The sequence below is a fragment of the Haliotis rubra genome, unplaced genomic scaffold (assembly GCF_003918875.1).
Source record: "Haliotis rubra isolate DU_JTF1 unplaced genomic scaffold, ASM391887v1 Scf1181, whole genome shotgun sequence".
Lineage (NCBI taxonomy): Eukaryota > Metazoa > Mollusca > Gastropoda > Lepetellida > Haliotidae > Haliotis > Haliotis rubra.
Window position 1 is genome coordinate 16139 of NW_025765094.1, and position 72089 is coordinate 88227.

At 41.3% G+C, this 72089-nt stretch overlaps 3 protein-coding genes and 1 long non-coding RNA gene across 9 annotated transcripts in view; 2 read left to right on the forward strand and 2 right to left on the reverse strand.

Annotated features, from left to right (window-relative positions):
* Positions 1 to 3270: 3270 nt before the first annotated feature.
* Positions 3271 to 15761, forward strand: LOC124259680 (vascular endothelial growth factor A-like). The gene is made up of 7 exons (XM_046693864.1): positions 3271 to 3552; positions 8811 to 8928; positions 9054 to 9101; positions 9537 to 9727; positions 10862 to 11002; positions 12822 to 12973; positions 14615 to 15761. Exons 1-7 carry the CDS (start codon positions 3508 to 3510, stop codon positions 14880 to 14882), a joined length of 963 nt encoding a protein of 320 aa, XP_046549820.1. The 5' UTR covers positions 3271 to 3507; the 3' UTR covers positions 14883 to 15761.
* A 1661-nt stretch (positions 15762 to 17422) lies between these two features.
* On the reverse strand, positions 17423 to 26081 carry LOC124259695. Of its 3 annotated transcripts, XR_006893894.1 has the most exons (10): positions 25941 to 26081; positions 25375 to 25739; positions 24986 to 25051; positions 23490 to 23636; positions 22939 to 23013; positions 22338 to 22582; positions 21834 to 21938; positions 21028 to 21214; positions 18479 to 18904; positions 17423 to 18081 (listed from the first exon to the last, which is right to left on the reverse strand). It is a non-coding gene; the product is annotated as an uncharacterized LOC124259695 (long non-coding RNA). The 3 variants fall into 3 exon arrangements; XR_006893892.1 differs by having other exon boundaries at positions 17423 to 18904; XR_006893895.1 differs by lacking the exon at positions 24986 to 25051 and having other exon boundaries at positions 17423 to 18904.
* A 201-nt stretch (positions 26082 to 26282) lies between these two features.
* Positions 26283 to 35250, forward strand: LOC124259688 (cyclin-I-like). Its single transcript, XM_046693878.1, has 7 exons — positions 26283 to 26460; positions 27727 to 27865; positions 29913 to 30041; positions 30401 to 30475; positions 30791 to 30931; positions 31976 to 32206; positions 32390 to 35250. Exons 2-7 carry the CDS (start codon positions 27755 to 27757, stop codon positions 32597 to 32599), a joined length of 897 nt encoding a protein of 298 aa, XP_046549834.1. The 5' UTR covers positions 26283 to 26460; positions 27727 to 27754; the 3' UTR covers positions 32600 to 35250.
* Positions 35251 to 62307: 27057 nt separating this feature from the next.
* LOC124259709 (glutamyl-tRNA(Gln) amidotransferase subunit B, mitochondrial-like) overlaps positions 62308 to 72089 on the reverse strand; it is a 15695-nt gene continuing 5913 nt past the window's right edge. For 3 of the 4 annotated variants that reach the window (XM_046693907.1, XM_046693902.1, XM_046693914.1), the window contains 9 exons: positions 71350 to 71548; positions 70847 to 70969; positions 69441 to 69554; positions 69094 to 69178; positions 68629 to 68854; positions 67073 to 67203; positions 66223 to 66301; positions 64084 to 64218; positions 62308 to 62467 (listed from right to left, as the gene is read on the reverse strand). In XM_046693907.1, the coding sequence (XP_046549863.1) occupies positions 62342 to 62467; positions 64084 to 64218; positions 66223 to 66301; positions 67073 to 67203; positions 68629 to 68854; positions 69094 to 69178; positions 69441 to 69554; positions 70847 to 70969; positions 71350 to 71548 (1218 nt within the window). In that variant the 3' untranslated portion in view covers positions 62308 to 62341. The remainder of the gene's footprint in view (positions 62468 to 64083; positions 64219 to 66222; positions 66302 to 67072; positions 67204 to 68628; positions 68855 to 69093; positions 69179 to 69440; positions 69555 to 70846; positions 70970 to 71349; positions 71549 to 72089) is intronic. The other variant, XR_006893903.1, reaches the window with a different exon arrangement.

Below are 72089 nucleotides of genomic sequence, written 5' to 3' on the forward strand. Positions count from 1 at the left end.
TCAACCGTTTTTAATTTTCAATATCAGGTGTGTCAGCTTCAGGTGGCAAAAAGCATGCAAAATCGTGAGTAAGTTCTGTCTGCGTGTTTGTATGATTCTCACTTGATATAACGACGAGTCAAACACGTCTTTTCAATGAATAAATAGCTTTTTATTAGCAGAATGAACCAATGATGATGATTTGGAGATTGAACGTGTCCTTTTTCTGGCATAATGCGCATTCCGCTCAGGAAGCAATATGGATCTCATCGTATTGATAGGCGTAAGAAAACGGTCACGTGTTTGTTTTAGACCAATCACATTACGAGATATTACGTACTGTTATGGGTTTTTTTTCCTTTGAGGGATCTATTTTCACAACATAAAATCACTGAAAAAAAGAGGAAGGCAATCGCGCCAAGATGTTAATTATTATGAAAATGACTAAACAATGGCTGCTTTCACCAATCAGTTAATTACGTCTGATTCGCAAATTGCCTTCCAACATCACAAGACAAACAACTGGGTCTTGCTACGCCCAGCTACGTCCGGTTTTTGAAGAACGTTCTCACAATTAGAGTTGCTAAATGTCGCGTATTAATAAAACAGCGAGGATTAGATAGTTCCTGTTGTCAGAAGTGCCAGCTGATTGTGATTGGAGTTACTTGGACTAAAACTTAGTCCCTGAATATATAAAAAATTATTGTAACAAATAAACACATTAAACTGAAAAGGAACCCCAGGGAGACCAGAGGAAACCTAGACTTACTTCATTTATAGGGCTTTAGCATTGCAGGGAGGGCTACGCTACATAGGGAAAATAATATGGTTCAGGGACTGTGAGACAGACCAGGAGTTAATTACCGTTAATTTATATCTGATGATAAATCGGTTGGCCTCGTGTGATGTCACGTCAACAGGACAACCATATTCGGTTGTTGCATCGCGTATATCAACGCAAGCAGTGGTCACACCTGATGCTGACATTGTCTATCTCGATGTCTCCTGTTAGTGGTATGGGTTTTGTTAATTCGGATAAAACATTGCTCAGACAATTGACCGCAACTGACATCTTCACCACTTTGTTTGAAGCGCAATACTTCAGCTATTTTACCGCGATATGATAATAATCACGCTTGCACCTATCCACGCAAATGTGGTACCATGACACGATATCAACTAAGCTAGATTTCCAACTGGGTATTCTATAACAGCTAATATTTAAAACCTGCATCCACTAATCCAGAGGTTGATTATATTTCAGAAAGATATATCTGTACTGTACAACGGCCTGTTGCCTTCATTCGGCAATACACTGAACATCATAATCGAACGAAGCATATATATCGTTGAAACAATGAAGAAATAATGATTTGCACTCGGAATTTTAGTGACTATGAAACATACTGGTGTTACAGGTATATTAATGTATAGTTTAACTGTGAGCGGCCGATGATGTTTTCAGAGCAGACCTTCGAAATGTAATCGAACATGTTTTCAGAAATGTTCCTCACAACTCAAACTCGGTCTTTTAAATATCTTTGGGATTTGTGTGCCTGCAAATGACCAATATTTCAAACCAGTACGGGCGGGACATTGTGCCTCCATGGCTTGTGGACATACTGATGCAAGGTTGAATGGCATGGACTTGGAATGGCGAACTGTGGAACTATATTCGACTACGAGGGCCATTTTCAGTTATATTCTGGTTATCAACCTTTGTAGTCCGGAATCGCCCACTGGGGAAAACATGATTGGTGCCAGTGCAACCACAGTGCACATGATAAGTCCACAAGTCTCGTTTCCAATATCAATGGCACCCAAGTTCAGGGTAAGTTATTAGTGCGATCAATTCATACAACAATTTCATCTGAGTCCGTCCAATGTGACCTCATCAGTGTGGGCGGAGAGTAACGTGTCTCACGGGCACGATGAAGAGGGCGGCATCAAGTGATGTTAGATGCAAATGTGAGTCTTCATATTATGATATCCTCCAAAAGACAAGATTGTTTTGAATTGTCCTGTTTCTTTCAAAGAAAATAAACGGGTTACACAAAGAACATGTACTGGTTCAAGGGGCACGGCCCCTTCCAAACATTGTCTTCATCCCTTGGAACAACATGTAACTGGCAACCAGTACTAAGGAATCACTCTTGATTATTAAGATATATGTGGCTATGCTTCGTAGGATTCGAACTTAAAAGAAGCCGGGTAGATAGATAAGTGCTGAAAGTTATCTTGTTATCCTGTATCTGATGCGTCTCCGTACGTGCATGTAGTGCGGCTGTTTGACGCATATTGCATGCATGCTCGTCTGTGCTTAAAGTACACATATAGCCGCAACATATTGAATTTATATACTTATGGTAACTATTTTCGGCTATGACAAACATAATTCTTAAAATTTCCTGCCCGTATACACCTTCACGTTTAGAAGGAAAATCGGAATGAGAAATAATCAATTTATTGCGATGTAAACTAAAACTAAAAACTAAACTAAACTAAACTACTCCACCCACCCCATCCCCCAGAATACACATCAACATCTATTCGTCACGATTGAAGTAATTATTAGGTGGCTTTGTTTTGTTCACATTGCAAGTGTTGCTGTGTTGTTGCACACGCGTGTGTCTATGTTTCCTGTGCGAGGTTCAGTACCGTGTGATAACGGGGATGTATTGACCGACGTGGGACGCGGTTCTCACCCCGACACCACAACTGCCGAGGTTATAATTTCTTGATTCTGTGTAACTGACGTCATATCAACTGTGTAAACTCACTGATTATTGGTGAAACATCCTTCTGGCTGGTCTGAGATGATAAACCATATCGCGTTAAACTAAATAGCTGACATATGCAACGGCGTATAACGCTGTGTTTTCTCTCAGTGCGTAACTCTTATTAAGTACGTAAGCAGTTAATTGCTCTTCAACAGCGAAAGGGCAAAAGGCGCTCAGACATTTCACAGGTGTCGGTAATGTACCAGCAACCAAATCTCCAACTATCACTAGCATCTGTTACCATATAGTTACAAAACCAGCTATATTCCTAAGAAGTACTGCGTTCCTCCCATTAGCGAGGGGTTAATATACAACCACCGCAGCTTCATCAAGGGTAATGTGCCACGGTAGATAATCTTTATCTATCATGTTATATTACGCGTGACGTACATTGGGAAATGTTTACGAACACTTCACATGTGCTGGCCCTGAAATTATCAAACACTCAGGATTTACCAATAAACAAATCCCATCGCAATTACGCAATACCATGGGAACAAAAACACAATATTACATGGGAGCGATGGTGTATTAGACTGCGGAAACTGCTCTCTGTCCAGGGAAGTGCTTCAGCTGCCTGCAGCCTCTCCCCTAGATACATCCAGCGTGTACTCGCGCGTGCGTCTGACCCCTGACCCCGGCTACTACACCAGCTATCCCACGGCTCGTGTATAAAAGCAAGGGTTTACCCAACAGTAACAACGAAAAACAATCTAGTCTGGAGCGCTCACATCCCTGTGATCCCAAAATGATACTAGGTGTCCTCGCAGTGTGGGGAATATGCCTGTTCCAAGTAAGTAATCTTTGTTGATTCTTATATCCAAGAATACATTAATGCGACCGTAGAGGCACTGTAGCGGACTTTGTTATCAAGGTTTATATTGCATGGTCTTGGTACTACTAGTATTTACAATACATGTAGTTGGGATGCATGTCGGCGCATGGTAATGTTTAACGGACAATTTGTGTTTAATATGGCTGAACTAAGACTGTATTTGGACTAGTAATAAACAATTCGACTTAAATTATTTGTCCCCGTAATTTGGATTTGTCTTTGAAAACAAATCTTATATATTGAGGTATCGCAGTTAAATACATTGATTACAGACTGGGCTTTGTAACATGACAGTCATTAGACGATATCGTACATCCTTAGTATATAGAGAGGGTACAAAACGACCTTCCGTGTAATACCATTTTTATTAAACGAGTTAAATTAATGCCAAAATCTTTCACGAGTTTCATTAAAATGGTATATCACAGAATCGAGTTTAGGATTCTGTGTATTACTCTCCAAAATACATTGATTGAAACTGCCTACAGTAGGACTCTCATCTTTCCGCGAGTCAGGCAAAGTCTACTAATACCATTTTGACAGATGTATTAGAATTGTAACGGAATAACTGTAAACCGTTATGACGTCATGCGTCTAGTGCTATTACACTAGTGTAATATTGAATTAAAAATATTACATAGAGGATATTATAAGAGTGCCCATGTCATACTATGTTTAGGACACGAGTGCCTAAATGTCTCCCGAGCGAGAACGAGGGATATACCGATATTTAGGCACGAGTGTCTTAAACATAGCATGATATGGGCACGAATATAATGTTCTATTTATTACCGAAGTCGTCAAATTGAGGAAGAATCTACTTTCAAAGCTGGCTACCCACCGTCGCCGCATGTAGAACGCAACGTCATAGAAGAAACGTGACGCCATAGCATTGTCGTAGGTAGTAACTAGAGATTATTACACGAGCAAGTGTGTCATACCACTCATACGAAACGAGTGTGAAATTTTGTATTGATGAAAAAGAATTAACGGAGTTGTCTCTCTTAAATGAAACCAAGCACTTGATAGCTGGTCAAGGTTGTTTATACTAGAAATCCAATTAAACATATTCCTAAAATTCTCAATAATTTCTGGTCATACTATATGTGAGCGTTACTCAACAATAAGAACTATGTACTGAAGAATATATCAATTCCCACACTGCAACATCTTTCATCGAAACGATGTCACCGAAATCTTGATGCTGTATATAGAGATTATTACACGAGCAAGTGTGTCAAACGACTTTTACGAATGTGAAATTTTGTATTTCCCGAGCGAGAGCGAGACAATGCATAATTTCGTAAAAGTCGTGAGGCACACTTGCGAGTGTAATCATTTCTTTATTATCCATTTTATTCATGAACATTTGTGCAGTAAAATACGGTAAGCAAGTGTGACTGCCCTGTTCACTGACGTCACGTTCAATTGTTTAAGTGACGTCACAGACGACGAAATGGAGAAACAATGGTTTCTAGGCAAAAGTGATATGTGCACATGTGATATATATGACACTGGTTATGTTTCACCATATGGATAATAAATTGCTTTATCTTCCACGGACGAGTAATAATCATTACTTATCCTCTGCATTGAAGACCATTGTGACGTCATTGTTATAATGGCGCCACAATCCAATGAAATCACTTATCACACTGCCTCTCTCGGGTGTATTGGTCTCACACAAGACATTGCTGTTTAAAAACTGAAAACCTAAAATCTCACTCTCGTCTCTTTAGGCATTAGTTGCTATATAACGACAAGTGCTTGAGATTACATATCAGGTTAGTGTTATAGTTTTAATGGCATTTTCATACTTCATACTGCTAGGGCATTGAATGTCTTAATTATATTGTCAGTGGTCGTATAAACACAACTTTGCCGTACAATGTACACTTCTACTACCAAGTTAAAGCGACCTCTGTAGTAATGAAGATGTTAGTGTCTAAGAAGTTTCTGGCAGGCCGCCTTTCCTCCGATAATCTCGACCCTTTCTTAGCTGGTCGTGCTCATCTATCTAGACAACGGCAAGATCGGAGGACCTCCAGACAAGATATTTATTGCTACGCAGAAATTACCGACACTGAAGACAATAGGTATTTCGCCAGCTAACAAAAAATCGTGTCAAGTTGTTTGAAAAGAAGTGTTCGGGGAACACTGGTGCTATACCCATACCTCACTGCGTGGGCGATAATATCCATTCTTTAGATCTTAATACACTTTGCGAACACGCACCTCTCCAGGGAAATCTCTGGTCACAAACTCTGACGTTTATCTGGTAGAATGGTAACTGCTTCTGTCTAAGTGTAAGATCGGCATTGACGTATGGGGGAGAGTATGTCCCCCTGGGATGGAGCGTCCAAGTGGATGAGTCAGTATTATCTGACAGCGGATATACACAGAGCACCCCGTATCACATACAAGTACTCGTGCCCCCATGTTCTCTAGTGTAACGCAGACTAACTGACTTTCATTACTCATTACTGGCATCGCCATGTCTTGTTTCATCAATTCAATGGGCTTCGCTCAAATGAAGCCATGATTGATCAGAATCAAAGATTGACCTCTCTCTCTCTCTCTCTCTCTCTCTCTCTCTCTCTCTCTCTCTCTCTCTCTCTCTCTCTCTCTCTCTCTCTCTCTCTCTCTCTCTCTCTCTCTCTCCTCTCCCTCCTCCCTCCTCCCTCCCTCCCTCCCTCCCTCTCTCTCTCTCTCTCTCTCTCTCTCTCTCTCTCTCTCTCTCTCTCTCTCTCTCTCTCTCTCTCTCTCTCTCTCTCTCTCTCTCTCTCTCTCTCTCTCTCTCTCTCTCTCTCTCTCTCTGGTTAACATGGGTGCCTCACTTCATTTATATCCATCTATTACACTTGTGAACGGGGTATAATGTGCCGCCATTCGAAGTGCAGAGTTACGTCCCCGGGAAACGCCAGAAACCAGTGATCGCCCCCGATTTGTTTGTATGTTTGTCAGCTTCCTAGCTGTGCTCGTGGTTTCCATCAACATGTGTTAAGACGTGCATCACTTTGGGTTTTCCCCAACATAAAGTAGACACGACATCATGTAAATGGAATACTGTCAAAAGGGGTGCTAGACGAAGATCACTCACTGCATTGTTCACACATTCGTCGTGATCATCTCTGTATGTTTCATGTGTGGTAAATCCACATTCTACATTCCCTGGCGACGGTGGGAGACACGTTAACCTATTCTGCTAATGGAGCCAGTTTGTTAGCATCTAAACGAGTGGTGATCACCACAATAGTAAAAAAGACACCATTTCTATATTCTAAGCAGAACAAGGCCCCAGTCTTGGATGATAATTTGTAGCCAGATGGTGTCATCGTCTCTTGGACTCTTATCATGTTTCCTCTATCTTTTTTGGGAGATCATATGTTTGTAAATAAGATGACTCTGTGATTTCTGGGACTAAATATCCGTGTATCGTGGTTTCATCAATGCATACTAGTGGTCCCATCAGCTAGACAGCTAGCACGGTCAGTTGGTCAAAGCCGAGTATTCCCGAGGTCACTCACAGTTGTATCATGCATAGTGGTTTCCACGATACACTTCTGTCACACACACACACACACACACACACACACACACACACACACACACACACACACACACACACGCACACGCACACACACGCACGCACGCACGCACACACACACACACACACACACGCACACTTATTCCAAATCAAGATTACAACTGATGTTATCTGCGTGGCATACATATAATGGACATCTTATGTTAAATTAAAGATTCTCAACGACCACCGCTCCTGTATTTGACAATTGGTACCACACACCATTATTTGGACCGGAAACCACCCCAAGTCAACCGGAACTTGCAATAGGACAAGACGGTAGTTGACCTACATAACGTCCCTCTGATCAAAGGTTTTCTCTTGTCCTGAGTGGCTCATCTCACGAGAACGTTACTCAGCAGCAAGTCAGGATGTGGGACATGGTGTCTCAAGTAGCCAGTGACTGGTTCATGTACATGCCTCATGGCCAAACGAGAACATTACACAGACATGTAGACATGTATCGATGGCCGTGATGTAATACAAACACTCCTGCTACGAGCTTTATATCATATTATTTCCTCCTAAAATCACGCTTCCATGAATTAATATTGTATTATATTGTAAACTGCGTTGGGGTATGAAGCAGGCACATTCTTAAAACACCTCAATTATTCCACAAGGATTAAAAGAAATGTGTTATACATTGCTTGTAAGAAAACGTTTTAGAAGTATTTTCTGACGACTATGCCACTGGTGTTACATTTCAAATATGTGAATACATGATGTTTCTCTGAGTGAGAACGGAAGACGTTTTCTTGCATGTTTGTGTGCAGTGTCATCACTTGCTGTTCGGCGGAGTTAACAATCAATACATGGAACAATGAAAGTTTCCCAGACCCGACAACGTCAAGTTATTCACAAATCAAAACTATAAAGTACATATAGATCGATATTCCGATCGAAATTTACATAGCGGTAAAGCAAAATGAACACGTGGAAACTATGCTACAATACAGATGCTTGATGTTGTATCAAAGGTTTATTGAACATTTAGGAGCTCTGTTATTTCCCCAACATAAACAGGTGCTGAAGTATAAACATTTGGATTTGTCCTTCACAATTAATTTGTCAAACAAGATCCAACATTGAGCAGCTAGCTAGGGCGGCACATCACCGCCCTAGTCTGTCCCACAGTCCCTCAACCACACTATTTCCCCTACTGCCAAGCCCTCTCTGCAGTGCTAAAGCCCTAAATAAAGCAAGTCTAGATTTCCTCAGGTTCTGAATCTCTGGTCTCCCTGGGACTCCTTTTCAATTTAAATGGGCTTGTTTGTTACTATCAAAATTATATATATACAGAGACTAAGCATTAGTCTAATCACCGCCCCCGCAGATTGTAATATATCTCCAACATCGGAGAGGTCCTGGCATTGGTGTGTGTAGTCTTATTGGATTATCTCCCAGCAGTCACTACTAGACGCAGACAATCTACTTTAACATGTGTCTCTGGGGTGCCCTGTTCGAGAACAATGTCCCTCGTGGCCGCACCTCATCTTCAGCGTGTCGACTTTTGTTTTATGTGTTTAAATGGCATTTCTGGGCCAGCTGAAAACTGGCGAAGGTGTTTTAGAGTACTACCATGATGTTTGCAGTGACTGGCAAATGATGCTGTGTTTCACATGTTCAGGGGACGCTGCAGATGAACTACCATCAGGCTATGCGGCTGTCCAGGGTCACGAACATCACAGAGCTGTTTCGGACAGTCGACATGAAGATGAATGGGCGCAGAGTCGAACTGGAGGAAGGTATGTTTCGTATTTCAGATAATTTAAGAATATTTATAGGAATTTAAACCTGTTCCATAAATTCATCTGTCGCATGTAAGTTTGCCATCTGATATCTCTTTAATATACTGTTGTTCATGTTTCAGTATTGCCAAACATAGGAAGTTCGGATGGCCGGGTGTACGTATCTGCTGGTATGTTTTGTTTGTTTGTTCGTTTAATGCTGCACTAATTACAGCCATATGATGGCGTCTGTATACATCGAGTCTAGACCAGACAATGCAGTGATTTATATCATGAGTGTCGATCTACGCAATTGGGATTCGATGACATGCATCAGCTAAGTCAGCGAGCCGGACCACCCGACCCCGTTACGACAGGCATGGGTTGCTGAAGACGAATTCTAAACCGGATCTCCTCGAGTCCGTACGCCAAGTCGGGAATCATTACGTATTATATTAAACAACAGCCAGTCAAGGCCGAACAACCAAACATCTTCATATTTTCCATACTTGTGTTTGTACGTAAGTCTGGCACTATACAGGGAACGTTCAATCAATGAGAGAAACCCATTCACAGAAATACCCCAACAATGTCCCCCACTTTCTACGACCCATGTGTTGTTCCAGGAGCAGCGGAGTTCGCCTTCCCTGACGAGTGTTCCCCACGTCTCATGACCGTGGATATCCCCAGGGACCCGACCCACGACGTCAACGTGATGACGTGGCCTACGTGTACACGTGTTAGACGCTGCGGAGGTTGTTGTGCTAACAACATGCTGCATTGTGTACCCCTTGTTATCAGGCCCAAACGAATCACGGTCAGTGTGTACCAGTGTGTTATCAGGCCCAAACGAATCACGGTCAGTGTGTACCAGTTTGAGAACGTGTATATCCCATCCATCAATCCATGAGTCTACCCATCTATCCCACCCTCCATCCACCCACCAATCCATCATTCCATGAGTCTACCTATCCAACCATCCATACACCCACCTACCCCTCCATCCACCCACCCATCAATCCATGAGTCTACCCATCCACCCACCCTCTATCCACCCCTCCATGAGTCTACCCATCTATCCACCCCTCCATCCACCCACCCACCCATCAATCCATGAGTCTACCCATCCACCCACCCTCTATCCACCCCTCCATGAGTCTACCCATCTATCCACCTCTCCATCCATCAATCCATGAGTCTACCCATCCACCCGTCCATCCAACCATCCATACACCCACCCACTCCTCCATACATCCATGTACAAGAGTTCAACTGTTACAGGGTCTCATGCTGATACGCAACGAAGCCGCAAAACTTCAGTTTCATACAGCTTCAACTGTTACGTTGAATCGCTTAGACTAGCCAAACACCAAATGCGACATTAGTGAGTGAGTTTAGTTTTACGCCGCTTTTAGCAATATTCCAACAATATCACGGCGGTGAACACCAGAATGGGCTTCACACATTGTACCCATGTGGGGAATCGAACCCTTCGGCGTGAACGCCGAACCGAACGCTGTAACCACTAAGCTACCCCACCGCCAAATGTGAATCGAGTATGAGGTTGACCAGCCATCCTCCAGTTTCGGATGCTAGATGATTTCCAAATTGAAACTAAATTCAAAAATCAATAAATGACCAATGTCAAGGGTTTATCATTTATATTGAAACATACATTGAAAATAATAAGAACAGGCATTACAATGGGTCAAAAGGGAACATCAAGAAACTGGAGGTCCTGAAAATAATTCACAATTTTTCACCATCGACGGTCTCGATTCTTGAATATAGAATAGTAGTGGGACCTTGCAGGAATTCGGAAATCGCACTTGTCGTAGGTTGAAAATAAGGCTTCCAGTCATCCACTTGGTAGCATTATGACATCCCAAAACTAACCATCAGACCCCAACATCACAACCCATGTTACTAACGCTTCACGTGGTGGTTCCAGGTGTTGAAGACACTGCTGTACGACTCCAACCAGCCCGATCTTCTGATGGAATGGGACGGCACGCAGGAAGTTACAGTAGATGAACATCTGGAATGTGACGTGACATGCCGGCTGACCGCCGACGACTGTAACAAGAGACAGGTACCGCATGGTCCACTAGCCTGGTGTGTTAGTGTAGTCGTGTTCACACAGACACTTCCCCTTTCTACTGCAGTAGACATGCACAGTCAGTGAGTTTTGTTTTACGCCGCATTTAGCAATACACCAGCAATATCACGGCCTAACACATTGTACCCATGTGAGGAATCGAACTCGGGTCTTCTGCGTGAAGAGTGAACGCCTTAACCACTAGGCTACCCCATCGCCCAAACACACAGAGGCAAAAGTTACTAATCCCACAAAACGTTTTTCACCAAACAGGATTTCGACGCCTTTCCCAAACACACCATGGAAACTTTGGGCACTGTGATGCCCATTGAGATGATATAAATATTTAGGTGTTAATTTTACAAATCATTTTTCATGGTCCATGCATACAATTCAAGCCTCATTGCAAGGTAAAAAGATTTAATAGGCATTGTGAAATATATAAAAACACTTGGTGACTTATCATAAGACTCTTTTTTCAAGATCTTTGATGCTAAAATATATCCTATCCTTTTGTATGGCGCTGAGATCAAAGCGTCCGATGGATGCCATACAACAAATTCATTTATATGCTTGTAAGAAATATGTTGGGGTAAAAGTTACTACACGTAAGTCAGCAGTATATGGCGAGTGTGGTAGACTTCCCTTATATATTGCAGCAAATAGGAAAGGTGTTAAATAATGCTTAAACTTATTGAGTATGGCTCCAGGCAGATTACCGAAATAATGTCATGATATGATGATTATTTATGATAGAAATGGGAAATGGAATTGGGTCACAAACGTAAAGAATTATTATTTTCTATTGGATTTGGTAATTCATGGCAATGACAGCAAATAAAGCCTCACTCGTTATTTCTGCTATCTGTTAAACAACGACTTAAAGATATGTACATGCAAAACTGGAATGAAAACTTATCTCTTTCTAGCAAATGTTTTTACTATGAAATGATTAAACAATCTATCCACAAACAACAGTATCTGCCTGTGTTAAACGTAAGAACATTCAGAATAAGCCTTGCGCAATTAGCATCTCATGATTGTACGAATAGAATCTGGTAGGTATTTAGGCTTAATAAAAGAATATAGGATATGAAAATGTGTAATCTGAATGTAATTGGAGACGAGTACCATTTTCCGTGTATATGTCCAGCCTATTATATACTCATGCCAATAATGGTTGTCACCCCCTTCAAGTTTTTTAATTGGAGAGGGGGTGTGGGGTGTGTGTGTGAGGTGTGTGTGGGGTTGGGGTGGGGAGGGAGGTGACAACCATTATTGGCATGTGTATATGTTGAGAAATATGTATATTGAGAGCTACTACTATGTACATCCTGACATTTACAAATTCATATCCCTTTTAACCAATTCTAGTAAAGCACATTTAGAAAGATTATCTATGTATATTTATTACGCTACCACATACAGAAAAAAATACATTCTCAAATATTCTGGTAACTGATGACTTGTTATTCACTGTATTTGTACTACTCGCCTGTGGCCTCCAGAGTACGGAAATAAATACTGAAATATATTGAGATCCATTGTAGTTACCTTTTAAACTGCGATACATGGAGAAAAGGGGAAAGTTGCGCCATTTGCACGAAACTGACATGGCATAATTTGGATGCCTTTCAGTTCCAATTTTTGTAACAGAATCTTTAGAACGTTTATGCATTAGGATCTTATTAATCACTTATAGGTATTTCAACCTTAATAAAACGAAGTATTGACTACTGTACTTGTAAACAAACTCAAAATGATTCACATATTTATGCAGTTGAGTTAAAGTATAAATGTTTTTTGTTGGCAGCGGTTCGACTCCTTCGAATGTTCATGCACCTGCAGACGCCATCGTAGCTGCTACCCCTACCAACGATGGGACATAGAGACGTGCGAATGTGTGTGCATTGAACCAGAACGGCAGTGTGAGGCTGGCTTAACCTACAGCCCACAGACATGCAGGTGAGGATTTACTCATAACCCAGGAATACATGCAGCAGAGGGTTAACCTGTAGACAACGTATACATGACCTACAGACGATGTAAACATGGGGTTAACCTGTAGCCCACAAACATGCAGGTGAAGATTTACTCATAACCCAGGAATACATGCAGCAGAGGGTTAACCTGAGGACAACGTTATGGGGGTTAACCTGTAGCCCACAAACATGCAGATATTACATGATACATAGCAGAGGGTTAACCTGTAGACAACGTATACATGACCTATAGACGATGTAAACATGGGGTTAACCTATAGCCCACAAACATGCAGGTGAGGATTTACTCATAACCCAGGAATACATGCAGCAGAGGGTTAACCTGTAGACAACGTATACATGACCTATAGACGATGTAAACATGGGGTTAACCTGTAGCCCACAAACATGCAGGTGGGGATTTACTCATAACCCAGGAATACATGCAGCAGAGGGTTAATACATGCAGCAGAGGGTTAACCTGTAAACAGACAACGTAGCCCACAAACATGCATAGACGATGGAATACATGCAGCAGAGGGTTAACCTGTAGACAACGTATCCATGACCTATAGACGATGTAAAGATGGGGTTAACCTGTAGCCCACAAACATGCAGGTGGGGATTTACTGTAGACGTCTTATACATGTAGCAGAGGGTTAACCAGTAGACCATGTATACATGCAACGTGAGGTTAACCTGTAGACGATGTGTACATGCAACAGGGGGTTAACCTGTAGACTACATATACATGCAACAGGGGGCTAAAATGTAGACCATGTATACATGCAGCATGAGGTTAACCTGTAGACTATGTGTACAGGGGGTTAACCTGTAGACGAAGTATACATGCAACAGAGGGTTAACCTGTAGACCATGTATACATGCAGTTAACCTGTAGACCACGTATACATGCAGCATGAGGTATGTAGACTATGTGTACATAGGGATAACCTGTAGACCACGTATACATGCAACAGGGGGTTAACCTGTGGACCATGTATACATGCAACTTGAGGTTAACCTGTACACCACGTATGCACGGGGTTAACCTATAGACCACGTATACACGGGGTTAACCTGTAGACCACGTATACATGGGGTTAACCTGTAGACCATGTATACATGCAACATGAGGTTAACCTATAGACCACGTATGCACGGGGTTAACCTGTAGACTACGTATACATGGGATTAACCTGTAGACTATGTATACATGCAACATGGGGTTATCCTGTAGACATCGTGTACACGGAACACAGGGTTAACTTGTAGACTACGTATACGTGGAGCAGAGGGTTAACCAGTGAACCTCGTATACATGCAACATGAGGTTAACATGTAGACCACGTATACCATCAACAGAGGGTTAATCTGTAGACATCGTATACATATATGCATCTGAAGGTTAGGTGTTATATGCCTAGGAATGCTTGTGGCAAGTGTTGAGTCTCGATGAATCGCTAGCGGTAGGTCTTGGGCGGTGAGGAATGGCTAGCGTGGTGTGGGATTTTGTGGAATGGACAGCGACAAGAATTATCAGTGGTGCCAAGGAATGACCAATGGAAGGTGTTGATGCACGTTGCTATGCAGTAGTGTATTAAAACATCTTTATCAATTGCAGCTGCATCATCAACAGATTCCAGCAATATTCTAATCTTGAAACGGATGATGACAGTTCGGAAAATGCAAACCCTGTTAACACGACTCTGTTGACGAACGCCACATCATCAGCACCAACGACACCACCACCAACAACAACTACTACTACGATGGCTCCGACGACGGTCGATCCTTGCGCTACTCAGTTTTGTCCGCCCGGATTCCTACGGAACCCCAACGGGAACGGTGGATGTGTCTGCACACCAAACTTTACTTTCAACAGAAAATAATCTCCGATCTAGATGGTGACACGCCTGTTTTTCTTACTGTTAATAGAGGGGGAAACGAAGGGTATTGTACCAACATATGGATTAACGAAGCAGCCCTAAAATCGAGAACCATTGACATTGTGTTGCCATGACGTATTTTTGCGTGGGATGTTTTTCGTTCCATTATCGTATGATAAACGTACCAGCGTCAAGTTAAGCCACATTGATAAATCAAACAAGCTTTATCTGTCAGAGAGAAGTTGCGCACCGATACATCTCAGATTTAACGGGTACTAACGAGCCCTGATATTTGAACGCCCAAACTGAATGTACCTCTTTACAATGACAAGTTCCACCCTGCAAATATCAAAATATAAGACTTTAAGGGCTTTCTCAAATCAAGGGAGGTAATAAGCAGATAGGGCCAACCAACTCTGGCTGTTCTGAACTAAGGAAGAGATATCGAGCAGAAAATCCCGAAGGTATGCCACAATATTACGCGTGATTCAGCAACCGATAAACACACAAAAAACGTATTATGTAATCGGGTCACAAACATTGTAATATTATGTTTTATTCAAAATTCAAAGGCAGCTGGAATTTTAGTATTAGGTCCTGATTGTATCATGCGTTCATGGTTATCAAGAGCGGATTTCGGCGGTTGTTTATGAGCAGGAAGTGTTCTATGGTGCTGACAAACTGGCGACAAGTTTCCCTGAAACGCACATATTCTTTCGTTTATGTAACCTTGTTTACGTTTGACAAGACTGTTGTGGCATTGTTACTATACATTAAATTATCGTGTATTTTATATTCGACTTATTTTCTTCTTTATATGTGTATGTATTGGTGTTTTTAGTGCATGGATAAATATGCATTAACATTAAAACATGAATCAACCTCGTGTTTGTGTTCATCTGACGTAAAAGGTAGTTTCGGTCGAACCTTCAGCATCAGGCGAACATTTTGCCCGTTAATGTTAATGCGGATGGCTAGCGGTGTCAAGGCGCATTAATTTGGTAGAGGTGAGGTGTCGAAGGGCAATATTTGGTAGGTGGGGTGTCGAAGAGCATGATTGTGGTAGGTGGGGTGTCGAAGACCATTACTGTTCAGAAGTGAGGTGTCGAAGACCATGATTATGGTAGGTAAGGGGTGTCGATGAGCATGATTGTGGTAGGTGGGGTGTCGAAGACCATTATTGTTCAGAAGTGAGGTGTCGAAGACCATGATTGTGGTAGGATATCGGTAGGTGTTGGGCCTGAAGGATGGCTACCGGTAGGTGTTGGGTGTCAGGTAGGGCTAACAACAGGTGTGAGGGAGGGTTTTAGCAGTAGGTGTGGGGTGGTAGTGAAGACAAGCTTACGTGCGGGGTTTCGAGCAAAGACAACAGGTAGGTATGGGAGTGAGCCATGTGGTGATTTTTTGTGGCGGCTAATCTCGACTACTGCTCCCAGAATCCTATTGTGAACTCGTCCAGGTTGTCGACGACAGGATTAGTAGGGACCTTTTGAGCAACAGCTCCAATAACTTTCATTACATTACTGAAAGAACAAGCAGAATCACGAACCACCAACCAACGAAATGAATACAAAGTACTTTTTATCTGATAACTTGAGGCTTTAACTTTTATGAACACTTCTTTCACTACATGGGAGACAATTCTTACTTCCTCGACAACCTGAGAGCTGTACCTGTTACAGTCAGATTGTGAAATCAGTCATTTCGTGAAATGAATAAGATGTCGTTAGCCTTGTTATCACTCATCCACACTACCAGCATGTCTTTAATGTGGCCATTTGCCCTGTCAACTGATCCCTGCCTTTGGAGTTGACGTGGCTTAACATGTACTCCTGCTAGTTCTGGCCAGACGACTTGAATTTCTTTAATAACATGAGACGTGAACTCTGATCCATTATCAGATTGGAAGATCACTGGGGCACATTTATCAACGCTACTTGAGCAGCCCGTTTAAGTTGTCAGTGGTCGCAATAGGCAAAACTTCGTTAAGCGATGCTGATATACCAGTATCCAGCGAAATGGCTGATTTCACAATCTGACTGTAACATATCCAAACACCAGCAACTACAAATGCAAAATGCTAATCTGATGCACATACGTCAGTAGTCCGCCGCAGTGATATTGCAATATGCACAACAGGTAAACACTGCTGAGAAATTGATAACACATTCAAAGGGGTATAAAGCAATGTCTTTAAAAGTCATATATTGCTTTAGACATTCAGCTCCAATTTGTTAAGACTCTGGTATCTATAGAATCTTCAGAGGGGCAGAGCTTTTAAAACCAATTTTATTGGTTTCTTGTTATTAAGAATGCAAATATTTAGATGAGCAACCTCTCATATTTCTGCACTGCTTTTAACAAATACTAAAGCAAAATCAGTATTTGCATATTTTCCAAGTGACAACTACACTATTAACTAAGAATATATATATACTGACTGAATTATCCATTTAGTTTCCAGTTCAACAACTTGTACTGCTTAGACTTCCATTTGTACAATGGTGTGGTTCCTTAACCCAACAGAAGAGGAAGACACTGCATCAAATTTCTATAAAATTTAATTGTGGTAAAAAAATGGACTACATGAACATGTATCATTACATATTATGTACTTTGCATTCAACTGCTATAAGATCACATGTATTTACACAATGATTCTTTTAGTCATAACATAGGAAATAGAAACAATAACAATGCATGGTAGTGTTTGAAATTGAGGTCTTTCACCCAAGAATTAAGTTACGTAATTGAGATAATGGCAAGGAATGCTTGATTTTCAAACTTTATTTCAAACACTGCATATGCATTTATCTGCTGTCCCTTCATGGACTCCAAAAATTAATGTGAATACAAGACTTGTTCTCACATCATAAAACATGTTCATATGATAAATAATTGATGGTAATAAATAAAATCCAAACTCTCATACACCTTTACATTAAAAATAATTATTGCACCTTACGCATGTTAAGTCTTAACAACGCTATAAGCTTTCATGAATACTGAGATATACATAATCTATTTCATTTATCAATGAAATGTACAATACCGTATTAAAACAGATTTTTCCTTTAATGATGATTAGACTAAAAACTAAACAACATGGCTAGCAGTTTACTTGGGATGGGGGTATGAAGAAAAATATATTAAGTTTTCTGACTAGGTATTTCATAACCAATCACAATAAATAATTCCCCCCCTTCATCATGTAAATTGAATTAAATAAATCTTAAAGGGGATCTTCTTCCATGAAAATAACCTCAATAGAAAAATCAGAATCAATGACAGGTGATGACGCAAACGGGGACTCTTTAGCTTCACTTTCCCCAGAATAGGTAGAAAGATCATATTTACGATACTTCCTTACAGTTTTGGTGAATGTGGTGGATGTGCATCAGTGTTAAATTAACGAAGTCCATTAAATCAGTAGTGTAATAAAAGTCACAGATCATCATGATGGAACCCCCTAAACACTTTGTTAAATGAAAGATAATGAAGGGGACATCTTCCATTTCATTACTAACTGGTTAAAATGTACTGGACACTGACCATTAATAACTTTTAAAAAGTGGTCAGTTATAACATGTTACAATGACAGCATTCTCAGGACTATGGTAAAACAACAAAGCATAAAACAAGATGACATCTACAAATGTTACACAAAATGGGGTTGTAATGGGTGTTTTGTGTTCAGTATTAGGGTACATTGTTATGAAGTGTTTTTATCTCAGTTTTAACTGAACACCTTGAGGGTGGGTATTTCAATTTTATCACAGACAAGTAAATGAAATGATTCAATGTACAATGAATGATGATGTGAATGATGAGATTCATCATAGTCTAATAACGACTTGATTCATTGTGAAGTGAGTACCTTCTCATGGATCTCATGGACTATTGAACATTCCACAAGAAAAATCACTTTGAATAAAATTTGATCGGATCAGTTACGTTGAAACAATGACGAACAGGCTAATGGTCCAAGCTGACTCATTTCTTTACTCTGGATTTGATGATGTGATCTGAAACATCAAAAGGCAAATTAGTGAAATAAACCTTCTTTCATGCTCTTGTTGCTAACACTTAAGTAAGACACTGTGATCAAAACTAACATGACGTCATTCTATTTAAGAATGACGTCATTATATTTAAGACTGGGTAAAGGAAATTGAAAACTTTGAGAATGGACCATTACAAATCTGAATGTTACGTCTGTGTCAACAGATACCTATAACACCACAGAATAGATATTGGGGATCTCCTTGATTAACAAACACTGATGACACTTATGTTGAGAAATGTACACTGTCCTTGAAATGAATTCCAGTTCCAGTGCCGCATATTGAAAATACCCATATTCTTGTTTTACAACCATTGGTTCCATACAATGATTCTTTGTAAGGCAATGTTTGAATTCAAGAAAGGTACATGCTGTTAGGCTGAGGCGACTTAACTCAGGTCAGTAGCCAACAAAGGCATGAAATTCTACTAGCCCTCAAAATACCTTTTAGACTGGACAGGCTCTAGCTCGCTGTCCTATGTACTGACGGGAGACAGAGGAACAGTGCTTAAAAAGTCCCCAAGAGGTAAGATATTATTTTGTAATCCTCCTGCAATATTTTCACTTGCCCTCTTTAATTGTTTGAAGTTTTATGGTCTCAGGGATTAATGAGGATATTGCAGATTGGTTAAAAAAAAGTTCAGTTGCTTCAAAATTGGGTTTCGAAACCTGCTGGTCAAATGCACTTTCTGGTTATTTTTTCACTAGACACTACGCCATCTATTTATGACATAAGTAAAATGGATTTTGTTCTCATCAGTAGGAACATGCAAGTTCTAAAAAAAATTGGGGTTCAAAATTATCCATCATATTTTATTGAACATGATTAGACATAAATTGAAACAACTGAATTATGTACTCACCCCGTAGGATGACTATTTCTAAATTACTTTCTCACCCTGAGATGAATCTCCTGCCGATGATTAATGAGTGGATTTTGCAAGCAACATGGAAGAACTGACAATGTAGTTCTTCTTAAAAATAATTTCTTAAAGGTCACATGCAACCAAAAAAATCTAACATAATTAAAACACAATTATCACTTATTCATGACATATAATATACATTGCTGGTTATGAAAAAACATATAAACACAATTATAAGCGTACAATCGCAAATCAAAAGTGCAATATTTTGTACTTGGGTTTACTTCCCAAGAAACGAAGCAGCCGGGATACCAAACCCAGTCAGAGCGGGTGGGTGTGCACTCAAGTGTAACGGCTGGTTCATTTGCAGATGCCCTCTGTGTGCGTATATATAGAGATGTTGGGTTTTGTAAATACATGCTCATTTTTTTGTGTATAACATTTTGCAATCAACAGACATCATAACATGTCATGTATTCAAGTATCACACCTACCTGTCTGTGTAATTACATAATGTGACAGAGACCGAACTCGGGCCATAAATCAATGCATTTTGTTTATGGTGTATAGCCTGATTGGTGTTAAGTTCAAATTGCATGTTGTCAGTGATAGCAGCTGTGTATTGAATATTGTCATTAGCAGACAGGCAGGCAGACACACAGGTGTCAATAAAACAAGACATTGAGTTTTGTCTGTGACAACGACATATCTATATCACAGTTAGAAATTCTGTCAGCTAAATAATGACATTGCTTTTAAGTATCGAACTGAGAAAGTGACTTGGTAAGAAGAGCGTGTGGTGAAATAGACAAATGAAATTATATAAACTTTTTATTTACTGTCATAACATATAAAAAGCTCGCGCCTGTGAGATATCAACAAAACATTAGAAAAATAGCTCACACCAAAGCCTTCACCGAGTATTCACCGGACAACCCGCTTCCAAGCTGCGTGAACCTATTTCTATGCGCATATGAGCGCAGCACGTGCTATGAGATGCTGTTGAAACCCGTTTTCCCCAGAAAAGTCGGGGGAAAATAAGTGAAACGTTTGAACTCTGATTTCGCGCATTTTTTTCATCCCGTTATTTTTCAACTTTATAAGTTGAATTTGCATTTTTGACGATTTGTTTCTGTAAGTCCATACCGAAAGGTATCAGAATCTGCAAAGTTGTGTTTTACGTTGCATGTGACCTTTAAAGAATATTTATGTTTGTTACCTGTCTAGTAGGAACTGATTTCAGTAATGGATGGAAGTTCACTTTCTCCTTCTGAGCTTGGTCGTGAGCGAATTTTCAGGAATGGGAAGAAAACTGATGGACGGCTTGATTGACTAGCTTGGAGTCCACTCTCCTTTAAACTTTGGCCAAGGAGATCTTTGCATTCAAATAACTCAGAATCTTGGATCTGTTACAACATAGATTGAACATAATTTACTGGAAGATGTTCAGTCATGTAATTAAAAATGAACGAGTTTTGACATGAAATAGTACTGGTTATTAGTCCTTAACAAAATATTATTAAATTTAAGCTTGTCAACACATGTTAAAAATATATAGCAACCACAAGAACATGGTTATAAAACTATCTAACTGTGAGAAATCTTTTAAACTGACTTTGCAATTATCTATGTCAAGAAATAGAACTTCAAACTTAAAACACTTGTACCATAAACCTTGAGTTTTGGTAACAATTCATTAAGTTCAGAAAGTACACTAATGCAAGGACACAGACCCAGGGCCTTATATGACCACAGGATGAAAGCAAAGCCTTCATAGGTTTACTGTGATAATATAACTGCACCTGTTACAAATCATTAGGATCTGTGTTTTTTTCTTGTTTATTGATATTTCTGTTTCTGTTACACTTGGAATAACAAAACACTAGAACTGAACAAAATCATTTCCTGTCCCATTTCATTTGATATATATAGCTATAAATCAAAACTTAAGCTTTTATTTCAATAGCATATATAATTTCATATGTATGTGTATGGAATAACATTTGATAAAAGGACATTACTTACATCACATATTAACTGTAGATGTATCAAAATGAGTCTAGTATCAGCAGCAATATCGCCTTGTTTCTCCAGTATGTGACAAAGTATACAAAAGGCAAGTGTTGGTGCCTGTGAATACAAATATTTGGGTTAAGCAAACTTGGAAATAAATATTTCGCCCTAATGTCCTATACAACGCACGGTATATGTGATGAAGTGAAACATGTGTTCTCTTCATTTGGTCAGATGTAGGATTAACTAATCACTTTGTCATGTAAACACAAAATGCTTCATTTCAAATTAAACAAGATTTAACACCTATTTCAGCAAGGTTTGTTGAAAATCCATCTTTTTATGTGTTTTGGTACTCATTTTGTTATAAAATATATGTATATTATAATATCAATATTGTACCCAGTATGTGATATCCTAGCATGATTTTAAAGCTGAGATAGGTATTGTGATACAGCTAGGTAGCCATTAACAGCTGCCATCCATTCATATATCTGCCAATCACAACAGTCATACCCTGAATACTGTACTTTCTTCTAGTTTGGTGAAGCTTTCAGCCATATGGATGAGAGTGTCAAGACAAAGAGATGTATGATGAAATTGAGCAAACAGTTTTTCAAACAGTCTGATGAATGTGAGGTAGTTGGTTTTGGAATATCCCATCTGAGTTTCTGTAGAATGACAACCTCCATCCTGCAGAGATCTGATGATGTCCACTTGTTCCCATGTAAATATGCAAGTTCGTTGCCACTTGGAATTTCCTGAAATAGAGCGTTTTTATTTAGTTTCATGCCAATACCAAAAATATGATCATATAGTAAACTGACAAAACTAAAACTGCATGTTACAAGTAGTCCACAAACCTTTAATCAGGTACAATGTATAAATGGTCTCTTCTCACCTACCTACTTCAAGAAATGTATTTAGTTGTCTTAGGTTCAGCTGAGTCTAGAATACAGCAGGCACATAAATATTCACATTTCTGAGTTATGTCCGTTAGCTTGTAACACAAAACTCTTAGGATCTGAATACAACAACCCACAAAGCACTGGTACACACTTGTCAAAGATGGAAAGGGGACTGGTGGCCTCATTACAAGAATAAACTCATTCATTACCTCCTCTTCTAAATGCACTTTGGACGAAATGAAAAAACAAGCTGCTGCAACACATGATAGATACTTCTGTTGAACCTGTGGAAGAAAATATAATGCATCACTTCAAACACTGTCAGAACAAATAAAACAATTCACATGGAATGTTATATAGAGACATATACACAGATAATTTATTAAGTTGTACTGCACTTCAAACTTTGGGGCTTTGCAAGTTTGTTAAACTGTTTCAAGTATCTATAGATAACCTTTCTTTGGAAAAACACTCAAATTGTTATGGTAAAACATCTTAGCACTGATTAGAGGTTAAACCAGGAGACTTCAAGACCTATCATGACCGTGGTTGGTCAGGTGGCAACAGTCAAAGGATACTGAACATGCTGAAGAAAGCAACTTCATTCATATCCAGGGCCTATGTTTCATGGACTTTTACACTCAAACATAAATTACAAAATCATTACAATAAATCCTCAAAACAATTACAGTCTTTACAATTAGAGTACTTATACAAAATGTAAAATACATATTGTTCCTTTAAAATAGTTCAGACTTACTCGGACAAGAGACATAAAAGAGTCCAAGACACTGATGGATGTTGCAAACACATCACTAGTACCACCAAAGAACAAATGCAGACATCGAATAACAGTGACAGCTCTTAGTCTCAGATCCATGCCATGACCACTTGGAGCCAGTCTTTTCTGAAAGTACAAAATTCGATCATCATGAATCTGTCAAGTACATACAATTGACATTTTCATTCTTTCTACCGACAAAAGTAGTCATTCATTGTTTACTTCTTTCAGGCTGGTTGTTAAGGTTAAAAGGCTGGCTAAACTGGATCTGGCGATCAGACTCCATGATTTGCTTATTCAGTCTATAAAATTACCCACAAGTCTTAATCCTGAGTCTAAACCCCATTTAATTCATTAGAATTAGAACACTGGACCACCACTTAAAGGGCCACTGATCCAGAGCATTTTCCGTGGACTGGTTGTTGCTTTTGTTATTGTTTTTCTCCAGTGAGTACCCGGAAGATATCCCAGAATTCATGACTGGTTCGTTACCTCTGCTGCGCCACCCTCATGCGCAATTGATAGCATAAGTATAGACTGATCAACAAAGATGAAATCTTTTTTACTCGATAATCTTATGTTGATTTTGTTGTAAAATTATGAAGATTTTGATGAATAATTTGGTTTCTTATAAAAAATATATTCACTTTGATAAAAATGCTGATTTTGATGTAAACTTTGATTTCATAGTAATGTTGACTTTATAAAAATGTTAACATTTAAATGGATGTAGAATTTGATTAAGAAATAATTTGACCTTGAATTTGGTGAGAAGCCTGATATAATAGAATTGTTTTGAAACTAGGGCTAACTAAGTACATGGGGAATCTTCTGGGGAGAGTAGTGCGCTCAGGTTCACTACTAGTCAATATGAATGTTGTATTAAATGGCATTATGTTGATAACAAATGAAAACATTTTAAGTTTAACCATCTGCCATTAGTAAAAAATGTTAGGACTGAAATAGCGAAGTCAATGTACGTCTTTATAATCCTAGTTTATTATCATATTTGCATGCAGTTAGAAACTTAAAATATAATGCACACAATCTGGTAATACTTAGTGAATTCATAACATGACTGTAATATCTAGACATCTTATAGATTGCCACTGTGTATCATATTTCACACACACGCCCTAAGTGCGACCTAGTGTATGTTGTCTGTCTCATTGCACGTAGCAAAAAAAATGATTCTGTTGACTGCCTAACAAATAAATACAATCAAAATGCAAATATTAAAATTAAAACAGACTAAAGTTATAGCAACATTATCAGGCTATTACCTTGTTCAGTGAATGTATCCATCAATCAATTTTTCACATTGGTGTATAGTCCAATTGGTCACCCAAGATAGGACACCTGGCAACTACCATCAATGGTAGGTAGGTTCATTTGCCTCACGAATTGTGTTTAAAATAAATTTCATTACAATTGGAACCCCATCCTAAACCCCCACTCCCAAATCACAGTATTACCAAGGTTGGGGGATCCACAGGGAGTGTTTTCATTGCTTCTTGAAGTTTCCTGTATATGTCAGAAAACTGAAAAATGCAATATAAATAGAAACTACATAATATAAAATAATGATAAACACAAAGCAAGTATATCCAAAGGGTAATTTTAAATAAGCAGTATCTGAGACATTAATTGAAGCACAGGACCATTGCTTTACAAAGTTTATCACCCGACAAACGTATGAATCAACATCATCCAAAAAGCTTCAAGGAGAACATTTCCTGAAACTGAAAAAAGGCAGACGTTCTGACTCGAACAAAGATACATGACAAAAGGCGATAGGAATAAATCAATGAAAGTGATAGATCGAATGAGGAAGGATAATGGATATTACATATGTATTTCGTACCTTTTCCGACGACACCTGAGGCGAAATATTTAGTTGATTTAGCAATAAAGGACAATCATCCAGAGAAGGGTTGTTGTCGTCTGCAGGCGACTTCGCAGACGTAAACACCATCTCGTGTTTTGGTTTGATTTCTCTCTGGACGACCATTGTTCCTCTGTTCAAAAACAGCTACTTCTTTTCTTGCCCCTGCATATGAAGACTTTTCATCCAAGAAAGAAGACTATCAAAGTGTTCTTCGCTTATCTGCTAGAACACCCGCCTATACCACCATTGTCACTCAGCTGAGTTTGACAGCTCAAATCTTTCGAATCTTGGCGGCCGTCCAGCAAGTCAGTTAAGTTTGTAAAACCGGATTTCATTGGTTCCTATAAATAGAAAGTACAGTTGCTGCAGATGCTTCCCCGTCAGTGACGATGTTGATTGGCTTAGCGAGGACACCTTCTTAACACGACACTTTTGATTGGATGACCGAAAGATCTGCATAAAGCCCAAACAACCTTTATATCAACAAATCACAAACAGTAACATAACAAGCTCAATTATACCCATTTGGACAATTCACTTACATATGTGCAGTTTTCCTTGAATCTGAAATGTTAAGCTTCACTCGTTGTCCTTTGAGTCCGAAAGGCAATCACTGACAGTCGGTGAACGGGCACCTGCCAGTTTTGACAGCTCTGGGTCTAGTCACAGTATGACATCAATTCATTGTAACACTACGCAAAAAGTATAGTTCTGTCTGTAAATGCATTTACAGTGCATAACTGTTCCTATGCTTAATTGTTGGAGATATATACATATATACATATATGCTACTTCATTGAATGCAGTGTTTATTCGGAATATGAAACGGTACGTGACGCTTTGAACACCAGTGTAGGGATAAATAGTACGGTTTGTGATCTCCGGTCGAGATCTAAATTTAGAACACAAACGGAACGATCTGGAAAGTGGAATATCTTTCTCTTCATTTTAGTTTCGAAAACACAGAGCTATGGGGGTACAGAGACAATAAATGTAACGTAACCAACGTTTATGGACCAGGGAGCGTCCTTTCTTCCAAAACTGTCCCCAGGTCTTTGTCAGGTACGTAATATTTTGCATTTTCTTAGTTGTAGGGCCAGTCGGCTGATTTTGACAGTTCAGCGCTTTGTGACCTACATAGCGATTCGTTGGTTCATATCACAAATGTCCTGTTACTCAATGGTTTTTAGTCGATTGAATACACTAATTAACTTATATGATATGTCTTATATGACTTATGGACTAGGACTAATTTGGATTCCTATATATTAAAGCATTTTTCAGTATTTGCTTTCACAATTTCCAAAGGACTAGGAATTTCGTAATGGCGACGATGGATTTTCCCAAGGTCAATATCAGATTGAGCATTTTTAATATTTTCAATGTGTAATTTCACAATTGTGCACGTTTGTCATCACCAACAGATATTCTTGAACGTTATTAAACTATCTTTCACAACGTGTATGCAAACAGTAGGTATTGTGGTGTATGCTGTCATTTCCTGGGTGTGATGTATCCTGTTATGAGTGACGTCAAATTTAACAAGAAGTGATTTCGTTTGACTGGGTTGTGAAAAATTAGAATGCGTGGATTAGTGCAACTTGATAACAAGTTTCACTGTTTTTCTACAAATGTTATCATGGGATCACAAATCAACTTCGCGGTGCCATCGAGGTCTGTTCAACATGACACTCAATTTAGGCCAATTATGTTGTATGTTTGGTATTGTAAAAGGTTTTCTTTTTTACCTGTTCAGCATACATTCCATTTCCCCAAAAAATTGATCTGAAGATGTCAGCAATAATTGAAACACACTTTGACCCATATTTCTTTCATAATATTATACTGTGCTTCAGTTTGTTTAATTTTTTAGAACACTGACATATTTCTAGTTTTGGTATAATTGATACAGTAGAATAAGCCATCAATATTTGCTGAGCTCATTAACTCGTTCTAATAATCATGTGATAATGCTAGTCTCCCCCCCAAAACAAAGTATTACGGTATGTTTTTAAGTATTGAGTAATCATCTACTTGGACTAGATACATAGTTTTTGATGATTCAAATAATAATGTATTTGACTCGATGAGCTATTTAATATTTTGATGTTTTTCAGTATGTGACAGTTAATTTGTTTTGTCGAGCGTATGAAGACATGACTATGCTCTGTTACACTTCGAAACATATAAATTATTCACTGGAACCCTTCATGTATGTAATAGTAGAAAGTTTGTATCATTTGTAGTGTTAATCGGATGCCTGATATTAATCCTGATGTATTGACTGATCATAGCGAATGCTTCACCCCATAGTATGTATGGTTTCAGGTATCGTGGTGCATCGTGGGGGGAGGAGATGCTGCTTCACAGTGGTTTGGATGCTAGGCACCTTGTGCAGATGCTGGGGGAGGCCTTGAACAAAGAGCAGGAACAATGGAAACCAGTCTCATACAAAACATCTTCAGAGGTACACAATACTCAGAGAATGGCTCAATTTATCCTGCTTTCATTATCAAAATAATGGCCAATTTATGTAGGTTTTGTACCTTCTTTCAATACTCATTTGGAAGTACTTTATCATGGTTTTGGCTGACATTAAGATGATGTTCCTGCCAAGATGCAGATGAATGTATTTATTTAACTGTTAACCATGTTTTGATGAAACCCTGGTTGACTACTAGTAGGTATTGTGACTAGACCCCAGAGCTGTCAAAACTGACAGGGACTTTCTCCTTCAAAGTTCACCATTTGCCTTTTGGATTAAAGGTATTTGCTTCTTAATCTATTGAAAAAGATTTTTTGGAGTGTAATTTTTGCTGTGAAAATTGTGGAGCTCATAATATAGATTTTGTTTTAACTTAAAACATTTGTTGGTAGTTGAATTTAAGAATGGCAAATCTTTCACTGAAAATGTATCAACATCAGGATTTAAATATAGTCCTGTGTTAATGTAAAATAGGAAGGTTTAAGGTATTAATAAGTCTGCGAGAAATGATTATTAACATTTGAAGGGAGAGAAAATAATGTCTATGCCTGATGTAAAAAGAGTTGCATGAACATAATCTAATGGTAAACTAACATGTTTACGTAGCTGTTTGCATTTCAACCCAGTGTTGCTTTCTTTAGATAACACAAGGTCAAGTCTTATCCGAACTTGACATTAATTCCTGCCTGTGAACATGTCACATTGCTGGATTTTTGCCCATATTTGGTTTGTTTTATGAAAGTAATGGAGCACTAGTTAGTGTTATAGTTTCCTTATTTAAACAGTGTAACATTGAACCGAGGTAAAGATTCATATGAAGATATAAATATTGGTACATTTCATTAAATATGATTAATTAGAACAGTTCCTCAGTTAAGAAATACAAATTTGACAACTGACAATTAAAATGGACAGTATTCATTAGCACTCGTGCTGTGTAGTATGTATTTTTGTAGGCTTCATTGACAGCTGCTCTCATTCATAAACACTCAATTGATTTCCCTCTGGGGTCACCACCAGGTCATGTTGCATGGCATACCAACTAGTAATTGACTGTTATGCTGTTCTCAAAAAAAAGAGAAAATTTCTTTGTTAGCTGAGATTATTGTTGAGTCATTATCAGATGGTATATCTTTCTTTCTATTGTCCATATTTAAGCAGCAGCATGGAAAGCACAGTGCAAGAGTTTAGATAGGTTCATGTTTGGACAATGACAATGAGAACTAACAATATGGCTTATAGAAGTGACTTGTATTTCACTGATCTGATCAATTCAAGCAACATAAAAAGATTATCAGATTGCCTACCAAGACTATTTGCGTATGAAACCTAGATAATACCTGGGTATTCCCCTAACATTTCCCTTGTTTTCATGGAGATAATGTATACTACTCAAAATATGTTGAGGACCACTCAGCTTTTTCTTGTTACTATTGTTAATCAGTCTTGTCAGTAATGTTTTTTTGAGAAGCATTGTTTAGCTCACCAAGCACAATATAGTGTTTTTAAATTGGTTGGTTTTGTGTTGGAATTTTACTGTAAAACATGTCCTGGTACAGGTAAAAAAATGAATATTTCATGTGGAATCACCTAACTGATTAGGTTACATTAAGTCATCAGATACTATTCTAAATTTGTTCTCCAAAACGTAACTACATTGCAATGGCCATTTCTTGAGTTACACATCAACTACACATAGTTAAATTAAGTCAAACCAAGGATACTTGTTATACATGCTTTTTAGACCAGAAGAATGGTACCTGGGTGTTCTGTGGAAAGTCTTTTTTTGTCACGGTCTTTAAACGTGATATAAGGGACCTGTTCAGATACATTGTAAGCCCCCTTCCCAAGTATGCTTACTAACCTTCCTCCCTGTTCATTTCAAGTCTACCTTTCTGTGCTGAAATAGGATTGGATTATTGCATATAGTGATGGTGCAGTCACATGTTCACTACCACTGCTTCTTGAATTTGTTCTGAAAATATTCCCAAAGTATGGCTGATAAAACAAAGACATTTGTACGTTGCAGGAGCTGGGTGGAGGGCATAGAGATGAGAAGGCATCATGGTTGGTGTTCCTCAACTCTAAGTTTCACTTCATGCCAGAAACTTTCAACTTGGCTGTATCCATTCTGGACAGGTTCCTTCAACTTGTTAAGGTAAGTTGCAGATTAATAAAACCTCAATAACATTAGTTCCATCCAACTACATGTCATGGAAAATTTTGATGTTAGATTTTCCACATGAATTATTTCAATAGTTAATCTTAAGTCCAGAGAGGCAACTTAATCTTATGTTAATTTTGTTGCACTTGTGCAGTGATAAATTGTTCAGTCAAGTGTATTTCCATATCCATTTGCTCTTCATTTCATGTTATACATTAAAAGAAGTCTGTATTTGACCTTTTTCACAGTATAGTAAACTTGATTTTGTAGGAAGTGTTTGTTGAAACATAAGTTTAGAGTTAAAGTGTTGTAATGATGTTTGTAGTGTTGTAATGATGTTTGTTTATGTCCAGGTTCGCCCCAAGTATCTGCACTGTGTGTCAGTCAGCTGTTTCTATATAGCTGCCAAAACACTGGAAGAAGATGAGGTTAGTGTCATGTCTGCAGCTGGCTTATTTATGCTCAGGTCAAAGTGCTCTGTTTCTTAATAACTGAAATATGTCTTGCCTTCATACATTGACATTTTTTAAAATATTGTTTGTTGGAAAAGAATTGTTTGTTTTGTATTTTGTAGAACAAAGTGTTAAGATTTTAGAAAAACAAGCATAACAATCTGTATATGTACTGTTTGTAACTGCTCCTTATAACATAATGACTACTAGATCTCTTGACTGTGAAAACATTATGCAGCCAGCTAGTGGCTGCCAGGTTGTGTTGAACTAACGAGTGACGTGATGTTACAGATGATCCCCAGCACCCTGGATCTTGTGAGGCAAAGTGAGTGTGGCTGTTCCGTTTCGGAGGTTCTCCGTATGGAAGCAATAATTCTCAACAAGCTTGGGTGGAACCCAAAGCATGTCACAGCCATCAACTTTCTTCACATTGTAAGTTTCAATTTGAATATTCCACTCATATGAAGCCCCAGTTGGGACTGTAAACAGTTGTTGCCAATGTGGTGAAGAGTAAATTCTATTTCAAACAAACTTGTTAAGTCAGTGGGCAAAGATTTTTGCGATTAGGTCAGTGATGTATCAAGATATCTGGTGATTTTTAAACTTGTTAACATGTTGACTGCATACCACGAATTTACTTGTGTTAACAAATGTAACAGAATTTGCTACCACAGGTTATCTCATAGCTATATCAGAGGTATTTTAAAACAAATTTCACATTTTGGCAATATAACCACAAGAAGCAATTGTCTCCTTGCGCAAGGAGACGATTGCTTCTTGTGGCTATTTTGCCAGTATGTGAAAAGTATTTAAAATACCTCTGATGTAGTTACAAGATAACTCATGGTAGGAAATTCTGTTACATTTGTTAAACACAAGTATACTCGTGGTAGGCAGTCAACATGTTTAAATGATGGATTGTGTCCTGGGCTGAAATGACCAACAGTCAACTGCCTTGTAAATGTCACAATAATAGGACTTACTGAAGCACCATCAAACCCATTGAGTCATCTTTCCATAATGTTACATGCCAATAGTGGAAACCCAAACCAATTTAGAAGTACAAAACTGAGAGCACCCGTCTTGAGAATCACTCAGTTTGTTTTAATAACTCTACAGTTATTGTAAATGTATTAATCTAAAATCAATTCCATTGATTTAATCACCCAAGTGCATTATTCTAGAAATGCACACGGCAGAAATTCTGATGTAACCAACTCTCATTTATGACTTACTCAGTTACGTAGTGTCGTCTGTCAGTAGCAGAGAAACCTTCTGCCTTAAGTGTTGGTGAGAGGTGACACTGACAGTGGTGTTACCTAGTAAATCTACACTGGATTGTCAGTCATTATTTACACTGTCATCATATGATATAGATGGAATGTTGGAGTGCAGCAGGTTGCATAACAAGTTCGTTTGTTGTTGTGTTATGTTTGTGATCTCAGCATGGTCGTATCATGTTTGTATCTTTGACAGATCCATGCCGTGTTGATGAGACATCACCCCCACCTGTTGGACAGTCTGATACAGATGACCCCCTCAAGTCACATGACCATTCTTACACGCAAACTGTTTGCGTGTCTATGCTGCCACCATCTGCTTACCTTCCGACCCGTGAGCCTCGTTTTGGCTCTTATCAGTTTGGAAATTGAGCAGATAACGTCAGCATGGCTGCCTAGCATCATTTTGCTGCAGAAGATGACCAAGGTGAGTAAGTTGTGCATTGTGCTCATATATTTATTGGACCGGTGTTTTGGGGGTCATAACTTGTCTGGTGATAATTTGCATTTCTTCCTGACCTCTAATTGATCAAAGATCACATGTAATAAGATTACCAAAGCAAATTGTGATTTTGCAATGATTTCATTGTTCTGGTTCGTCTCTTTTTAGGTTGATAGTCAAGATCTCATTCGTTGTCGAGAGGTTGTAGCCCAATTCCTCGAGCATCGCCGCCAAAGAGTCACTTCGTACAAGTTCAAGCCTGCGCCTGTGAGAAACAAGTCCAAGAAGCGCAAGGTGGCTCCTAGCAGCAGTGATGAGGAAGAGGAGTTCTATGATGGATTCAAGCGTCTTTACAACGAAGAATCCTGCTCTTTTTGATAAACCAATGAGGGGCTCATGTGGGTCAGAGATGCACCAGGATACTGATGGAGAACTGTATCCTCAAGTACAGACTATCTGTGCAAATTAGCAATCATAGATACCTGTGCAAATACACACATAGTCTATTTGTGCAAGGTTGTTTATGGTGTTTGTGTGGAAGCTGAAACATTCTTCACAAACTTCTTAGCAAATGTTTTGGCAAGAAGATGACACGAGCTGTCACATACTTGACGAGCAAGTGATGTGGATGCTCATTGTTAATCTTCCTCTGCTGAACACCTGAAGTTTGCACATTTAGTGTTGTCTTAGTTGTTGTCGAGGCAGAAAGTATTCCTCTTTGTGTAACATTAATGGTCTTGTTCCAAGCACAGTTTATTGACTATTTTATTACTGCAAGCAGTCTTGTATGGTGGTTTAATATGTTTTACAGGTTTTATGATTATCTTACCTCCATCTTGAAAGCTTTAATTTTAATGCGTAAGGAGATTTGGCATAATCTCATACCAATGTGAGAACAGTTTTATTTTGAGTCTTTGAAAATTGAAGTTGGTTGTTTTACATTAGGTTAAGCCACCATATAAAAAAATGTTCTAATTTTCATGTATGCTAAATCTGAACCTGACCACTGACATAATCACTAAATATCAGTAACCAACAGTGCAAGGTCAGTAAAAATGAAACAAATTCTTTGAAAAAGAAAAAAAAAGTACAAAGAAAGAAACACATGAAAAAAGTCAATTGTCTTTCATTGTCATTGTGTATCTCGTACTATATTAGTCCTGTTGTTAAGTTGAAACTCTACTCGCTGTAGAATAACAGACATTCTTTGCTTTTGAAACAAACAAACGTTTATGTGGGAAGCCATGTTGCATCAAAAGGCAGCAGAGAGTTTTGTGTCAACACCTGAGATCCATGGTGTTGTGGACCAGTCGAAGTATTCAGTTGTATAGGCTGTACATATTATGCTTGATGGACCCCAGAAATGCTTGTTTTCATAGGGAAAAGGACATTCAGTGTTTGGCCATATAGTGTTGTATATAGTTTTGTTATTGGTTTGGCCATTTTACATTAGGAAAAAATAGTACTTGTTATTAACAGAACTATTTGTTGGCGATGCAGATACCTGAAGCAAATTTACTGGCTATCAGATTATCATCAGCAGTTGGATAATCTAACAAGAAAAATGTACATACTAATTATCTGAATAATATGTTGATATTTATGATACTCATGGTCATTTGTGACATGATCAATGTCAAATGAATCCATGACTTAAAAATCCCAGTAAAACAAGCATTTCTGTTGTCAAAATAATCTTATAGTAATATATTGTGAAAAGCTGTAAGTATAGAAGCCATTTTGATACTTCATGAACGGTTAATGACTGAGCCTGAGTCAAACAAAATGTATATGATGGTGTCATTGTAATATATCATGAGTGTGTGCACGACTAACAGAGCTCAACTCCGGTCCTGCTCAGGGTGAAGGTCAGGACTTGGGTTGTCAATCATTCTTGACTGGTCAGAAAAGTTCTCCTGGTGAGACTGCAAACCCATGTGATTCACATCAACCTTGGGCAATATCATCTATTTATTCCCCCTAAAACTCTGGCGAAGTTCCTTATTTCTGAAATTCCCCTATGTACATCATGTAAAATACCTTCATTGCACTTTCCACATTGTAAATTTCATCACAATTCATTTCATTATGTAAAAAATATCAGTTCAGCCTTTTTGATATTCTTCATAAATCAGTTTGCAACATTGTACCTGTTAAGTAGTAGATCCAACTGCATACAATCAAACTAGGGTACTGCAAGTTGAGCTGGCTGAAGCGAGTTGAGCTCTAGTTGGTTATTCAAGACAGAACGAGTCCCAACTCCAGGAACATCTTCAAGAACAAACTGTATTGTCATTTCTATGGTGCTCTTGTGATGAACAGTGAAACCTGCTTTAAAGTAAAGCTAACAGAAGTAAGTCTGCTTGGACACACCTGGTTTATAGGACACAATTCTGTGTGAGACACTGTGAATGAACCTTGAATGCTTGTGGTCTGTCATCTACATGTAGTTCACATTGATGTCTCATTCACCAGGCAAGAGCTAGTTCTTTTGTTTTATTTTATATCTACGTTAAATCCTTTCTGCAGGGAATGTTTGAGGTGATGCTTTGGAGTGAAGTTTGGACTGAATTTCTAAACTAAGACATTGCCACTGTCATCTTCACATGCTGTTTATTAATCTTGAAAAAAATCTTTTCTTTTTTTTTTGGTTTTAGTCTGAAGTCTTTTGTTATCATCTGGAGTTTCTTTTGTTTTTCTGTGTTGTTGATTTATCATGTCAACAGTTATATTTGAGTTTATTCCATGTGTACCCAGTATTTCTTAACACTGTTCTTTGTTATGTTCACTTTGTCTGTTATCTGAAGTTAGGCAGGTTTCACTGTAACTGAGATTTCCGCATCTAACCAGGTTTCCATTGTAAGCAATTTGGTTACAATCTGTGGGCTGTATCAGAATGGAAGGATGAGCTTGTGCCCCACCCTCCCCAGGTAAGGGGGGCGTTCAATGGTGGCTGTATGGTGTCTGATGTCAAGCATGAATGATCTGCTGTACCAACAGCATGGCGAGATTAAATGACATCAAAACTAGAAGTTCTTCATTTGTTTTTGTTTCAATGGGAACCCAGTGTTTTTCTGTTGGCTGTCGTTGAGGAGCACAGTGGTACCATGTTTCATTTTTCCATGAGGCAGTACATTGTAATTGCAACATGTAGATTCTGATTGGAAATTGGAAGCAGATAATTTGAATTGTCCTTGACAGGGTTGATAACACATGTCATTGTATACAATGACGAAGGTTGATACTCATGTCAGTCACTGGATTGTCTGATCGAGACTTTACAAACCACCGTCAGTTAGTGACATGTTGCTGAAGGTGGTATCTCACAGACAAGCAGTTACCTTTATGCAATAAGGACAGGAAAAGAAAACTGTTTATAAACCAAACAACTGGCTTCTGTTGGCAAATATGAACACAAGATTTGTAGTAGATACGAGGCCCATTATTTTAGGGGATGGGAGGTTGCAAGCATATTCACCTGCTTAAAATACAATCCTACTCTTACACAAAAATGTTCATGAACCTTTTTGTTCAAGATGCATTGTTCCCACACAGCCCAGGACTAAATGGTCAACGGAACGTATTGTCATTAAGAATGCATTGCTGGCTCGTGAGGTTTTAACACGGTTTGGGTACAATGTGTGAAGCACATTGCTGTTGTCTCCCGCCGTGATATTAATGGAATATTGCTAAAGGCGTCCTAAAACTAAACTCGCGCATAACACGGTTATATTCACAAGTGAGTAAAGTAAACTGTTTCAGAAGTGCTACGTTCTCTACCAGCTGTTACTGGTATTGCGCGGCTTGAAACATGTTGCTTGAGCATTTATGACTGATGTGCTACTGGTCAAGGACAGTTGAATAGGATGATAAATAAGAAAGACCTATTTGGCTCACAACAAAAGTATCTCATCTCATTTCTACTTAACAGGATTTTCACTGTGCATGCTTAATGATTACGTGATCTCGAATAGTCTACCTTTTGTCAGTATTTACAAGCATACCTAAATGCTGACGTACATTTTACAGAACATATTTCGTAGCAAGCCTTGCCTCGAATGAGGCAACTTGTGTTTTGTTAACATGGTTAGCGACTGGCCGACTTTCCTGCTGTCTCCTGTTAGCTCTTACTCGGGGAGAAATAGGTCGCGCACAAATCTAAGCCAGCGTTGATTACACTACTCCGATACGCAGTTGACAAAAGTTCTACCAATAAAATCAAACTTGTGAATAACAATAGAATCCTTTGTAATTCGACGATACACTTTTGTGTAATAGCAAGCTGTTTTTTTTATGGATTTATCGAAACAATGAAGATGTACATGTTGGGGCATCGAGACAATGTTTGCCCCCATACATGTGTGGACCCTCGTGAAAGACTGACATTTTTCAAGGAGTACAGACCAACTGTATATATTTAGGCGAGTAGGACAGGATTTTGATGATACAAACCAACTGACCTTGGGACTTCATAAAGGTCACGTTGACATTGGCCAGTATGTGTCACACATCTCTCTCCACCCCTCCCACACACACTTACTGTTATCATCGAATATGAAAAACATCTCCCCGAATACTGAAAATATTTTATCATATAAAGTGGAATTTCATTTTTAACATTTGAAAATGGCCGCTGCAGCAAGACAAGTAATTTGAAGTCAAAGCCCTCTTCACACAAGAATGCACAGTGAATTAAACATGTTGAGAGGTCCTCTATACAAAGCCACCATTTATTCATAAAGAATGGCAGCTGTCGGAGACATCTGAAATCCATTGTATATGTATATGAGCATCTATCACGTGAGTTTGTCATGCTTAATAAATAGGCCGTCATAGATTAGGTCATGCATGGTCATTTTCACTTTGGGCATTTTGCTGAGATATTCAGCAGTATCTGAGGCTCTGCACACATACATGCAGGCATGGGGCATTTCTCGCTATATAACTGTAGGAACGCAGTTTCACGGTGCTTATTTTGCTAGATATCTTCAATGTACCTTGAATATGTAAATATATTTTGCATATGCTACGTATTTGGCGTGGTCATACGAACTCTTAAAACAATAATATACGTGTGAAGGTTTCTCAGGATACTTATAAGACGTTGTGTCGACACGATACCAGGATTCTGATCCCTTGACAAATGCGAAGAGTTCCCCTGTCTGGTGAGGATGAATGCTATGACGCTCGTCCAAGTGACCATCACAATCAGATACCATCTGATAACTAAAAAAAAAAGCACTGTCGGAAATAGAAAAAAACCTGTTTTTAGGCTGTTACTCTGTATCCCTAAAATTTACACAATTGCAAATAGCATATGTCGAAATAACCCACTTCGGCCTAACTGGGCGTTCAGTGAGATGCGTAATACGATATCCAGAAAAGCATGTTTACTCGTAAAATCGGGCAAAACTTAGAAAAATACGAATAGCTGCTGAAAACAATAGATCAGACTATAGATGGCAATAAGGTCGCACAGCCAGGTATGACGACGGACCGTCGACTCACCTGGCATGAAATGCACGTGCTGCCTACAGGCACAAGGGGTCATCTCAAAGATATTTTGTGCTTTTTCATGTGTGTTGACCATGTCTCATCTATTGATTAACATCTTTCGTGTCTTTCTTTCATATAGTTTCATATAGTTTATGTTGAGATATGTAAAAGATTATGATACCCGAAAACCATAGAAACGCATCGTAGTATATAGGTGGCATGACCACCCGAAGATCGACAGGACTGGATATTATTTGTAAATTGTAATGACGTGCCGTGTACCTCCCCAGTATAATTGCCCTAAAGGATTATCTTATCTTAGCTGATATCTCTATCCCCAAGCCCGACCCCAGGTTTTGCTTTTGAGACGGCCCCTCCTATCTGTTTCTTTTTATAGTGACAGTGAGACTGCATGGTAGCTACATCCTTAATAGTTTCGGCATAAAAGTTATTATTTTTTACGTCAGCTATCGTTTATAATGAATCTACGTCTAATTTCAAATTGGGCATTAAAAAAAGTGTCCTTTGTAATGCAATATCGCCGCACACTAATTTGCATAAAGCCATGGTCTGTTCCAAATAAGTCTTTTTTATAACCGCATTGCTCATTTCTGCACTAATTTCCCCTCAGTAAAGTCCTTTTTCTCCGTTTCCTATCTCTGTACCACCGAGACTGTAGTTAGGCCGAACTTAGTTTAACAGATATTTCACACTTTCACATATCAACTACATAAATTGTAGAGATAAATGAGAAAATACAGGGGTTTTTTCTAGTTCCGACAGTACTATAATACTTATTTAGTGCCTTCATATGGTCCAGGAAACAATTCAATGTAATTTTGGAAAAAAAGCGCCTACTTTCCAGTAACGATTAACACAATGAAAGATTATGTCGATGAACACTTGGGAGTAACTGTCCTAAAAGTCATCAGACACTGAACAAGGGTTTCGAAAGAAAAAAACTGAAAAGGTGAAAAGCAGTTTGCTTCGTACATACACACCGGGGACCCGTTCCTCAAGCGATCGTAGCACTACGACAGTCGTAAGTCTATGTTACAGTATGAGTATGGGAGTTACGATCACCTTAGCGCTACGATCGCTTTCAGGAACGGGGCCCTGGACTCTACCGCCCCCATGCCGATCATTGTCCAGAGTTACTGCCTATAGGCATATCGCTCGCTATTACGTCGACAACCTCGTTTTCTGCCGTCAGGGAATGGGAGGCAACACTTTGATTCGTCTGTATAAACATTGAGTAACTTAACGGGTGGACAGCCTGTCCCAAGCGTTGCTTTTAGCCCACTCAAATCTTTGGGAAGCAGAATCTCACTCAGGACGCTTTTCACTCAGGCGGCATGCACAGGGCCGGAATGTGACGTGTTTTGAAATTCGCCTTCCTGTTGATGTACGGGTTCTCTGTTGATAACAGAAGCAGGTTGGAATCTATTGCGTAGTGCAAGGCTATCTGGTCGAGAAGTAACCCAGGTAGAAGGTACTTATCTCACGGTCGAGAAATTGCACTTTTAGATTTACCAACCATTCCGGCGACTTGGAATATTGACGCTCCCTCTTCAATCGAAACTGTTGTCAGTATCCGAGGCATTTTTAGCCCTAGTTTAGCTACGCTGCATTGGTGTTTTGGGGGCGGAGAGTTTGGCTTTTGTGTCCACGTGCATCGCGTGCTATTCATGCATGACGTGAAGTGTCATTGTGATTACATGTTGCATTCCTATGTATATGTTAAATGAACACCTGAACAATAGCCGCATTCTAATCAATAGTTCCAATAAGTTTCGTCTGTATATCTATTTGTATGAAGGTAACTGCGCACATGCGGGTTAGACGGCTGACTGATGATACAACATTGACGTAGTTGTTATCGTGCACATTGGCGGTGTAGAACACTATGATTACTTTATTTCCGACCATGCAGGAACTACGGCAATAACAGATGTCTATATTAGCCTTACCATATTACTTTAAAGAAAAGAAAAGTTTCACGAAAAACGTACGATTTCGAAAGAGGGTTTTTTACACAGTGCAGTTAAGAATAACGGATGCCGTCTTCTATCTTTGTGTAATTTACAATGACATATTTACTTACATCAAGAATCCGGTATGCTACTCTTTTATAGCCAAGTTTGTTCATGCAATGCCGATCAACATGGGTAAATGATATTAAAGTGATTGATATTCCCGATACCACGAGCATTTCATAACCCTAGTAGCCAAATATTTCACGTGCATTTATCAGTGTCGGCGTCCTGGTGTCTGTAGTAATGCGTTGTATATGTTTAAACCGACCACCTGGCACGTCATTGAACATGCTCATGTCTCGTGCCCGTTTGCGCCTAGCCTGGCTTTGAAATGCCACCTGACGTTGTGTTGATAATCTGCGCGAATATCCGTGTCTTCGTAACAGTTGGTAGAACTGGTCAAACCATGATTACTCACTTACCAGGGTTCCGTGGGCGAGGTCTGACGCCCTAACATCGCCATGGCAGTAGAACAGATCAGCCAAGGTATTATAACTTTCATGTCGTCTGGACTGAGCTTCTTTTTTGTCCACAACAGTTCAAATCCAAGTTTTGTCCTCGTAACTTACGAAACAGTTCATGTTTCTGATTACCATCACTATACCTTGTAAATACAACTGATACATTGATATGTTTACTCCATCCCTTTACTTTATAAGTGCAAATGTATTCATTAACACTATTCATTATTGCATTAAACTCATGAAGATCCGGGTTAGAATTGGTTTTCAGCAACCAATGCTTGTCGTAAGAGGTGACTAACGGGATCGTGTGGTCAGGCTCGCTGACTTGGTTGACACGCGTCATCGTATCCCGATTGCGCAGATCGGTGCTCATGATGTTGATCACTGGATTGTCTGGTCCAGACTCGATTATTTACAGACCGTCGCCATATAACTGGAATATTGCTGAGTGCGGCGTAAAACTAAACTCACTCACTCACAAACCACTAACCCATTCCTGTGGTCACCTATTTAACCTTGTTGTCCCGGTAGATACGATGTGTGGGTAGCCACGCACTATACCCTGCAACTGGAGGTCTCCCGCACGTGTATGTGGGTAGTAGCTTCCAGGCGGAGGCGAGTTACAAGTGTTGGGAGATAACCCAACGTGGAGATAGCCCAGTTTGGGTACATGCTACACAAACAGAGATAACACAGGCCTCAGTAGGTCAGCAAGTCATTTTCTGTGTTACCGCCATGGAATATGCACGTGGAAAAAAGTATCGCAACACCTAAAACTTGATTCTCTCAATATCGTGAAACTTGCCACATAACAACATTATGAAAATATATGAAAACTATAACCCATTACATGTCTCAAACGCAACAAGTCATGATGCACGTGCTGCAGGTAACACGTGTGGAGCATATGAAACACTTGAACCCCTCCTGTCATGAACATACAGTTTCAATTATCACTCACTGTTAGGAAATTGCGCTAAAACGCATACTTATTGTACTAAACCACTCTATGGCACCCCCTCAACTAACGTCAGCCAAAACATGGCAAGTTATAGGTATGTTTAAGAGACAAATTGCCAGGCAATTAGGTCACCACCCGTCAACCATTCAACCATCCCTCATCAATCGATTAGTGAGGAAATATAACGATGTGAAGATTCTGCATCGTTCTGGCAGACCACGCAAGACATCAGCTAGACTAAACGCAGCCCTACATAGATGATGTCCCTCTGCACCAAGTCCAATGTTAAAACGGCAATGGCTTCCACAACAGCAGTTCTGTGATAGGACTGTTAGAAATCGACTGACAACAGCAGGGTATAAGGCCAGGAGACCTGTCCGGCGACCTTTGTTGACACGTGTCCACATGGATGCAAAGTGCTACCCGGCTTTTGGGAGGAAGATCCATTTTTCAGACGAGAGGCGCTTTTCGCTGTTTGTTACTGACGGAAGGACGCGTGTATGGCCACAGAGGAACATGCCTTATGCTCAAAGGACCATCCTGGAAGAATGCTGCAAACCTCAGCTCATCACATTAAGAGGGAATCTGAATGCACAAACATACGAAAAGGAAATCTTGAGGAGGCATGTAGTGCCCCATTTTGATAATCATCCTCCATTAACAAGGCCAATCTTGATGGATGACAACACCAATCCACACGCAGCTACTGATTTCCAGCATCAAGAAGCCATTACCACCGTTTCATGGCCAGCCAGAATCCCTGGTTTGACCCTATCGAGCATGTTTTAGACATTCTGGGGCGTAAAGAGATCTCAGAGAGATCCTGTCAGATCAAAATATTGATGAATTAGAGCAAACATTGCACCAAGAATGGAACATGTTGCCCCAACATCGGATTCAGCGTCTTGTGCACTCAATGAGGTCGAGGGTTCAAAACTTTAGGTGGGCGGAGGTTACACAAGATACTGTCTGTGCCTTCTGTTTCTGAAACTAGAGACCTTGTTTGTGGATTGGGTGAATTAGGTCATGCATTGTGTTACCCGTTTGGGATAACCATACTTTCATTCACATTATGTTATCTTCATTTTAGTTTATTACATGACCCATGTTTAATCAAATTATACCATTTAGATATCTTAATTGTTGGCTTTTGTGTAAATGAAAAGTCTTTTTAGCACAATGACTACAAAATAATTTCCTGTGAAGACGCACATGACATATAAACTGTGATTGAATATAGGTCCTGTCATAAAACTTGTTTCGATACTTTTTCCATCTGTATATAATGAATATGTTTTAATCGTATACAGCATAGGCTCACAGTTGTTGTAAAGAAGAACAGTGGATTTAAGGAAAAGAGGGTTAATACGTTTAATCAAATATATTCATAATGTCAATAGGGATATATTACTGGGTGTTTATGAAAAGAATGCACGTGCATGTGTGTATGGAGGTTGATCCACAATTCAGCACTAACATTTAGAAGTTATAGGAGAATATGAATGATTGTGCATGTATGTATGGAGGTCGGGGGTATTCACTGTGCTTATGGCTGTCACTCCAGACAAAATAACCTGTCTTTCATTCACTTATACGAAATCAATGTTACAAGACAGAACTACATTCATACATGCAGGAGCAGTGAAGAGCGTGTTCCAAATGGGCATCACTGAACATCTGGCGACGTGACAGGTGGTGTGACACACTTCCTGCAGTGTACAAGTCACGTATCTCACGGCAGGGAGAACATGGCCGTGACAGCTGGTGTTGTAATGGATGCACACTGGAAGCAGACAATGATCATACTGTATAGCAAATGCAGTTCAGTAGGACTGTTACACGGAGGCATCATGGCGCCAGGGGCCCACTAGACGTACACGGACTACACCACACACCTCAGGGGTGGACATAGCATCACAACCACCTGAAACATGGCCATTGCATCTTACACTGACAACCTGAAGAGCTGATTAATCCAATACAGTAATTTATCCTGCAACCTTTCAACCCTTTATAATGCTAGATATAACATTGTATCAACGCATTTAATTATGCACTACTTTTGTGAATTTGAACAACTGAAATCATTATATTGCGTTATGTTGAATGTATTATTATTAAAATGATATGTCGTAGGGCCTTTTCATTCAAGTGTTTTCCGTACCTGCAAGCTGTTATAAAAAACTAAAATGGATTTCTCGTCTTCTCAAAGACACCACCATCGTGGGTGGTCTCTTCCATGATAGGGGCCTATAGTACATTTGATGGATGGTCTGGCACGGGGAGCCTCACTGTTTAGGCATGCATTCCCGCAATGTAGCATTTGATCAATTGATCCTTGGGCTGTCGACACAAACTGAGTGACACATTAGTCGTATATGTATAGATAATTCCCCACTTTCTATTTCAAGAAGCGCGATGACGCTACCGTTTGAAGCGTGGTAGCCACTCCATTGACGTGACACTGATACCGGTATTGTCAGCATTCCTCGTGGTACGGGTTGACTGACGCAACATCAGATATTCTCTGTAATGATCACGTCATAGTTATTTATAGTTGTCACTGACAACTGCACTGTCAGCATTCTTCATTGCGTGGGCTGACTGACGCAACACCATGAATACGCTTTGTATTGATCACATCATGGTTATAAATATTTAACACAGTGAGATGACACACCTACATACAGACGGGACAGGTAAGCGTAAATAGTTGTCCCAGTGAGATGACACACCTACATACAGACGGGGCGGGTAAGCGTAAATAGTTATCACAGTGAGATGACACACCTACATACAGACGGGACGGGTAAGAGTAAATAGTTGTCACAGTGAGATGACACACCTACATAAAGATGGGACAGGTAAGCGTAAATAGTTGTCACAGTGAGATGACACACCTACATACAGACGGGACAGGTAAGCGTAAATAGTTATCACAGTGAGATGACACACCTACATACAGTGAGATGACAGACCTACATACAGACGGGGCAACCGTCAGCGGGTATTCTGATGGTGGGGTGGAAACTGCTGATGGGCTGATTGTCAGTACGTGCTTCAGGTGGAGCGAGGTGACGAACATAGCTATAAGCAGGTCCTATAAACATTTCCAACAGTCTATGCTATAAACATCTCCAACAGTCTATGCTATAAACATCTCCAACAGTCTATGCTATAAACATCTCCAACAGTCTATGCTATAAACATCTCCAACAGTCTATGCTATAAACATCTCCAACGGTCTATGCTATAAACATCTCCAACAGTCTATGCTATAAACATCTCCAACAGTCTATGCTATAAACATCTCCAACAGTCTATGCTATAAACATCTCCAACGGTCTATGCTATAAACATCTCCAACAGTCTATGCTATAAACATCTCCAACAGTCTATGCTATAAACATCTCCAACAGTCTATGTTGCACGGCCATATGAACCAGATGCCCTGTGCTGTTCCAGATGAAGCTTTTCAACACATTGTCTGTTCAAAAGGGGCGGTGGGGTAGCCTGGAGGTTAAAGCGTTCGCTCGTCACGCCGACGACACGGGTTCGATTCCCCACATGGGCACAATGTGTGAAGCCCATTTCTGGTGTTCCCCGCCGTGATATTGCTGGAATATTGCTAAAAGCGGCGTAACACTCAGCTGACTCACTGTTCAGACACCAGTGTGTTATGTGTGGAATATTGTTTCAGACACAGAACATCCAGTGTGATATACATGCAGACTCACGATGTCTAATCCCACTCCGCAATATTTCAGCTGACGGAAGACGACGTGTTAGTGAACGAGACTTGATCAGAGAACCTAGTGATTGGTGTTGTGAACGACGTCGTACTTCACCGCCAAATTACGACATCATTACAACAAGACGCCGAACCCGATCACCGATCCATATAACACCGCTCATTGCGAACACAGGGGACCTTGTACAACCTGCATTCCAAAGAGGGACTTTTTATGAATGGGATGTAATCGATAAAGTATGAAATACAGCCCCGTGAGGTATAATAAACACAGCACATTAAACAATACGGGGTTAAGGCGTTCGCTCGTCACACCGAAGGCCCGGGTTCGATTCCCCACATGGGCACACTGTGTGAAGCCCATTTCTGGTTTCCCCCGCCGTGATATTGCTGGAATATTGGTAAAAGCGGCGTAAAACCATACCCAGTCAGTCAGTCATTAAACAATACAGCTCCGCACAGGGACTGTGATGTAGTCAGTACAACGCAATACAAGTTTCCCGTCTTTATGTACATTATATTATGAAAAGCGCCTAGTTACACCAGTCCGTCCCACAAGGAGAGATGACATAATTCTAAAGTTACCCATCGTGTCTGCGACTGTCAGCACAAGTATAAATACATGTACCAGCTTTTAGTAATACCCGCATAGTAACGGTCGCGTACCGATCCGTCGAATTTCTGATTTCAGAGTAGTAAAAGGCATTCGACGGATCGGCAGTGTGATCTTAACTATGAATTAGTTATCAAAACATTGGATCATAGGACATGGAACTCGTCTTCATCTGTGTTTCTACAGAACGGGCAGAGCGATGCATCAGGGTCAGGGATTTTAGCCCAATACAAGCCGACCCCTTAATTAATGAACTTAAATTAACTAAACTGAACTTTATTTAACTCAGGCCGCAGACAGCGGTATATGAGGTTACATCTCTGTCTCACACACACGCACGCACGCACTCACTCACTCACTCACTCACTCACTCACTCACTCACTCACACACACACACACACACACTCACTCACTCACAGTGTGTTAACACACGGATCGGCACTGCTGGCTGTTCAAAATTCGACGAATTAGGCCGTAATCATCGTAAGAACCGTCAACACCACACAGTGTGTAGTGATGTAAATACAACGGTAATCCAGTGTAGGCAGATACTGTACTTCTGTATACTGTAACGTATTTACATGTACACTGTTGACCACACCTAGAGCACGGACACTAACTTAAAGATACAATTGTATGACGAGAAACCTCACTGAATGCAGGTGTTTTTTGACACACACGTAACTATCAACAAAGGTGGTTGTCAACAATCCATGATAACACAACACCACGCTGAGCGTCGTCACAGACAACGGCGTCAGCGGTATCACTGAAACATGACCCAATTTTTCCTCGCCTGTCTATCGTATAGCCTGTATATCCATATACTCAGAAGCTGACAATGAAATACCTGACAAAGTGTTTACGATGTACAAGATCTATTTGTAGACGTCAAATGTTGTAGGGAAAACATAAAACACCCCCGATCAGCTAACAGTTATGATTGTCAAGAAATAGAAGCTCACTTTCGTCAGAAGTAAACACATTTTCCCAGCTACAGCACAAACAACAGTCCATATGCACACCCTCTGTATAATGTGGTGGTGTATGGCCTGCTGTTGGTGCTATAGCTAGGAGATCTATGACGACCTATGTTGTGCTGAACACACCCTCTATATAATGTGGTGGTTTATAGCCTGCTGTTGGTGCTATAGCTAGGAGATCTATGACGACCTATGTTGTGCTGAACACACCCTCTATATAATGTGGTGGTTTATAGCCTGCTGTTGGTGCTATAGCTAGGAGATCTATGACAACCTATGTTGTGCTGAACACACCCTCTATATAATGTGGTGGTGTATGGCCTGCTGTTGGTGCTAGGAGATCTATGACGACCTATGTTGTGCTGAACACACCCTCTGTATAATGTGGTGGTGTATGGCATGCTGTTGGTGCTATAGCTAGGAGATCTATGACGACCTATGTTGTGCTGAACACACCCTCTATATAATGTGGTGGTGTATGGCCTGCTGTTGGTGCTATAGCTAGGAGATCTATGACGACCTATGTTGTGCTGAACACACCCTCTATATAATGTGGTGGTGTATGGCCTGCTGTTGGTGCTAGGAGATCTATGACGACCCATGTTGTGCTGAACACACCCTCTATATAATGTGGTGGTGTATGGCCTGCTGTTGGTGCTATAGCTAGGAGATCTATGACGACCCATGTTGTGCTGAACACACCCTCTGTATAATGTGGTGGTGTATGGCATGCTGTTGGTGCTATAGCTAGGAGATCTATGACGACCTATGTTGTGCTGAACACACCCTCTATATAATGTGGTGGTGTATGGCCTGCTGTTGGTGCTATAGCTAGGAGATCTATGACGACCTATGTTGTGCTGAACACACCCTCTATATAATGTGGTGGTGTATGGCCTGCTGTTGGTGCTAGGAGATCTATGACGACCCATGTTGTGCTGAACACACCCTCTATATAATGTGGTGGTGTATGGCCTGCTGTTGGTGCTATAGCTAGGAGATCTATGACGACCCATGTTGTGCTGAACACACCCTCTATATAATGTTGTAATGTATGGCCTGCTGTTGGTGCTATAGCTAGGAGATCTATGACGACCCATGTTATGCTGAACACACCCTCTATATAATGTGGTGGTGTATGGCCTGCTGTTGGTGCTATAGCTAGGAGATCTATGACGACCTATGTTGTGCTGAACACACCCTCTATATAATGTGGTGGTGTATGGCCTGCTGTTGGTGCTAGGAGATCTGTGACGACATATGTTGTGCTGAACACACCCTCTATATAATGTGGTGGTGTATGGCCTGCTGTTGGTGCTAGGAGATCTATGACGACCCATGTTGTGCTGAACACACCCTTTATATAATGTGGTGGTGTATGGCCTGCTGTTGGTGCTAGGAGATCTATGACGACCTATGTTGTGCTGAACACACCCTCTATATAATATGATGGTGTATGGCATGCTGTTGGTGCTATAGCTAGGAGATCTATGACGACCTATGTTGTGCCGAACACACCCTCTATATAATGTGGTGGTGTATGGCCTGCTGTTGGTGCTAGGAGATCTATGACGACCCATGTTGTGCCGAACACACCCTCTATATAATGTGGTGGTGTATGGCCTGCTGTTGGTGCTAGGAGATCTATGACGACCCATGTTGTGCCGAACACACCCTCTATATAATGTGGTGGTGTATGGCCTGCTGTTGGTGCTAGGAGATCTATGACGACCCATGTTGTGCCGAACACACCCTCTATATAATGTGGTGGTGTATGGCCTGCTGTTGGTGCTAGGAGATCTATGACGACCCATGTTGTGCTGAACACACCCTCTATATAATGTGGTGGTGTATGTTCCCGTTCATAGAGCTCAGGTCACAAATCAGTTGAAGTCAACGATGGGCCCGCCCTATAGACTAACGCCCAGGCCCTGAATATATATAATTTTGATAGTAACAAATAAACCCATTTACATAAAATAATGTAGTTCAGAGACTGTGAGACAGACTAAGAGTCCTTGGAATCCTAAGAGTGTCTGGCAGCTTGACTCCTAATAGACTAACGCTTGTATAGTTTTGATAGCAACAAACAAACCCATTGAAATTGAAAAGGAGCCCCAGGGAGACCAGAGATTCTGAACCTGGGGAAATCTAGACTTGCTTCATTTAGGGCTTTAGCATTGCAGATAGGGCTTGGCATAGGGGAAATAGTGTGGTTCAGGGACGGTGAGACAGACTAAGAGTCCTTGGATGGGTGACTGTGTTTGGCAGATTGACTCCTGAGAGTAGGCTACCTACGGTTTCTGCCCTGCCCTACAAGGAAGCACACGTGATGCATTTGGTGTTGCCTTAGGCAAGTGAGTTTGTTAAAAACCTCCTCTGTTCAACCAGCAGGGTATGAATGGGTATGACTATTAACGATCTAGCGCAGTTTGGGTTACCCGGGGTAATGACGTCCATTATGTAAGTATAAAAATCTGATGTATGAAGAATTGAACGAAACACCTCAACGTCAAATTCAACCATGATGCCATGTTTGCTTCTCTGATTCAACTACAGTTTAGATTTGCCATTAATGGCGTCAAGGTAGGAAGTTGAGCTGAGTTTTGGATAAGTTCCCTTGCTGTTGTTAATGGTGACATATTGCTCCTATGACAAATGTAAGGGGTTGCGATACTCTTTCCACATAGGGGGCGGTGAGGTAGTCTAGTGGTTAAAGCGTTTGCTCGTCACGCCGAAGACCCGGGTTCGAATCCCCACATGGGTACAATGTGTGAAGTCAATTTCTGGTGTCCCCCGCCGTGATATTGCTGGAATATTGCTAAAAGCGGCGTAAAACCAAACTCAGTCAGTCAGTCAGTCTTTCCACATATGTATCCCCATCTACAGCACTCCACACATAGTCTCTGTCTACAAATAGGCTGGCCCACCAACCGAGTTTAGCCCAATCATTCATTCTGTCACTATTTTACAGAACGCCCGCATAAGTATGTTGTATATGCGATTAATCACGCTCGATTACTGAATGAATAAACCGTAATTTACATGTGGCCCCACGGAGACAGTTGTAATGAGGTTTATACACACATTTGAATCAACATGGCGTGTATTAACGGAAGCGTCTGTAGTACAGCAGGCTTTGTGGTTTGTTGCGAGAGTGAGATATTAGAGATCGGGCAGTTTAAGAGGCAGGCTAGCAGCAAACAAACCAGCGACATTTTAGTGACTGGTGTAACTCGGTGTTGACAAAAGACACACGGCGTAATTCTGTCACATGCGCACAGAGTGGATGTACTCCATGCACACAGTGGATGTATTCCATGCATGCAGTGGATGTACTCCATGCATACAGTGGATGTATTCCATGTACACTGTGGATGTACTCCATGCATACTGTGTGTGTACTCCATGCACACAGTGGATGTATTCCATGTACACTGTGGATGTACTCCATGCATACAGTGTATGTATTCCATGTACACTGTGGATGTACTCCATGCACACAGTGGATGTCGCCATGGGGACAATGAGTTGGAGCATAACGCACCTGGCAAAGTTTCAGCATGGATGAGAGAAGATCACATTATCCATGATCAATATCAGTGTTTACTCGAACCCCAACTACACACAAGCGGCTGGACCGTGGAAATTAATATAATAATAATAATAATAATAATAATACTTGTATATGTTTGTCACTGCTTCATATACGTCTGTTTTAATTTCATATGCAACACAAATGTGATGTTATATATTACTTTGTGTTGGTATTGGCAAATACGTTCGGCATGCTGTAGCCACTATATGATTTCACGGCTGCTGCTCAGCTCTAACGTGCTCGTGCTGTTGGGAAACAAATTGTCACATGTGATACTAATTATACTAGGGTTAGGGGCGGTGGGGTAGCCTAGTGGTTAAAGCGTTGGCTCGTCACGCCGAAGACCCGGGTTCGAATCCCCACATGGGTACAATGTGTGAAGTCAATTTCTGGTGTCCCCCGCCGTGATATTGCTGGAATATTGCTAAAAGCGGCGTAAAACCAAACTCAGTCAGTCAGTCAGTCTTTCCACATATGTATCCCCATCTACAGCACTCCACACATAGTCTCTGTCTACAAATAGGCTGGCCCACCAACCGAGTTTAGCCCAATCATTCATTCTGTCACTATTTTACAGAACGCCCGCATAAGTATGTTGTATATGCGATTAATCACGCTCGATTACTGAATGAATAAACCGTAATTTACATGTGGCCCCACGGAGACAGTTGTAATGAGGTTTATACACACATTTGAATCAACATGGCGTGTATTAACGGAAGCGTCTGTAGTACAGCAGGCTTTGTGGTTTGTTGCGAGAGTGAGATATTAGAGATCGGGCAGTTTAAGAGGCAGGCTAGCAGCAAACAAACCAGCGACATTTTAGTGACTGGTGTAACTCGGTGTTGACAAAAGACACACGGCGTAATTCTGTCACATGCGCACAGAGTGGATGTACTCCATGCACACAGTGGATGTATTCCATGCATGCAGTGGATGTACTCCATGCATACAGTGGATGTATTCCATGTACACTGTGGATGTACTCCATGCATACTGTGTATGTACTCCATGCACACAGTGGATGTATTCCATGTACACTGTGGATGTACTCCATGCATACAGTGTATGTATTCCATGTACACTGTGGATGTACTCCATGCACACAGTGGATGTCGCCATGGGGACAATGAGTTGGAGCATAACGCACCTGGCAAAGTTTCAGCATGGATGAGAGAAGATCACATTATCCATGATAAATATCAGTGTTTACTCGAACCCCAACTATACACAAGCGGCTGGACCGTGGAAATTAATATAATAATAATAATAATAATAATACTTGTATATGTTTGTCACTGCTTCATATACGTCTGTTTTAATTTCATATGCAACACAAATGTGATGTTATATATTACTTTGTGTTGGTATTGGCAAATACGTTCGGCATGCTGTAGCCACTATATGATTTCACGGCTGCTGCTCAGCTCTAACGTGCTCGTGCTGTTGGGAAACAAATTGTCACATGTGATACTAATTATACTAGGGTTAGGGGCGGTGGGGTAGCCTAGTGGTTAAAGCGTTGGCTCGTCACGCCGAAGACCCGGGTTCGAATCCCCACATGGGTACATTGTGTGAAGCCTATTTCTGGTGTCCCCCGCCGTGATGTTGCTGGAATATTGCTAAAAGCGGCGTAAAACCAAACTCAGTCAGTCAGTCAGTATACTAGGGTTCACGAATATATCCGACTTATCAGTGCTGTATGGCTACCGCCAGTCTGCCGCAATAGTGAATAGATGGGATCATCAAGTTGTGTACTCGTGCAAATGTGTGATGGACAATTAGAGAAATGTGGTGTTCATACATGAACGGAATAATGAGGTGCTGTTCTCAAAATCTGAGGTTACACCGAGGTCTGTGGGTATTAAGAGTGGTATCTGAAGTTTGCTGGTGGTGATTAGATCAGAGCATGGTGTCTAGATCAGTGGGTGGTGTCTAGATTGGTTTCTGGTGTCTAGATTAGCTGGTGGTTACTAGATGGGTTGATGGTGTCTAGATTGGCTGTTGGTATCCAGATCAGTGGGTGGTGTCTAGATGGGTTGGTGGTGTCTAGATCAGTGGGTGGTGGTGTCTAGATTGGCTGGTGGTGTCTAGATCAGTGGGTGGTGTCTAGATTGGCTGGTGGTGTCTAGATCAGTGGGTGGTGTCTAGATTGGTCGGTGGTGTCTAGATCAGTGGGTGGTGGTGTCTACATTCGTTGGTGGTGTCTAGATCAGTGGGCGGTGTCTAGATCAGTCGGTTGTGTCTAGATCAGTATCAGTGGGTGGTGTCTAGATTGGTTGGTGGTTTCTAGATTGTTGATGCCTATATTATTGGTGACTAGATTGGTTGGTGGAGTCTAGATAGATTGTTGGCTGTTGGTGTCTAGATTATTGATGTCTAGATTGGTTGGTGGTGTCTACATGTGTGGTTGGTGTCAAGATCAGGGGAGGTGTCTAGATTGGTTGGTGGTGTCTAGATCTGCGGGTAGTGTGTCTAGATCTGTGATTGTGTTTAGATTGGTGGTGTGTGTCTAGATTGGTTGGTGGTGTCTAGATCTGCGGGTGGTGTGTGTCTAGATCTGTGGGTAGTGTGTCTAGATCTGTGATTGTGTTTAGATTGGAGGTGTGCGTCTAGTTTCAGGTCGAGATGTTTGCATCTGCATCTGTAGAAACGACAGTGTCAGTACTGACGTCATCAGCGTGTGTAACCTCTCTGTCACCTACAACCAAGCAGTGCTCATCTGGTACAGGTAGACACGGAGTTGTTCAGTCTCGCTGACTCGGCACGGTGACACGCGCGACCTTATGGTCGCAGTCAAACTACAACAGATGTCAATCGTCAGACTGTCGGTGTACAGACAGCTCCTCATAAGTGGACATACAGCTAAATATTCCCTGTTGGCGATCTTGCTATACTTGTAATCATCAAAGACCATATAATAAATCGTATTATAGGGAATCTGTTCAGGTAATTAATAGGTTTAGTTACTTATGGGGGCCGTTCATAATTGATGGCTGGGGGTATGTTCTGGGCGATGATATGTATGGAGAAGCATGTAAAATGTGAATGACCCCCGCCCCAAGAATTTACATACAAAGTATATAAGTTACCTCCCTGCTTGTCATGTACAAAACCAATTACACCCCACCCCACCCCATATGTACACAATTTATGCCCCTACCTCCCAGAACAAAATGGGTGACACCTTCCCACCACCACCACCACCAACACACACACTTAAAAATCATCATCATCTTTCCCTCCCCTTCACCATAACTTATGAACGGTCCCTGATTTAGTATTATTCCTCAATAATCTTTAAGTTTTTCTCTATCAAGATGGCGTGTACACAAAACGATACATTCGCAAATCTATAACTCTTTCAATTTACACATTACTTGAAGAATATGATAAATGGGTTGTGACAACTAAGTACATTCTGCAAGCGGTCGCCAACATCACGCTATATGACAACACTTGTCACTTCTGTCACTTGCCTGAACTTGACCTTTTACCAATGTAAATCACGAGTGACCTCGTGGCGTGGATCTGTAAATAGCCAGTGTTCTTTCCCGTTGGGTGGTTTCCGTGTTGCGTAATGTATATTTCCATAAAGAGAGATAACCAGTCAGCGATATGTTTAAATGTCTATACGTTCAGCAGGAATGCACCACGTCAATGTGAATATGACATGTTGATGTTAGTGACGGATGAGGGTGCGGAACGTGATCGTCCCCACGTCTCAAGTCGGGGACATGGGCTACATACATGACATATATTTACAATGTCAATATACAATTGCGCTTGTGTCCTTTTGTAAATTGTGATTCCGAAGAAAAAATGAACATAGAGATAAAAACATCAGACAGGGACAGACGTGATTCATCTTTCATACACCACATCAAAACATGTTACACGTTTTAGGAAATGACACCGAGTTGTTGCGTTCGAATCCCACATTCTCACCGATAATCACTCGCCCACCAGCATTGGTCGCCCACATACACTGTCTCTTTATAAACAATGTTTTTGTTCCATTTCAAAGCAACTATTATCTACAGTTCGCCCAGTGAAAGTTCCTCAACCTTATATGGTCACTGTAGACACAAAAATAGGCTATCTTCAGGCTAAAGATTAGAAAGATAAAAATTCAACAGAAATTCTCGCGCAATTACCAGATAAAGGTACATTAAGGTGTTATTTTTGTTGCTGAGTTTCATGTACATATAACACCCAGTATACCAAACAACAGTCTGGAGTCTTTAGATGGACTATGCTATAAGTCGTATAATATGGAATTCGAACACTGAAACATATATACCGTTATATGGTCTCTGACTGAAACACCGTAACAGTATTTAAATGTAGCTAAATATCTCTGAAATGAATAATAAAAAAAACTTCGAAGAAGAAATGGTGACAGTTGTCAGATTTCAGGTGAACATAGATCAGCTGCCTTGCCATCCCTGCTACAGTGAGCATAGTGCGACAAGGAACTAAACAAGCATATCCTGAGGTTTTGTTACTTCAATCAGGATGGGAATTCCATGAATAAGGATGTTTAGTTCCGCAGCCAGAAGTTGGGAGTGTTGGCAGGAAAATGTTCCGTTGTTGCAATCAGATTTCATCAGACAGGTCAAATCAACTTGACTGAGAGGTCAATTACAAATAGTACCTAATGTAACCAACGGTTATTTCCCAACTCAGGGACCCGTAAAGTTCCGGGTTAGAATAGGTCTTCAGCAACCCCATGCTTGTCGTAAGAGGGGACTAACGGTATCGGGTGGTCAGGCTCGCTGACTTGGTTGACACATGTCATCGTATCCCAGTTGCGCAGATCGATGCTCATGCTATTGATCACTGGATTGTCTGGTTCAGACTCGATTATTTACAGACTGCAGCCATATAGCTGGAATATTGCTGAGTGCGGCGTAAACCTAAACTCACGCACTCACTCCCAACTCAGGACTTGGTGACATAGTGGGCATGCGTCTGTGTGTGTGTGTGTGTGTGTGTGTGTGTGTGTGTGTGTCTCACTCTGTCTCTGTCACGTCAATACCAGTATAAAGACTACGAGTAAATTATATAACTTGTTTACATTCGCCATTGTATTATCATACAAGCACTACAACAGACTATATTGACACATTACTGTGGTACTTGTCTAAATACATGCCCACTGTGTGAGACTAGAACCTCCGTTACGGGTGTAACTGAGACATGTTTAGATGTGTAACCGTTCACTGCCAAGCTGCTGTACTCGAGACAACTCAAGTATGTTGGTATGAGCTTAAGGACCGACCCCCTCCCCTCCCCAGAACAAAATGGGTTCCCCCCAACATCATCACAAACACCTTCTCGCCCTCCCCCAACGCCCCAAAAAACGAAAAAAAACACACCAAAAAAAACAAAACAAAACAAACAAACAAATACCAAAACAAAACAAAACACCCCTCTAGCCACAGAGGATGAACGGTACCTTACAGAGATACCTGCAACTGTACATGTGCCTACACACTGGGAAGTATAGTGAAGATACGCTGTTTGAGCTTATGTCCATACTATCGATGATTTAGTGCTAAAACAGGCTGAGGTATCACCATTGAGACTGATATAAATACACAGATGGGCTAAAGGGGCACTTTCCTAGCCTTCCTCCCTGCCATAACGTCCACGTTTACAAATAACGTTCTTCAAACGTGGTGTAGGGGAGACAACTCAGTCTGTGGCACGATGTGCATTGGTCACGATGGCCCTGTCGCAACAGAGTATTCAACTTCTTCATGCACCAGACACATACCCCAGACACATACACCAGACACATACCCCAGACACATACACCAGACACATACCCCAGACACATACCCCAGACACATACACCAGACCGACGTTTTGCACTTTATAGGTCAGTTATAGAATGATGTGTAACGAGAGCTCTCTTCACACCATATACATACATATCATATATTTGACAATGTACAAAGACAGTGTACGACTGATAAAAAGATCCCCATTGAAAAAGTATCCTATAGCATATTTAAGTGTTAAAAATTGACCACACGTCGTGTGATCTACGTCAGATTGGAGCAAACATGTATTTCCATTTTATTGAATTAATCTCCATCGTTCAAGAGTTATCTCTAACTTGAGAAAATATATACAGTAGTCGTTATCTCCGCCTTATTGCTAACAATGCTGGAGTTGCTCTCTCTCTCTCATTGGAGTTTTTTCCGTCTCCATGTTGGAATTATCTCCGCCTTATTGCTAACAATGCTGGAGTTGCTCTCTCTCTCTCATTGGAGTTTTCTCCGTCTCCATGTTGGAGTTATCTCCGTCTTATTGCTAACAATGCTGGAGTTGCTCTCTCTCTCTCATTGGAGTTTTCTCCGCCTCCATCTTGGAATTATCTCCGTCTTATTGCTAACAATGCTGGAGTTGCTCTCTCTCTCTCATTGGAGTTTTCTCCGTCTCCATCTTGGAGTTATCTCCGCCTTATTGCTAACAATGCTGGAGTTGCTCTCTCTCTCTCATTGGAGTTTTCTCCGTCTCCATGTTGGAATTATCTCCGTCTTATTGCTAACAAAGCTGGAGTTTCTCTCTCTCTCTCTCATTGGAGTTTTCTCCGTCTCCATGTTTGAATTATCTCCGTCTTATTGCTAACAATGCTGGAGTTGTCTCCATGTTGGAATTATCTCTCTCTCATTGGAGTTTTCTCCGTCTCCATGTTGGAATTATCTCCGTCTTATTGCTAACAATGCTGGAGTTTCTATCTCTCTCTCATTGAGTTTTCTCCGTCTCGATCTTGGAATTATCTCCGCCTTATTGCTAACAATGCTGGAGTTTCTCTCTCTCTCTCTCATTGGAGTTTTCTCCGTCTCCATGTTGGAATTATCTCCGTCTTATTGATAACAATGCTGGAGTTGCTCTCTCTCTCTCATTGGAGTTTTCTCCGTCTCCTTCTTGGAGTTATCTCCGCCTTATTGCTAACAATGCTGGAGCTACTATCTCTCTCTCATTGAGTTTTCTCCGTCTGGGAGCCGATGACATGTGTCAGCCAAGTCAGCGAGCCTGACCACCCGATCCCGTTAGTCGTTTCTTACGACAAGCATGGGGTACTGAAGACCAATTTTAACCTGGATCTTCACGGGTAACGGGATTTTAAAGAAGGGACACTGGTGTCTACAGATAATTTTCAGTTGAATAATGTACCACGTGCGTAAACTGCCCGAGTGACGTATTGTCACATAACACGTATATCAGTAGGCATCAATCACTGGGGATATGGACATACCGATACATCGAGCTAAACTATTGACAATACCGATACATCGAGCTAAACTATTGACAAGGGTCAGTTTTTCAATGGTGAGTAAGTGAGATTAGTTTTACGTCGCACTCGGCAATATTCCAGCTATATGGCGGCGGTCTGTAAATAACCTAGTCTGGACCAGTCAATCCAGTGATCAACAGCATGAGCATCAATCTACACAATTGGGATACGATGACATGTGTCAACTATATCAGCGAGCCTGACCACTAGATCCCGTTAGTCGCCTCTTACAAGCATGGGTTACTGGAGACCAAATCTAACCCGGATCTTCACGGGTCAGTTTTTCAATAGGGGTGGTCATGTGTACAACTGGTAATCTGGTAGTGGACTGTTTGTCGACTGTTGTCAATGGTCAATATGTGTTGAAATTGACCCTCGGACCATATGTGAACATTAGACCATGTTGCGCAAAGGACTGAGGTTACTTTTTCAAAGGGACCCTTTGTCATCTAAAACTGTATGGTTGCACCACAGGTGCATTTGCCATATACATGTAGTTGATAAATATTCACCTATTCACAAAATATTTTGATTTTAAACACGCTCATAGCTAACTGCTATTTTTTAAGATCGCTGTGAAAATATGTCAGATGTTGTGTTTTCCAAAATCCATGCTATCAAGATTAAAAACATCTGTTTGGCACGATTCGTCCAAAATGGTGTTATGGTTCTTTATCAAGTACATCTGGCCACCTGTCCACCACCTACACAACATTACACAATATGAGGGCTGTGGAACCACTGAGCCTCATGATGTACACTAAACACCAAAAGAAACGTTACTCTCCTTTCTAAATGACGGAGGTACCTAAAGCATGGGAATAATTATTTCACAATTTTACACACCCTACAACAGTTGTTTCTGGTTTTAATGGTTGAAAAATTGTGACTTTAAATGGTTTAACATTGTCCCAAAGCAGAATTTTATTTCAACCTTTCTTTTCGGCATCAAAATCACTGTTATTCGTTTATTTCGGCATGGACGAATATAGGACAATTTAACTCTTCTGAAAAAGATGCATTTCACCTAAATATGAATGCATTTGAGAATTTTTTTCGTAATTTGCATAAAGCTTTGTTGTTAAGCTTTCTTGTAAACTAATACCTTCTAACATATCTTTGATAGTTTTTCAGCAATTCATAAACATAGGAGGGTAACGTTTCTTTTAGCGTGTAGTGTGGTTCTGTCAGGGTTCTCCAGGAGAGAGTTCATTCCATTAGAAGCGCTAAAATGTGTATTAGTGCTAAAGTCAGTTTTATTATTTATCATCGACTAAATCATAATTACAGTTATGGATATGGTAATGTCCTAGAAGGTGTCACCTGCATAGGTGCCCGACTCTGATATATTTATAAGTATGACCTATATGTATATATATCTTATACATATAGGTCATACTTATAAATATATCAGAGTCGGGCGCCTATGGTCACCTGCTATCAACTAGGGTAACCAGATCTTCGAGCTTCTGTAATCCACAAAACCTCCCGGTCTGTTCTATGTCACCTCTGGCTCAGTTCATAATGACTGACTAATTTATACACAGGCCATAAAGTAGATCTGGAAGTTGAACTTATTGCCTGGTCGGCTGTCTGTCACCTGTCACAGCCTCGTCTAAATGTTGTGAGTGGTTCTGCTCATACACCTCGTCACTGCGACAGCCACCAACAGTTACTGTTATAGTACATGACCATGGGGTTTTAGCACGCCTAGCTGACATCAACTCCACACAGTGAAATACTGCGTCACCCCTGCCTGCACGTCAACTGTCAAATATAATAGAAATAAGATATGTGCAAATCCACACCAGAGACGTTTCAGGCATCCATACAAATACACTCCACATGGTTGGTGGTAAACCCAGGTTCCAGGCATCCATACACTCCACATGGTTGGTGGTAAACCCAGGTTCCAGGCATCCATACACTCCACATGGTTGGTGGTAAACCCAGGTTCCAGGCATCCATACACTTCACATGGTTGGTGGTAAACCCAGGTTCCAGGCATCCATACAGTCTACATGGTTGGTGGTAAACCCAGGTTCCAGGCATCCATACAACCCATGGTTGGTGGTAAACCCAGGTTCCAGGCATCCATACACTCCACATGGTTGGTGGTAAACCCAGGTTCCAGGCATCCATACACTCTACATGGTTGGTGGTAAACCCAGGTTCCAGGCATCCATACACTCCACATGGTTGGTGGTAAACCCAGGTTCCAGGCATCCATACAATCTACATGGTTGGTGGTAAACCCAGGTTCCAGGCATCCATCCACTTTACATGGTTGGTGGTAAACCCAGGTTCCAGGCATCCATACACTCTACATGGTTGGTGGTAAACCCAGGTTCCAGGCATCCATACACTCTACATGGTTGGTGGTAAACCCAGGTTCCAGGCATCCATACACTCAACATGGTTGGTGGTAAACCCAGGTTCAAGGCATCCATGCACTCCACATGGTTGGTGGTAAACCCAGGTTCCAGGCATCCATACACTCTACATGGTTGGTGGTAAACCCAGGTTCCAGGCATCCATACACTCTACATGGTTGGTGGTAAACCCAGGTTCCAGGCATCCATACACTCTACATGGTTGGTGGTAAACCCAGGTACCAGGCATCCATACACTCCACATGGTTGGTGGTAAACCCAGGTTCCAGGCATCCATACAAATACACTCCACATGGTTGGTGGTAAACCCAGGTTCCCGGCATCCATACACTCTACATGGTTGGTGGTAAACCCAGGTTCCAGGCATCTATACACTCTACATGGTTGGTGGTAAACCCAGGTTCCAGGCATCCATACACTCCACATGGTTGGTGGTAAACCCAGGTTCCAGGCATCCATACAAATACACTCCACATGGTTGGTGGTAAACCCAGGTTCAAGGCATCCATACGCTCTACATGGTTGGTGGTAAACCCAGGTTCCAGGCATACACTCTACATGGTTGGTGGTAAACCCAGGTTCCAGGCATCCATACTCTCTACATGGTTGGTGGTAAACCCAGGTTCCAGGCATCCATACACTCTACATGGTTGGTGGTAAACCCAGGTTCAAGGCATCCATACACTCCACATGGTTGGTGGTAAACCCAGGTTCAAGGCATCCATACACTCTACATGGTTGGTGGTAAACCCAGGTTCCAGGCATCCATACACTCTACATGGTTGGTGGTAAACCCAGGTTCCAGGCATCCATACACTCTACATGGTTGGTGGTAAACCCAGGTTCCAGGCATCCATACACTCCACATGGTTGGTGGTAAACCCAGGTTCCAGGCATCCATACACTCCACATGGTTGGTGGTAAACCCAGGTTCCAGGCATCTATACGCTCTACATGGTTGGTGGTAAACCCAGGTTCCAGGCATCCATACACTCCACATGGTTGGTGGTAAACCCAGGTTCCAGGCATCCATACACTCCACATGGTTGGTGGTAAACCCAGGTTCCAGGCATCCATACACTCCACATGGTTGGTGGTAAACCCAGGTTCCAGGCATCCATACACTCTACATGGTTGGTGGTAAACCCAGGTTCCAGGCATCCATACACTCTACATGGTTGGTGGTAAACCCAGGTTCCAGGCATCCATACACTCTACATGGTTGGTGGTAAACCCAGGTTCCAGGCATCCATACACTCTACATGGTTGGTGGTAAACCCAGGTTCCAGGCATACACTCTACATGGTTGGTGGTAAACCCAGGTTCCAGGCATCCATACACTCCACATGGTTGGTGGTAAACCCAGGTTCCAGGCATCCATACACTCTACATGGTTGGTGGTAAACCCAGGTTCCAGGCATCCATACGCTCCACATGGTTGGTGGTAAACCCAGGTTCCAGGCATCCATACACTCTACATGGTTGGTGGTAAACCCAGGTTCCAGGCATCCATACACTCCACATGGTTGGTGGTAAACCCAGGTTCCAGTTCACACAGTGATACAACTATGTTTGGTGGATTCTCCAGACAACTGGCTAGTGGAATTTTCTGATGATAGTCAAATGTTTCCGATGGACTTATATGTTTTCCGATACCTCAATACACTGCCTTCTGTTGCAAGCAAAACATTGACAGGGTCGAAGTGTTTAACTCATTCAGAGGCTGGTGTTATTCACATTCATTTGTTGCATGTTTGCTGTGTAGATCTGCTTGGTGTTTACATAATTATGTTTTAAAAATGTCAGGCTATCACACAGTACATGTTTTAAATGCAGTTACATCAGCAAGTGTCTTGTTTTTGTAGGTTAGTAGTATTATCACACATTCTCTTTTTCATATTTTAGTGCTTATCATCTGTGTAATATGAAAGTGCACGGTTTTGTGGTACCCTTTCCTAATAGTTTTACTACTTCTTCGACATTGGTTAAATGAAAGCGTGATGTCAAGACGGTGTAGCTGACACTGCAATCTAAAACCAATGGGATACATTTGGCTGTATATTGTCTATTGATAGACTCAGGCCATCAGGAATGTCTTTAGAGTGAAGATGTTGAGGTTGAACTTCTTAGCTTCTCTGGTGTATGGGAAAGAAGGAGGCTTTCCTTTTCTTGCCTTTTTTGTTCCTGCTTGACATATCACAAAAGTTGGTTATAGTGCACTAGTGTGATATGTTTACACTTAAAACAATTCTCCTGTACAACTGAATACCAAATGAGCAACTACGAAAACCACATCAAGTTTGTACTTCTGTATGGCATTATTAAGGAAGCTGAGAAGTTCTCAGCACACCACAGTATGCAGATACATGTAGTTTGTCGGAAATCTTTTTCACTGTACTTCCATAACTATGCAAAAAGTCTTTCAATTTGGTCAGAGGGTGGTTCCCCATATTCCCCTCTTATAGCTATAACAGACAGGTGTGAATGTATAGTTTATTCCATGTAACAATCCATCAGTCCATCAAGTTCTTCAGTATTTGTATGACCACCACTGGGTCAGCGCGATGTTCCATGTTCCTCTGCACGTGGTTCACCAGTCTCCTGATCGACTTGTAGTTCCCCCGCTTGTATTCCTCCACCTGTAAACCACAACAAGGATTGTTAAAGGCCCCTCACCACTACGAAACAAACTACATGGTAATATCAGGGTCCTTTTGCCCAGCTACAGATACATGACGGTGCGTTAGTTAGGTTGAAAGCTACATTGACCAGTATTCCAGTTATGTCACGCCTTGTCAGCTTGGTGTTGGAACAAAGCCACAAATGGAGCAACATCATCCACGAAAGAAAAGATTCCAACCCTTATCATACATTACCAGCACTCCTAAGGGCCACAACTTTGCCAAGCCAAGTCCAAAGCCTTTAACAACTATATGATCCATGCCCTGCATGACCCAAATACTGAGAAAACCACATGAATTTGTTATGTGAGGTGTCAGACTATTCATATTGAAGACATTTGGTATTGTTCACTTTGAAACTTCAGAGCTATCATTCTATAAAGAATTCATGAGAAAAATCTCCTTGGGCCTCTACTTTGAAACTTCAGAGCTAGATTTTCTCCAAAAGCTAGGAGAATCTGCCCGTCTCATTCATGTTATCCATACTTCCAGCCTTGATCACGCCAGACACCAAAAAAATAGCTGACATACCTGTCAGACCTGACATAGCTGACATACCTGTCTGACCTGGCATAGCTGACATACCTGTCAGACCTCACATAGCTGACATACCTGGCATAGCTAACATACCTGTCAGATCTGACATAGCTGTGGCAGACCTGACATAGCTGACATACCTGTCAGACCTGGCATAGCTGACATACCTGTCAGACCTGACATAGCTGACATACCTGTCAGACCTGACATAGCTGACATACCTGTCAGATCTGACATAGCTGACATACCTGACATACCTGACATAGCTGACATACCTGGCATAGCTGACATAGCTGTCAGACCTGACATAGCTGACATACCTGGCATAGCTAACATACCTGTCAGATCTGACATAGCTAACATACCTGTCAGACCTGACATAGCTGACATACCTGTCAGACCTGACATAGCTGACATACCTGTCAGACCTGACATAGCTGACATACCTGGCATAGCTGACATACCTGTCAGACCTGACATAGCTGACATACCTGGCATAGCTAACATACCTGACATAGCTGACATAGCTGACATACCTGTGAAGGTCCGGGTTAAAATTGATCTTCAGTAACCCATGCTTGTTGTAAGAGGCGACCAACGGAATTGGGTGGTCAGGCTCGCTGACTTGGTTGACACATGTCATCGGTTCCCAATTGCGCAGATGCCCATGCTGTTGATCACTGAATTGTCTGGTCCAGACTCGATTATTTACAGACTGCCGCCATAGAGCTGGAATATTGCTGAGTGCGGCGTAAAACTAAACTCACTCACATAGCTGACATAGATGGGGGGCAGGATAGTGGGCGAGTGGGCAAATGTCAAAGGAATGCCAGGTGATGACACTGGTTTGATCTGTCCAACAGTTCAACTCCTGGTTGGGATGTCTGACAGTGAAAAGGTCGTCTGGAACTTTGTAGTGTGATATTTACCAAAATACCGGGATTAGGGTTGAGCAGTTGAAGGAATGATGGCAGGGAGGTTGTTATTGTCCCTCCCTCATTGGTCCAAGTAATGATATGTGAAGAGATGAGACTCACAGATCGTTGCTGTTGCTGAACCGCTTCTTCACATGCTGGTGTGAGTCTGTCCACGTCCTGTATCTGGAACCAGTCATTGGCCGTCACAATCCTCCGGGGGTTGCTGTCGGGGTGCAGACTCATCTCGCCCAACACCTGCCCAAACATACAACACTATAGGGTTGCAGACACATCACGCCCAACACCTGCCCAAACATATAACACTGTAGGGTTGCAGACACATCACGCCCAACACCTGCCCAACCATACAACACTATAGGGTTGCAGACATCAGCACCAACCATACAACACTATAGGGTTGCAGACACATCACGCCCAACACCTGCCCAAACATACAACACTATAGGGTTGCAGACACATCACGCCCAACACCTGCCCAAACATACAACACTATAGGGTTGCAGACACATCACGCCCAACACCTGCCCAAATATACAACACTATAGGGTTGCAGACACATCACGCCCAACACCTGCCCAAACATACAACACTGTAGGGTTGCAGACACATCATCGCCCCCAACACCTGCCCAAACATACAACACTGTAGGGTTGCAGACACATCACGCGTAACACCTACCAAACATACAACACTATAGGGTTGCAGACACATCACCCAACACCTGCCCAAACATACAATACTATAGGGTTGCAGACACATCGCCCAACACCTGCCCAAACATACAATACTATAGGGTTGCAGACACATCACGCCCAACACCTGCCCAAACATACAACACTATAGGGTTGCAGACTCATCTCGGCCAACACCTGCCCAACCATACAACACTATAGAGTTGCAGACACATCACGCCCAACACCTGCCCAAACATAAAACACTGTAGGGTTGCAGACACATCACGCCCAACCATACAACACTATAGGGTTGCAGACACATCACGCCCAACACCTGCCCAACCATACAACACTATAGGGTTGCAGACACATCACGCCCAACACCTGCCCAACCATACAACACTATAGGGTTGCAGACACATCACGCCCAACACCTGCCCAAACATACAACACTATAGGGTTGCAGACACATCACGCCCAACACCTGCCCAAACATACAACACTATAGGGTTGCAGACTCATCACGCCCAACACCTGACATAGCTGTCTGACCTGACATACCTGTCAGACCTGACATAGCTGACATACCTGTCAGACCTGACATAGCTGACATACCTGTCAGACCTCACATAGCTGACATACCTGTCATAGCTGACATACCTGTCAGACCTGACATACCTGTCAGACCTCACATAGCTGACATACCTGTCAGACCTGACATAGCTGACATAGCTGTCAGACCTGACATACCTGACATAGCTGACATACCTATACAACACTATTGGGTTGCAGACTCATCTCGCCCAACACCTACCCAAATATACAACACTATAGGGTTGCAGACACATCACGCCCAACACCTGCCCAAACACACAACACTATAGGGTTGCAGACACAACACGCCCAACACCTACCCAAACATACAACACTATAGGGTTGCAGACACATCACGCCCAAGACCTGCCCAAACATACAACACTATAGGGTTGCAGACACATCTCGACCAACACCTGCCCAAACATATAACACTATAGTGACTGTAATCAACATATAGGTACACAATACTTGTATTATGATTAAGGTCAAGCTGCTTCCCTGATGTATGCCTTTAATTAAGCATGCAAACGTAAACAATATTGACATTTTAACATTTTTTACCACTGCCTTGACTGCTCCTTAATCCTGGAATTATTTTCTCCACCTAAAAATAGGCTTTTCTATGTAAATTTTACTGAAACATGCTGGTAAAACAAAGTACCTCTTTGAATAGTTACGGAAAACAGACAAGCTCAGTTTTTAGAGGTGATTGGGTGTGTCAGTATATGTGTATAAATGTTGTACAAATTAAACAAGTCTCTCAGGCCATCAATGTATCAATTTGCCAGTCCTGGAACTATTCAATCACCATTGCTGGAAACCTGGAGACAAGAAGCCTGTTTAGAGAGGCCAGCTGTTGAGCTGAGAACTGTTTCCATGGCTACAGTGACCTGACACACGTGCAGTATTGCTGACATCTCACACTGACTGTAGTTGTAGCCACGGAAACTACACCAGCACTACACACCTTCCTCACGATGTCAAACGACACCTCTCTTCTCTGGAACATGTCGTACAACTCTCCAAACTGTTCTGTAGAAATGGGGCTGAAAGAACGCAACACAACATGAGAAACAGTCCTGTCCTGGGTTACACACAACATGAGAAACAGTCCTGTCCTGTGTTACACACAACATGAGAAACAGTTCTGTCCTGGGTTACACACAACATGAGAAACAGTCCTGTCCTGTGTTACATACAACATGAAACACAGTTCTGTCCTGTGTTACACATCTTAGCAAAAAACTGTAACATTACTGAAATTGTTAAATACATGTATATTTAAAAGTATATGTCATATAAAGATTCTCAGCCACTTATGAGGAATAAGTTCAAATCTGACAATATCTACGTCACAACAAAAGCTAACTGATTATTTTCTTGGTCTTCAGTAGTATATAAACACTGTGCACCAAAAGCAGCTCATCTGATCCCATACTTCAAGTGACCTCAGTGCTGACATGTACTGTGTCCTGAGTCTGATGTAAGTTGGTGAGTTTTATTCTACAGCAATATTCCAGCTATATGGCGGCAGTCTGTAAATAATCCAGTCTGGACCAGACAATTCAGTGATCAACAGCATGAGCATCAATCTACGCAACTGGGAAATGATGACATGTGTCAACCAAGTCAGCGAGCCTGATTACCGAATCCCATTAGTCGCCTCTTATGACAAGCATGGCTTACTGAAGATCAATTCTAACCCGGATCTTCACAGGTGTCTTATTTAGACAAGACCCATGAAATACATTCAAAGAGATTCCTATGTTTTTGCTGAGAGCCTTCAGATGTGTCATATACAGTTTACAAAAGGATACCTGTCGGGGAAGGTCCGTGACAGTGAGTTGAGCTGTCCAAGCAGTTCGTTGACAAGCAGGTTGGCCACAGACTTGGCGTCTCGAGTCTTCTCTTTCATCACAGTCTCAAAGTAGGACACCATCCTTTCATTCTGCAACCAGTGATGACAGCATTAAGTGCCACCAACCATAACCCTGCTTCATAAGTTCACAACGTGGAACTACAGGCTGGCACATCTAGAATATATCTAGTTGCCAGTGTCTTCTTTTATCACCATTTGTATTTCAAACACACATCTCTTAAAGGATTCACACCTGTATGTGGACATCCTACTGGACATTGGATTTACACCTGTATGTGGACATCCTACTGGACATTGGATTTACACCTGTATGTGGACATCCTGCAGGACATTGGATTTACACCTGTATGTGGACATTCTACTGGACATTGGATTTACATCTGTATGTGGACATCCTACTGGACATTGGATTTACACCTGTACATGGACATCCTACTGGACATTGGATTTACACTTGTATGTGGACATTCTACTGGACATTGGATTTACACCTGTACATGGACATTCTACTGGACATTGGATTTACACCTGTATGTGGACATCCTACTGGACATTGGATTTACACCTGTATGTGGACATCCTACTGGACATTGGATTTACACCTGTACGTGGACATTCTGCAGGACATTGGATTTACACCTGTACGTGGACATCCTGCAGGGATTGGATTTTCTGTATGTGGACATTCTACTGGACATTGGATTTACACCTGTATGTGGACATTCTACTGGACATTTGATTTACACCTGTATGTGGACATCCTACTGGACATTGAATTTACACCTGTATGTGGACATCCTACTGGACATTGGATTTACACCTGTATGTGGACATTCTACTGGACATTGGATTTACACCTGTATGTGGATATCCTGCAGGACATTGGATTTACACCTGTATGTGGACATTCTACTGGACATTGGATTTACACCTGTACGTGGACATCCTGCAGGACATTGGATTTACACCTCTACGTGGACATCCTGCAGGACATTGGATTTACACCTGTACGTGGACATCCTGCAGGACATTGGATTTACACCTGTACGTGGACATCCTGCAGGAAAGTCCACATCAGCCCTGACTACAGACACTACCAGTTGCACTACACACAGATGGGGCATGGATCAACCGGCATCTTACCTGCCAAACCCAAACATACATACCTTCCCTAACTACATTCAAACACTTTTCACATGTATGTCCATGACCATCACATTTGACTACTTACAATGAGTAAGTGAGTGAGTGAGTTTAGTTTTACGCCGCACTCAGCAATATTCCAGCTATATGGCAGCGGTTTGTAAATAATTGAGTCTGGACCAGACAATCCAGGGATCAACAGCATGAGCATCGATCTACGCAATTGGGAACCGATAACATGTGTCAACCAAGTCAGCAAGCCTGACCACCCGATCCTGTTAGTCGCCTCTTACGACAAGCATGGGCTACTGAAGATCAATATTCTAACCCGGACTTTCACAGGTCACTTACAATGAGAGTAAGGACCACAGACAAAGAGAGGCCATATTGTTCCTGCAGACGTGAGCGCGTTTGGGCAGGGAGTTCCGGCATGGTGGCCTGTACTTGGTCTATGAGGATGACCTGCGGCCTGGTTTGGTCTGGGACGGTTGAGTACACATGAAGGGGAGGCAGGTTTGGCTCTGGCATGAAGCGGTAGTCAATCAGTCTCTCCTTGTCTCTCATTGCAACTGTCTTTCTGTGTCAACATAATATCATTGGAAACCAGGGAGTAATATTATCAAGACCACGGGATAATCTTGGGGATGCCATGCATGGACGTGAAGGTCCCATGAAGATTGCTTTACCACACACTACAAAGTATGTCTTGTACCTTGTACTCATTACCAGATGGGGATTTCCTTGTTAGAACTTTGTGCTTGTGAGAAGAAAGTGTGACATGGACTGATGAGATGAGAAACACCCTGGCCGACTCACCCACTGTGAGATTCAAATGACCTGGTTTCATTGACAATCTCGCGACCAGCTTCCAGTTCACTGATGTGACGTTTTATTTCAAAGTCTGAAAATAATATGATTGATACAGTATAGTTGATGACTTACCAACTGCGGTGATAACCCCCATGTATAACAACCCTGATAATCCCAGTGTATATACAATTCAGTAAATTGCCAAGTATAGCCATGATAACCCCAGTGTATATACAATTCAGTAAATTACCAAGTATAGCCCTGATAACCCCAGTGTATATACAATTCAGTAAATTACCAAGTATAGCCATGATAACCCCAGTGTATTACATAGAATGCAGCAGATGACTTACTTATCGCCTTGGCGACACCCCTGGTGCTGTTGATATTCTTCACCTCGCTCTTCACCCCAAGTGGTTCTCCTGGCCTGTGTACTGAGATGTTGGCATCCACTCGCAATGAGCCCTCTACAACACACGGCATACCAACATTACCTTGGTAATAGCAAGGTGTACAGCGAGATGTGAAATGAGATATCTATACATGATATGAGGGTGTGAGATCAGACACATGACTTCATGATGAGACAATAATGATATGATATGAAGATGTTAGGAGACGTGAGGTGAGGTGAAATCGGGTTTAACGTCGTGCTTGAGAATATTTCGCTCATAGGACGGCGTGCATGCGTGTGTATGTGTATGTGCGGCTGCTTGTACTAGCCCAGGCTTAAGCTGGTTTTATAGTGCTAGCTCACTGAGATACCATACCGCAGTGAAACATGAATACCCCACTCAGACACATTATACTGACTCCGAGCCAACCAGTCCTTGTTGTACCCATTAATGCCGAGAGCAAGGCAGGGACCAACAAGTACCATATTTTAACGTCTTTTGGTATGACGCTGTCGGGAATCGAACCCGCGACCTTCCGCTCTCCGGGCGGATGCTCTAACCACTACACCACGGAGGCGGTCAGATGTTAGGAGAGACATCACAATATAACACATCACAGCAGGACATGACGTATCACTTCAGGACATGACACATCACTTCAGGACATGAGACATCACTTCAGGACATGAGACATCACCTCATGACATGAGACATCACCTCATGACATGACATCACTCCATGACATGAGACATCACCTCATGACATGAGACATCACCTCATGACATGACATCACTCCATGACATGACATCACTTCAGGACATGAGACGTCACTTCATGACATGAGACATCACCTCATGACATGACATCACTCCATGACATGACACATCACTTCGGGACATGAGACATCACTCCATGACATGAGACATCACCTCATGACATGAGACATCACCTCATGACATGAGACATCACCTCAGGACATGACATCACTTCAGGACATGACATCACTTCAGGACATGAGACATCACTTCAGGACATGAGACATCACTTCAGGACATGAGACATCACCTCATGACATGACATCACTTCAGGACATGAGACATCACTTCAGGACATGAGACATCACCTCATGACATGAGACATCACTGTAGGATATGAGACATCATTTCATGACATGCCACATCACTCCATGACACGAGACATCACCTCCTGACATCAGACATCACTTCACGACATAAAACATCACTCTATGACATAAGACATCAAAAAGGAAATGAGACATCACTATAGGATATGAGACATCATTCCATGACATGAGACATCACTAATGATGATACATCACGACCTATATGGGACATCCCCTGTACCTGCCATCTTGCCATCACAAGTCCCCAGGGTCTGCAGTATCAGCTGCAGCTCCTTCACAAACGCTGCAGCATCTTCTCCATTGTTGAAGTCTGGCTCTGTCACAATCTCCATCAGACCAACACCTGCATGAGAAAGAGTCATATGAAAGCCAGCAGGTAAGTAGTTTATTCTGAGGGAACCAACACATGGTTGTCACCTGGATGATCATGGACTGAGTGTAGTGTAACAATGTCAGTGCTAAGTTAGTGACACAGACGTATGTACCGGTATATATTGGTGTGTGTTTGTGTACCTGCTCGGTTGAGGTCGATGAGACAGATGTGTGTTTGTGTACCTGCTCGGTTGAGGTCGATGAGAATGAAGTGTGCATGTGTACCTGCTCGGTTGAGGTCGATGAGACTGATGTGTGTTCGTGTACCTGCTCGGTTGAGGTCGATGAGACTGATGTGTGTTCGTGTACCTGCTCGGTTGAGGTCGATGAGACTGATGTGTGTTCGTGTACCTGCTCGGTTGAGGTCGATGAGACTGATGTGACCTGTGGGGTCATGGAGACTCTTCCCGCTGTCTTGTTCCAGCTGCAGCTGGATCAGTCGGACCTTCCTTTGTGTCGGGGGTAGCTTCCTGTTGGGTTCCACAGTCATGTAGTCCACCTCTCCACCCACTGCCAGGGGTTGTCGCTGCTGGGTGATCTGGTAGCCTGCCTGCCACAGACACCATGATGAGACATATACACTAACAGACACCATGATGAGACACACACACTAACAGACACCATGATGAGAGACACACACTAACACAGACACCATGATGAGACACATATACTAACATGGAAACCAGTATTTTTCCCTTTGGCATCAAATTCATCAACAGGATTCAGAGAGTGAGGTTGTAAATATTTGATAATATTTTCAAGCAATGTATAGGCTGGGGCCAAAGAATGGGCTGAAGACATATTGTTCATGTTGTGGACAAACTGTTTACCATATTTACCAACCTGTGCCAGCACAATATATTACACTGTGTTTTACAATAGTAATTACATGTCCACACTGTCAACTGAATCCTATTTCCCCATACTCTCATCATAGTCTCTGTCAAAGTTGAAACTAGCAGCAGTATCGCTAGTGTAGATTCAGATACAGATACTGTACTTCCGTAGTCTGTACAACAACAGTCTCCTGTCTGAATCAGGTACAGCTACCACATGTTCAGATGAGGCTGTCATTGTAAATGTATGCAAAC

What these genes read in the sequence shown, in the direction of transcription:
- LOC124259680 (XM_046693864.1), top strand. Translation starts at nt 3,508, where the DNA reads ATGATACTAGGTGTCCTCGCAGTGTGGGGAATATGCCTGTTCCAA. An exon ending in CCGGGTGTACGTATCTGCTG is followed by an intron (nt 9,102 to 9,536) that starts GTATGTTTTGTT and finishes GTGTTGTTCCAG; the next exon opens with GAGCAGCGGAGTTCGCCTTC. An exon ending in TACAGCCCACAGACATGCAG is followed by an intron (nt 12,974 to 14,614) that starts GTGAGGATTTAC and finishes TATCAATTGCAG; the next exon opens with CTGCATCATCAACAGATTCC.
- LOC124259688 (XM_046693878.1), top strand. Translation starts at nt 27,755, where the DNA reads ATGCTGCTTCACAGTGGTTTGGATGCTAGGCACCTTGTGCAGATGCTG. An exon ending in CATACAAAACATCTTCAGAG is followed by an intron (nt 27,866 to 29,912) that starts GTACACAATACT and finishes TGTACGTTGCAG; the next exon opens with GAGCTGGGTGGAGGGCATAG. An exon ending in GGTTCCTTCAACTTGTTAAG is followed by an intron (nt 30,042 to 30,400) that starts GTAAGTTGCAGA and finishes GTTTATGTCCAG; the next exon opens with GTTCGCCCCAAGTATCTGCA.